The sequence below is a fragment of the Solanum stenotomum genome, chromosome 8 (genome assembly GCF_019186545.1).
Source record: "Solanum stenotomum isolate F172 chromosome 8, ASM1918654v1, whole genome shotgun sequence".
Lineage (NCBI taxonomy): Eukaryota > Viridiplantae > Streptophyta > Magnoliopsida > Solanales > Solanaceae > Solanum > Solanum stenotomum.
Window position 1 is genome coordinate 29319586 of NC_064289.1, and position 66261 is coordinate 29385846.

At 35.7% G+C, this 66261-nt stretch overlaps 2 protein-coding genes across 3 annotated transcripts; both read right to left on the reverse strand.

Annotated features, from left to right (window-relative positions):
• Nucleotides 1–1667: 1667 nt before the first annotated feature.
• On the reverse strand, nucleotides 1668–7495 carry LOC125873110 (uncharacterized). 2 transcript variants are annotated; one of them, XM_049553985.1, is made up of 5 exons: nucleotides 7228–7494; nucleotides 4069–4165; nucleotides 2427–2481; nucleotides 2214–2326; nucleotides 1668–2088 (listed from the first exon to the last, which is right to left on the reverse strand). In XM_049553985.1, exons 1-5 carry the CDS (start codon nucleotides 7363–7365, stop codon nucleotides 2084–2086), a joined length of 408 nt encoding a protein of 135 aa, XP_049409942.1. In that variant the 5' UTR covers nucleotides 7366–7494; the 3' UTR covers nucleotides 1668–2083. The 2 variants fall into 2 exon arrangements, with proteins under 2 accessions (XP_049409942.1, XP_049409941.1); XM_049553984.1 differs by lacking the exon at nucleotides 1668–2088 and having other exon boundaries at nucleotides 2118–2326; nucleotides 7228–7495.
• An 8842-nt stretch (nucleotides 7496–16337) lies between these two features.
• Nucleotides 16338–60450, reverse strand: LOC125874389 (probable RNA-dependent RNA polymerase 3). The gene is made up of 19 exons (XM_049555268.1): nucleotides 60103–60450; nucleotides 58688–58904; nucleotides 58480–58618; nucleotides 50774–50848; nucleotides 50192–50342; nucleotides 47773–47980; nucleotides 47614–47701; nucleotides 47371–47514; nucleotides 41949–42014; nucleotides 41796–41867; nucleotides 38117–38223; nucleotides 20171–20319; nucleotides 19695–19920; nucleotides 18856–19081; nucleotides 17993–18135; nucleotides 17386–17548; nucleotides 17055–17199; nucleotides 16703–16866; nucleotides 16338–16624 (listed from the first exon to the last, which is right to left on the reverse strand). The coding sequence occupies exons 1-19, from the start codon at nucleotides 60425–60427 to the stop codon at nucleotides 16391–16393; spliced, it is 3042 nt and encodes a 1013-aa protein (XP_049411225.1). The 5' UTR covers nucleotides 60428–60450; the 3' UTR covers nucleotides 16338–16390.
• Between the last annotated feature and the right edge of the window lie 5811 nt (nucleotides 60451–66261).

A 66261-nucleotide genomic window follows, 5' to 3' on the forward strand; every position in this document is an offset into this window, starting at 1 on the left:
AATTAAGTTCGCATATAACTATAGCTACCACTCTAGTATTCAAATGGCCCCATTCGAAAGTTTATAAGGAGGGAGGTGTTGTTCCCCTATTGGGTCCCTATGAAACTCTAGATCATCGAGTTTAGAAATTGAGGATTAAGGAAATAGCTTCGGTGAAAGTATTATGGAGGTATCATAAGATATAACAAGCTACTTGGGAATCGGTACAGGGCATGAAGAATAGACATCCCTTTTTGTTCACTCCTTGGGATGCAGTTAATGAAGGTACCAATCCTACTCTTATCTTTATCTCACTGTGTATTCATATCTTCATGCCTATCCTTAGATGCAGCTCTAAAGTAGTAGGGTTCATGGGTTGTATGTTGGGTCAGTGGTGTTAAAAGAAATGGTTTTTTGGTGATTAAGGTCTTAACATGGGTTCCTTTGGTAGTGTACATCCCTCACATCGTGCTAAACGTGTCTTAACTTCTCATTCGAGGATGAATGATTCCAAGGGGATATTGGGGATATTGTAATGCCCTAAAACATCAAACTATGACCCGAACTGTTCTTTAAATACATATAGACTCCAAAACCAATGATTTCTAATATTGGATAGGTATTTAAAATAATTTCTTTCTTTGGGGAGATCTTTGGATGTGAATTAAGGTCATAAGGGATTCCTAGAATATTAAGATTTTGTGGCCTTATACTAAGAAAAAGAAAGGTTGTGAAACCCTTGTTCCAACGCCTTCGACCATTTGTCAATCAAAGTTATGTGCTAACAGTTATGCTCATTTTACTGAGCACTACGGATTTCTACGTGATCCACCACGCGAAGTGGACATCAGCTACGTGGTCGTGCGGTCTTGTCTGTGTTACTGTAAGGGTTCACGAACTAGGCTCCAGTTGCGCGAACGCGCATGTGCTCCGAAATTATTTAAGTCTTCTCTTTCTTTCACATTTTAGGAGGGGTGTTTTAGTCCTTTCCTCATCCCATAACCCTAACCCATGACTATCAACTTTCCCCAAAATTCATATTCTAGAAGATTTGATAAGTTACGACAAACACTTCTCCTCTTCTTCTCCAACACTTCAAGAAGCAAGATCTAAGGTTAATTCTCAAGGTCCCTTTCTTATGTTTTCATCAAAAGGTATGTTTCCATTCTTAGAATGCCTTACTGGAAGCATTTCATATTATCCTAAGTAATATGTAGGCATTTAAAATATTGCAGAACCATCTAGTGGTTGACCTAAACTATTGAGTATTTGAGTTGTAGATAAGGCAATCTTGCAACAAAATTGAGGCCACCTTATTAGGGCTTTTCGGTTGACTTGTGAGTTAAAACTGATAATCTACGTCTGTAGCTTAACTTCACTTGAGCACATGTAGATGTTGAGGAGCGACTGACTATAATTTGAACAAGGATCAAAACAATCAATTGTCGATGGACAAAAGGCAGAGCAAGAAAGCCTTAAATCTTTGCTTATTTAATGACTTGGATGGGACCAATGTTTTATGGATATCAAGAGCTTGATATACTTGATGATACAAAAGGAACTGAACCTTCATCAAAATGACACTTCTGATTTTCCAAGTTGCTGTAAAAATGGTTGGAGCAATGTAATACAAGACTCTAGGGAACACCTCCACTGCAAAGCATCTTGCATCTCAAGGAAAGTTAGCTTTTAAATACAAAAGGGGAAATTTTATTAATATCCTGGGAGGTCATTGGCATGTTTTTAGAGCACATCTTGTATTTATTTAGTCATGAGAACAAGCATTCGCAGACAGTAGTAACCAGAAAAAGGAGGCAGTATCTCATAAGTCCTAAAATAAATTTTCACATATATGGAATATTTCCAGCCAGACTGTTTCCAAAAGCCAAAAGATGCACCTGAGACAATGCTCCAAGAATATAGCACTCTAGAAGCTATCGGCCTAACCGTGGAGCTTTAGCAGCAGGTTAACTTGCATTAAATATCATTTCACTATGTCAATCTCTTTTTAGCAGTTACATTATGTAGCACTTGATATAGCTTCAAGCTTGCTCTTCCTGGTACATCATTCCACAGTTTGAAGCTCTTCCGGAAGCTGTTTGGTTCAAACTGCAGCCAAAAAAGTCCAAACAAGACAGATTTACATATCTAGACTGAAATTCAACTACTATTCTTTTAGAAGCATATTGGCGGACTACTCGTCCCTAATCAACGTCAGCTTGACTAATATCTACCTTCAGGTTCATCATCCCGTCTCATGAAATGAAATCCCATTATATATCGGTATTCACCCGTCCCAAGGCAACGAGAACAGTATCCAAGCCCACTTCCACCACAACTCTTGCACCTAGAAGTATGCATTAGATTATGGGATCCCCAGCAGCTCAAGTAATAACAAAGTAATAATATCTACAATGTGGAAGAAATTGAATAACTTGATACCTCACCATTTTGGCCATTCTCCTCTTGGAAGCATTTCTAGGTCCACAAAGTTAGTCCTCCCTGCATCAAGTGAATTGTATAGGAAGTCAATTTAAGAAAAATTAACCAGATCATGGAGCATATACATAAATATAAATATGCGTATTTGTGAAACTATTTGGAGGGAAAATAGTTGACTTCAGAGAATAGGTAACTAAGGAGTTACAGTAGACTAATTACCAAAATCCAAAATAATTAGGGAACTAAAAATACTTCAAGCCCTATTGCGTAAAATGCCCCTCAACTATTTGAATAGGTACAAAATTACCCTTTATCCACCTTTCCACCTTCAAATATCCCTGACATTAACCTTTTGGCTAAAACCACCCTCAATGTAAACCTTTGGCTCATATTTGCCCTTATTTTAACAACTCCTCTAAAGTAAAATTATTAAATGTTTATTTATTATGTTGCCTGATCTGATTGGTCTAAACTTAATTCCTTCTCAAATAAATAATAAAAACTACATACGATTCATATGTTGACACGATAAGATTGAAAATAATATTCAAAAAAATATTTATTTCATGATACCTTCCTTTTGGCATATTTTAAATCAACCCCCAATGTATTATAATCCAATTCATAACTGGAGATCTAACTAAAATCGATACTCGCCCTGTCTGATTGTCAATCTAAAAAAAGATTATTAATTTAATATAAAATTTTCTATCAATTATCCAATTATCTTGCTCATTCCTTCTTTTTATTCTCTTATTCTTAATTAGGATATCAAGGATTCAAACTTGAAATGAACTTGCATGTTCATATTCTTTTAATTTGAATTATTTTTATGGTGGGTAGGGATACCAAAAAAGGTTATTTTCATTATTTTATTTTGAATTTTGAGTACACACAAAAGAAAAACTACAGTATACCTACATAGTTGCTTAATTAAACCATCTTCTATTGAACTAATTATTCATAAATGATTGTTGTTATTTTTCTCCTTTTTTCTCCCTTGTTTAATTTGTCATTAGTTAAAAAAAATTTAAAATTTAAAATGGTGCACAAGATCCAAGAAAAAGAAAAGTGGGGAGAGGAAGTGATTGGGTGGGGGTGTAGGTAGAGGATTTTTTTTTAACTTACTATGGAACCCAAAATCAAGTCAAAGATATGAGTCTATATATTAAGTAATTTCAAATTATTTTGATGGAGAAGGACCTAAAATGTCCTTAAACTATGGATTTGGTATAAATAAGGATATTTTAGAGCCAAAAGGTTGATGTTAGGGGTATTTGGAAGCCTAAAGGTGGATGGAGGCTAGTTTTGTACCAATTCAAATAGTTGAGAGACATTTTATGCCCTTCCCCATTATTCTTATCTTATTTTAATTTTTTCCTTTTCCTCTGGCACTCTTAAGTTAAATCAAGTCAGTTCAAGCCTAACCAAGACCTCAAGCACCCAATGATGACAACACCATAGCTCAAAGGCAACACTACTGCATTTCGTGTTTTCAAGTGTTTTGAAAAAAAATTTATACCATCCTTGACTGTGAGATTAAATAGCATCAGATGTATGTCCCAATGCAAACATAAGTTCTTGTAAGTAACTCCGTCTTGTGTGTGTGTGTGTGTGTGTGTGTGTGAGAGAGAGAGAGAGAGGAACCTCTGCCATGGCAATGGTAGCACTCAACTCTGCCATTCCCTTTACAGACAACACAAGGAGGATCTGGCTGCTTTCTTCTTTCTTTGCGAACATTCGACTGCAACAAAGTTTACATTCAAATAAGGATAAAAAAAGGTAGCTTACATTCAATATTGTACAACAGGAAAGTTCCAAATGCATGTGAAATAAGTAAAGATGCCTAGCTCATACTGCAGGATTAGAAGTCGATTGTCCTAATCCATGATACATATGACTGTTCAACCTAAGCCCAATTATTGAAGTATTAAACATTGCTTACTTTAAAGTAAGTGTTATTAAGCTGTCAATGTGTTGATCAATTAGCCCAAACAGAGAACAAAACTCTTTTTCCCGACGAACCAAATCACTAACTCAATGATACATTTACTACAAAACAAATCTTAAAATGCTCGGTCAATCTTCTGATACTAGAATGGGATTCAAACCAACTTAAAACTAGACGATATGCAATTCTTAATCCGGCATACTGGATTACCATCTCAAATTTTGCAATTTTTACTGTAACGATTCGGAAAAGGGATGTGGTAACTAATTTACCATGTAGACACAATTCACTATATCTCTCTATTTTACTATCATACCAAATTAACTCATTGCATGAGAGCGTTCTAGGAGAATACATGAAGCAATGTTGTAACCACCTAGAAGTTGGACCGATCTCCGGTATTACCATCCATGAAAATGATTATTAAAAGTCAGAGCAGCTATTACGAAAGAATCTGTTAAGAAATATACCATTAGGAGTCATATCCATGGAAACTTTTTCCTTATTTCCAATAACAAAAATTTCAAAACCAGCATTTGGTTATATATAGGACTGATTATTTTGAATTTTTTTTTTTGGCAGATGAGTTTCAAGTTAAATGCATGTACACAACTTTGATTTCCAAATACAGTTTTTCAACTTAACTTCAAATACTACTTTTATTCAAATATCACATTTTTTATGTCCAAACGCCTACTTAAACTTTAGAACTAAATGTCTAACTACTCCAAACAGCAATACCAAACAAGGTTCCGAGACATTTTCACATTTCAACTTTTATTAAGATTCTTTATGTAGAATACAGCTTCAAAATAAGTATTACAATACTAAGAGGTGTCACCCAATCAATTTTCTGATGCAAAGAAAATATACAAACAGGTTTATCACGTTATCGACATTGGATCTTTTGAAGGCCAATCAGTGGTTCAATAAACTTTGTTCTTCTTCATTGTCCATCCAACAGTCACCCCAAAACCATAAATGGGTCAATCCTCAATAGCATAACTAATTTTTTCTACCAAGTCCAAACTTCAAACATTATCATTCCCGTACCTTAGCACCCGGGGATGTTGGCTTAGAGGTCAATAGAGTGGGTGAAAATCTCAAGGACTAGAGGTCAAATCTCTAGATATAAGAGAAAACTCGGTGACTTCTTCGTATCTCCCTAATCCTTGGTGAGTAGAGTTACCTGATACTTATGCTGGTGGAAGTAGTAGATACCTAGTGTTATAGTGAGCAAGCTAGTCCAGGCACCACCATAAAAAACAAATAGCGTTGAGGTTACTTCATTCCTTAAATATGATAGTTAGACCTTGTAATAAGTTTGTGGATGTTGCCTAATGATTACTGGTATAAATTATAAAATATTCTTTTCTTGCCCACTAGCAACACCCTGAATACAAATAACTTAGCAAAGTAAAAAAAAACAAAGCTTTCCTGATAAACACTAATGCAATATCTTCTCTTTGACTTAAATAAGCAAGTGACTCTCTTCTAAGAGTTATCGTTCCAATCAAATTTTCCAATACTCTCTATGACACTACAGCAAAGGGATGTAGTCTCTGATTCAGTATCACCATATAAATTCTCCACTAAATGAATAGACAAATTTACACTATACTTTCTGGTTAAATTTGAATCCGTTTGTATTCTTCTCCTATGATATTGTAAGGATCTGAGTTTCAATCAATTGAGTTAATTTCAGTAATTTGTTACATGAAACAACGATGAGAGTAAAGATTGTTTAACACAGATGCACAAAGTCATGTTGTATTGTCTATATTGTGAAGAACCATATTTTTTTATGAGTAGGTTCTGATAAACTATATATAATATGGACCAAGTCCATGTCAACTATCAAGTGAAAAATAAATCTTGAAACTAAGAGCAGTAAGCAAAATCTGTTTAAGAGTATCCGAACCAAGTTTCAATATATTTCCACAACATTAAGTTCTATTAAACTATCTTCAGTACAAAAATAACAACTATTATGTCTCAATCCCAAACTAGTTGGGATTGGCTATATGAATGCTCAATATTCGCTCTTGCTTCATTTGGAACCATTAAGATTCTAATGCTCAATGTAGCTTCAAAATAAACTTTATCACCATATGTGAGCAGGGGAAGATCTAGAGGGTGAACCCCCTAACCCCATAAGCAATAAATTACACAATATATATAAGGTATTTTTTTTAATGTATATATATAGATTTTGAATCCTTGACCAAAAAAATAGAGGAGTTGTTTAAGGATTCAAACTTCACTGGTTTCAAGTTTAAATCTCAAGCACTACATTTTTATCTTTGAATTGTGGATGCACCAGCCATTCAATTTCTTAAAGAAAAGCAAGTATTCAACTAGGGTGGCAAAATCAAACCCAACCCGTTCAACCCGCCTAACCAGTTTAAGTTTGGGTGGGTCAGGTCAACTCATTTCAACCCAATGCAAATTGGGTTCATAGGTAACCGGATGGAGTATGGACTCGATCTTGTCAAAATATTTTTAATTTTTTTTTAATTTGATATTTGAATATAGTCATAATAAAGAAAAAAAAAACTTTATTAGGTACTAAAATAATTTAAAAGAACAAATAAAACAAGTAAAAATTGGATTGGGTTGGTCTTGACTCTGGAGCATAATGTAACCCATTATCTAACTCATTTTGGACCAAGCAAATTTGGATTGGATTTTAACCCGATTGTTATCTCAACCCGTTATCCGTCCAAATTTGATTCAATCCGCTCAATTGTTATTCCAATATTCAACGGTTGAATAACTGTTCTTATCAATTGTCCAACCCAAAGAGAATAAATTCAACGACAGAAATAAACAAAAACAGAAAGGGTTTAACTTGCCTCAGTTCTGACGACCCAAAATGGCTTTGAAACGGAAAGGAGAGGAGACAGCTTTGGTTTAGAAGGAAGGCCATTACTTAAATTTGGGGCTTCCCCTCGAATGGAGTTAACGAAACAAGTCAATGTTATCGCTCCCATATTATTTTGTAATGTTCCACACTCTCTGTTCTTGTCGTTTAAATAAATTCAACAAATTCGATTCGTCGCTCTGAATTAATTATATAACTGACAATTAAGCTCTCGTTTCATGTCACTCCCACGAGAAAACCTAAAAATATATATTGTAGTAATTAATGTTTGAAGGTAGATTATGCTACTTTAAATATTATTCTTCTTTAAAAAAATTCTCTGTTTAATTTGTTTGTCTATTTTCATTTTCAGTTACTTTCAAAAGTTTATCTCTTTATTTGCATAAAAAATAGAAGTTCATTTCTCATCATTTTACAAATATTAGTTTCACTGTGTATTATATAAATATAGCCTACGATGTTATAAAATAGAACTAATATTACTAAATTAAATATTTTTAGTAAATAATTATAATTTAAAGAACATAGGACAAGTGCTTTAAAATGATTAATACAGATTGTTATAGAGTTACTTGTATTTTGAGATCAAAATGACCAGATATTATTGAAACATTTCTAAATACATTCAAAGTTTAAATATGGGGAGAAAGTGACATTTCTTTAGTAGTATTATTATTTACTTAACTCAATTTTTTAAACAAATCTAACCAACAAAATTTTTAAAAAAAATATCAATACAAAAGATCACCAATAGTCTTTCATCTTGAGGTTATGAACATAAATGATGGACACCATTTAAGTATAATTTTTCTCTTAAATATTCATACTTCAAATTTAGTATGTGCATGACACTAATAAGGATTACCATAAATATTTTAATATTTTATCTTTATACGTAATATATCTTTTACCAATTAATATTTGAGTAAGACTATCATAGAGAGGTAATTCTACAAAAAAAAAGAAGGTATTTTATTGTTATAACAAATGATGGGTAAATTGATGTTTGAGTGTATGTCAAATATTTAGCTTGACCAATTCTTTCTTTTAGATATACATATATATATTTAAGTAGCATAATTTAATTTTAATATATGAACATCATCACCTTTGGTGAAAAATATTTCATTTCTTTAAATTTCTACCTTATATTTGTAGACTGTAGTCTTTTCCTTTTTCATGCTGCATGCATACCATATAATTGTTGTCTAATAAAAGTATCTAGTATCTTATCGAAATTGTATCGTGATATAAAATATTAAACTTTTTCAATAATAAAAAATAATAGATGAATAAAATTTAAAGTATTGTTTATAGAATCTTTAATTTGAATTAAGATTATTTTATGATCCATCACTATTTTCTTATCTATTTTTATATAGCTAACAAGGAGTGTATCTTGTGACATAAAATATTCTCAAATTTAAATGAACACAAAATAATAGGAAAACAATATATGGAACGATACATAGCCAATGAAGAATGATGACGAAAATATATGTTCATGCTATATTCACAATAGAGTTTCAATTGATTAAAATCTCTTGTTACCAACACTTTACTTGTTTGTTCATTTTTACTTACATATCTATTAAAAAATAATTATTATCATGTCTATATTATCATATTATAAGTAATAGTGAAAATTTATTTTTGAAATAGTGGATTTAACATCAAAACTAATGATTCAATAAACTACGTTGATGCTCATTGTTTTAGCCAAATCAGAAAGAAACTATTTCATTTGAGAGTAAAAAAATAAAAAATAAAAATATAAAAAATGAAAGAATAAATATATCTTACCCAAATCATGTGACTTTATTCATATTTGTTTATTATTATTGTCTTTCCCACAACATTTCATCATTGTTAATCATGGAAATCGTAAGAAAAAATACGAGTATGAATTTATGAATGATTTGCTACAATTTGTTCACCAACTCTTTCCGATGTGGTACCTCGAATTTCATTGAATTTTGAACTTAATCAACTGTTACAAATAACCCTGAGATCTTTTAAGAAGAAGAAGAGTAGAAAACTTTTAAAAAATGTAGTTTAAAGTGAGAGGAAACCCTCTATTTATAACTAACAAATAGTAGTATTAATAGGTGCTAATTGTTCCTTATCAGAAAAGTTATAACCTTTCGTAAAAGTCACTGATCATCGGAAAAATCAAAACCTTTTGCAAAAGTCACAACCCATTAGAAAAGGCACAACCCTTCGGAAAAGTCACAGCCCTTTGAAAAAATCACAACCTTTCGGAAAAGTCACAACTCATCAAAAATGTCAAACATAAAATTTTCTCAAATAAAAATAAACACAGAATAATAGAAAAAAAATATATAGAATGATACATAGCCAATGAAAAAGGAAGACGAAAATATATGCTCATGCTATATTCACAGTAGAGTTCCATTTGATTAAATCTCTTGTCACCAACACTTTACTTTCTTCGTTCATTTTTATTTGTGTATCTATTAAAAAATAATTATTATCATGTCTATATTATCATATTATAAGTAAAAGTGAAAATATATTTTTGAAATTGTGGATTTATATCAAAACTAATTATTCAATGGACTACGTTGATGCTCATTGTTTTAGCTAAATCAGAAAGAAATTGCTTCATTTGAGGGTAAAAAAATAAAAAATCAAAAAAGAAATATCTTACCCAAATCATGTGACTTTATTCATATTTGTTTATTATTATTGTCTTTCACACAACATTTCGTCACTGTTAACTCATGTAAATCATAAGAAAAAATACGATTGTGAATTTATGAATGATTTGCTACAATTTGTTCACCAACTCTTTCTTATGTGGTACCTCAAATTTCATTAAATTTTTAACTTAATCAATTGTTACAAATAACCCTAAGATTTTTTAAAAAGAAGAAGAAGAGTAGAAAATTTTCAAATATCGTAGTTTAAAAGTGAGAGGAAACCCTCTATTTAAAGCTAACAAATAGTAGAATTAATAGGTGCCAATTGTTCCTTATCAGAAAAGTTTCAACATTTCGTAAAAGTCACTGCTCATCGGAAAAATCACAACCTTTTGCAAAAGTAACAACTCATCGAAAAAGGCACAACTCTTCGGAAAAGTCACAACTCATCGAAAATGTCAAACATAAAATTTTCTCAAATTAAAATGAACACAAAATAAAAGAAAAAAATATATGGAACAATACATAGCCAATGAAGAAGGAAGACGAAAATATATGTTCATGCTATATTCACTATAGAGTTCCATTTGATTAAAATCTTTTGTCATCAACACTTTACTTTCTTCGTTCATTTTTAGTTACATATCTATTAAAATATATTTATTATCATGTCTATATTATCATATTATAAGTAAAAGTGAAAATCTATTTTTGAAATAGTCGATTTAACATCAAAACTAATGATTCAATGGACTACGTTGATGCTTGTTTTTTTAGCAAAATCAGAAAGAAACTGCTTCATTTGCGAGTAAAAAATTAAAAAATAAAATACCAAAGAAGAAATATCTTACCCATTTCATGTAACTTTATTCATATTTGTTTATTATTATTCTCTTTACCACAACATTTCGTCACTGTTAACTCATGGAAATCGTAAGAAAAAAATACGAGTATGAATTTATGAATGATTTGCTACAATTTATTCACCAACTCTTTCTTATGTGGTACCTCGAATTTCGTTGAATTTTGAACTTAATCAATTGTTACAAACAACCCTGAGATTTTTTAAGAAGAAGAAGAAGAGTAGAAAACTTTAAAAAACCGTAGTTTAAAAGTGAGAGGAAACCCTCTATTTATAGCTAACAAATAGTAGTATTAATAGGTGGTATTTTTTCCTTATCAGAAAAGTTACAACCCTTTTGTAAAAGTCACTGCTCATCAGAAAAATCACAACCTTTTGCAAAAGTTGCAACTCATCGGAAAAGGCACAACTCTTTGGAAAAGTCACAACCCTTTGAAAAAAATCACAACCTCTCGGAAAAGTCACAACTCATCGAAAATGTCAAAACCCGTCAAAAAAGTCGCAACCCCCTTTGGAAAAGTCACATCTCTTTGAGAAAATCATAACCCTTTAATATGAAAGCGTATCTACATTTAATATAATACAAATAAATAAATTAATAAATAAAACAAATTGAGTATTTTTAATTGGGGGTATTATAGTAATTCAACATTCATTTTATGAGTTCATGCTTTTAAGGTAGTATAGATAGATATAGATAGATAGATTTTTGGCAAAAAAAATATAAATTCCCCAAAATTAGATGATAAAAATAAATTTTTGGGCCAAATTAGGGGTGGGTGTTCGGTTCGATTTTATCGAACTTCGATTCAATTCTTCAATCTTAGAAAAGTGTGCATCGTATATCAAACCAAACTAATTTGGTTTGGTGTTTCAAATCTTATTAGGTGCGAATGAAAATAAAAATGAGGACAAAATCAAAATATAAGATGCTTATAAATTTAAAAGTATGTTAAAGAATGATGTTTCTTGTCATGGAACAATTATTGTGCTAACAACAAGACTATATTTATCTTTGTGTCAAGAACATTGTGCTTCCAACTACTTCTCGAGAAAAACTAGGACGAAGACGGGTTCCTTTACATAATATATATTAATAAAAATATGTTTTGGTTCCTCTTGGAATTAATATTTGAAGTTAACTATTAAATTGTACATTTGTTGCTACTTTGATTTGTTCATGAATGATTTAATTGTTAGTTGATTTTTTATTTTAGTTAAGAGAATGCTCATATATATATATATATATTATTGTTTAAATTTTTTATCTTTTTTAATAAAAGTTTGATTCATCGGTGCACGAAAGTTTTGAGATCCTTACACCGAACAAAAAAACCAAACTTTTGAAAAAATAACACCAACACCAAACAAAAAAACTGAAGAACCAAATTAGCTCAATTCAGTTTTGTTTTTCAATTTTTCAATATTTATGTCCATCCCTAGGCCAAATACTTTTTTTTGGGGGGAAGGGGGGGGGAGGGGGGCTTTTTTTCATATCCCTTGATTTTCTTTACTTTTTAAGGCATCATTGATCACTTTTCACACTTTCTAGTTAGTTCTGATCTTTATTAGTTGTTATTAAATAAAGGGAAAAGGGTCAAATATGCCCCTAAACTATTTGAAAAGGTCTAGATATACCCTCCGTTTAAAGTTTGGCACACTCGTACCTTTGCCGTCCAACTTTTCGTCTAGATATGCCCTTATGGGCGTTAAATGTCAAATGGAATTGCCACGTCATTTTTACATTACCACGTGACATTTATATTAAAGGGAAAATGGTCAAATATACCCTTAAACTATTCAAAAAGGTCTAGATATACCCCCCCCCCNNCCCCCCTTTTAAATAAACTACCCGACCCGTTTTCAACAATTTTTTAAAATTTTTTTTTTTTTTGGGTAAATCCCGAAAATGAGTAATTGACTAATAAAAAAAATAGGAAAAATATGAAAAATAAAAAATAAAATTAATGCCAAAAATTCGCAAATAAATATAGTAACCTTAAATTCAACAATTTCAACAATTTTTTTAAATTTTTATTTTTTTCGATAAATCACGAAAATGAGTAATTGATTAATAAAAAATATGAAAAATATGAAAATGACTTTATGCTGAATTTTTAGGTTATATTTTTTATTAATCAATTACTCATTTTCAGGATTTATCGAGAAAAAATAAAAATTTAAAAAAATTATTGAAATTGTTGGATTTAAGGTTACTGTATTTATTTGTGAATTTTTGGCATTAATTTTATTTTATTTTTCATATTTTTCGTATTTTTTATTAGTCAATTACTCATTTTTGGGATTTACAGAAAAAAAATTGTTGAAAACAGGTCGGGTAGTTTATTTAAAGGGGGTATATCTAGACCTTTTCGAATAGTTTAGGAGTATATTTGACCCTTTTCCCTTTAATATAAATGTCACGTGGTAATGTAAAAATAACGTGACAATTCCATTTGGCATTTAACGCTCATAAGGGCATATCTAGACGAAAAGTTGGACGGTAAGGGTACTAATGAGCCAAACTTTAAACGGGGATATATCTAGTCCTTTTCGAATAGTTTAGGGGCATATTTGACCCTTTTCCCTTAAATAAAAGATAAGATATTAAAAATTGTTTAGCTTTAACTTAATTAGTTAAAATTTCTAACTAGCTTAATTGCACTAGATATAATTCCTATGAAAATCAAACCTAATTTGGTTAACCATACTTAATTCATTAAAAAACCTAAAACACTCTCTTTTCTCTAGGCGACAGGAATGGCGACTTAAGGCCTTCCATGGCTTTGTCGTCCTCTCCCCAACCTATGGCTGAGGGAGAGGCAGTACCAAAACCTACATATGATGCACAAATCATATCTAAAACGCCTACACAATCTGTGCCAAAAACACAATTGAAATCGATCAAATATGTACATGGAGAGCCAACCCTACAATTCACGTTTAAGGAGTTAGACGAGTTTGCTACCGAACAGGGACTTCACCAAGCCATTGTGATGAAGTTCTCGTATGGCGCACCAGAAATCCAAGAGTTGCGAAGCATTCTTCCAAAACAATTTGCTATCAAAGGTCAATGTTTAATTGGGTTACTTGCTACAAGACATATTTTAATTCATTGCGACCAATATGATGATTTTATATCAATTTTATCGCATCAATCTGGTTATATTCAATTTAATGGTGAACACTATGGTTATAGAACTTTTCCATGGACTCTTTCTTTCAATCCGAAGGAAGAAACTTCAAGAGCGTTAGCTTGGTTATCCATGCCAGGTTTGCCTACCAGTTTGTTTGCTAGGAAATCCCTTTTATCAATTGCATCGGCAGCGGGGCGCCTAATTGCAATCGATTAAGCAACTCAAGTTCGATCAAGACCTAGCACAACAAGAGTAAAAGTTGAACTTGATATATTGGACAAGCACCCTAAACGAATTAAACTCCAGTATTTGGATGAGGAATCTAGTAAGATTTTGGAGCACTTTCAGGAGATTGTTTATGATAATCTCCATCTGTATTGTGCTAATTGCAAGCATCAAGGTCATGCTGAAACAAATTGTCGTCTAATCTTGAAAAAGAACATAGTCCATGATCAAGAAGTAGGCGTAAGAGAAGAAGAAATTGCGCATGAAATCCAAAAATATAAGGGTGACGCAAGGAGAATTTTGAATGAGAAGAGGGGACTAGAAGAAGTTATTCAAAGAGACAATGATAAAAATCCAAGTACGTGCACCAAAAACAATGTATTGGCGATAACTGAATCATCAAAACCCGATGATGCAATGCACAATAATTCCAGTCCTATTTTGGTTCCAAAAAATCCTCAAGCTCAAGCAGGCTTGAATTATGATTTGTTGGCGGAAAAACCATCAGATAATGAGGCACAAGGTGTTGTTGAGGTCCAAAATAATCTAGTTAATATCAAAACAACGGTTGGAAATCAAGTTGTTCCTACAGACAACGTTCCAATAGGTATTGCTACTGTTGAATTTGATCCTAATGTCAAGGAGAAATTTTCAGTTTCTATAGGCAGTGAACGCGAATCTGATAAGGCTTTGGGGGGCGCCGGGGGGCGCGTCGAAAAACAGGGGCATGCCTCAACTTTGAAAACTATTGAGACATCACAATCGGTTGGCGTTGAGGATAATCAAAATGTGACAAAAATTGGTTCGTCGACATCTGCAACTACTATATTGAATGTACATCATGGTGTATCTCAAAGATTGGAGAACACAAATTCAAGAGTTGTGGTTGATGCATCACTAGTTGATTCTCGACAACAACTAGGTGATGTTAATGCACATGAATCAGATGAAAATCATAGGCAACATTTAGTTGTTGGACAGGGTAAACATGCTAAAGAGACTAAACATGAGGCAACACAACGAGTTGAAAAATCCAATGGTGAGGTCTCTGCTCAACATGGCAGTAAAGGCTGGAATGTGGTGCCATCAAAAAAAGCAGCAGCTACTTCAACAAATATTAGATGGGCGAATATGGTAGAAGAAGAGGAAGAGCATGTCACACCTCATAGTAAATTGATCCCTGGAGCACCAGCCTTTGTGCCTAAGCGTAGTAGCATTGCCTATATTTCATCTCCATTACATCGGGGGTGACAATTGATTTTAGCAGGTTCTAATGTTCAAAAAGTTTCTATTAGTGACAAGGAGCTTATTGATGCATTGGGGGGGGGGGGGGGGGGGGGGGGGCTGATGTTGGAAGGGTGGTTTCTCTTACACCTATTAACACTAACAAACAACTACAAGTTGGTGGTAGTAGTACTTTCTCCCCAAATCAGTTTGCTAACCTACAAGACGAGGAAAGTGATGAAGAGGATTGGCTGGATCAATGTTTTTGAGAATGCAGCTAGGGATGCAGATATTTCTCCTAGGCAACAACGCAATAACAAAAAGAAGCATGGAAGAAAGAATAGTTAGGATGGCAAGGTGATTGAGGAGGTTGTTCCAAGGTAAAGAATAGTTAGGATGGCAAGGTGATTGAGGAGGTTGTTCCAAGGTACCTACCGATGTGACTGGCAAAGCAGAATCATATGACAGTGTCAACATATTCAACAAGATCCAATAATTCCAAGAAGTGATGAAATATCAAGTGTTGTTGGATAGATTTGAAGAATACAAGAACAAAATACTTCAGGTTACTTTAGATGGGCAATCAATTCTTTTTCATTCATGCATCTTTAAAAGGAAAGTTGAGGTCGATAACTCAACCTTCTTCTTGGTTGTTATATTTTTGCACTATTTAAGCATCCTCATTTGTAATATCATCATAGAGTGTATTACAAACTCTGTGGTGATCACAAAATACCTAGTTCTTTCTAGCTAGTATTTTCTTCATGCTTGTTAGTTAGTAGAGGTTTGTTACCACATTAGGATTGATAAGGTAAGGCCTAACCCCCCTTGCTTGTACTTATCCCTATTGAGATTTTTATTTCTAATAAAAGACCGCTAGACACTGTCGTAAATTTGCCAAAATAAAATAAAATTAGGTTAACTATATTGTTATGTCTGTGCTTGAGAAGTAAATTTGGACGTCATCACATAGAATAGAATGCTAAGTAGATATTTATTGATCACTTCAATGTTACAATATGTCTAGTGTATTTCCTGCAAAACAGATGGCAAAATGGGGAAGTCTTTTTCCTTGCGATACATGGTGTGGATCCTGCACAGAGCAGAACCAGCTACTTTCCAAGCAAAACCACATTTCTCTATGCTGTATGTGATCCTCGCATTATCATATGTTACATGATATATTGCAAGGGCCTCGTCGAAAATGTCTTCAGTCTTTCTTACAGTTTGTTCAAACTCCACAGCACCATATAGCAACTGCATTGCAACAAATCAACTGAATATTTGTTAATGACAATCTGTGTGACTGAAAATTGACATGAAGGAAAAACTAACCTTCTTGTACTTGTTTATAACTTCATTGCAAGAGGTGATTCTAAGTTCACAACCTAAGTTCATGGCCCGTGTCATATCCTTTTTGTACTCTTCATATCTTCCTCTCCACAATTCCATGCATGTTTGAGGGATTTCAACTTCAAAGCAAGGCAGTTTAGAGATCTCTACACACAACAAAGAAGCAACACAATCATCACTCAACTGCTATAATCTTCAATTGAATCATCAAATCTTATGCATGCAATAGGAAAGCATAAGCTCAAACACTATGCAACAATGGGGCTTCTTAAACTATAAAAGACGGTTGGAAACACCAGCCCAAATCTTATGCATGCAATAGGGGAGCTTTAACCTGTTATACACAAATCTTCATCTGGATATGTGTCGACATAATCATAAATCTGACCCAGAATAGAAGTTGAATGATAGCTGAGGGAGTTCCCTTTTGCCATATAGTGGGGGAACTTGTTTGCCTTCAGATCATGAGGGATGCTAACCTGTCTTGCCAGAATAACATGCAATGTGTTAGAAACTCTGCATTCAAGCTGAAAGGAAGGTTGGTGGTTGGTAAAACTTTCTTGGTTCAAACATAAGCAGTTTGAGGTATCATAATAGAAAAGTTAGAGAAATAGATAAAATAAATACAGCCACCAAACCGAGGGCAGAATTTAAGTTAAATTAACCTTCTTCCCGCTTTTAGGTGCATCTAATGCATCATAGTAGATGTCAATCAAGTGAAGCATCTTGCCTTTCAAGCTATGCATCTCATCCACATTATCATCTCGCAGCATCAGAAGACGATCCATAAATGCCAGCCAGCTATCAGCTGCCACAGACATATTGGCACTAAAACAGCAGAAAGGGACTACATTAGAAACAAGAAGGAAGAAAGGCTAAAAAAAAATTTGAACAATTAATAAATGAACGTGTTAGCTATGGCTAGAAGTATCACAAAAACAAGATTGTTCAAAATACTCAAATTCAATCATGAACTTTGAATTAAATGATGAGCAATTGACGATAAGCGTTGCATATTCAGCAGGCCATCTAGGAGGTAGTATTACTGGTCTTGTACTTCTCTCAATTCCCATTATCGACCACCTAGATAGTTTCTCCAACCAAGAAAATATAACTAGAAAACATGCCAGCTCGCTGGATATCAGAAACCATTTCTTTGCCTGTTAAATCCCTCTGAAGCGGAAGACAAGTCAAAATATCTCTGGATACAATGATGGTGTTCAGATTACTGAACTTCTTAAATTAAACATCAGAATAAAATAGTAAGCATACCCTTTAGACTTTGCTTCCAGAAATTGCCTAAAAAGCTCATATTCCAATTCATCAGCTGAAAATTCACTTGGCTTTTTGCTAACTGCCTTAGGAGTTGAATGCATGCGACTCCATGGTCTACTTGTTGTATAAGAATCTACTACCTGAAATAGTAAAACCAAATGATGTACAACTGTATTCCTCCAAGACAGGTAGTCAGAAATTCTAGTAAACAATCAATACCCAGCATGAAACAGATGCAAGTGATGAGAAATGGATCTTGAGCCTAACTCAACCCCAAAAGCTAGTTCATGAGGGAAGGATTGCCCAAGATTGTATAAAGAGACCCATTTTTAAATCTCCAACCGATATAATCTTACACCCTCCAGCATACCCAGAACTGGACATCTAGAGCATGGGCATATAACATGGGGACCCAACATTGGATAAACCAAGAAATTGAGTAAACATTGGTTCTCATACCATGATAAGAAAATGGACCTTGGGCCTAACTCAACACCAAAACTAGCTCATGTGATGAAGATTGCCTAAGACCATACAAAGAGACCAAATTGCACCTCCCACACCAATGTGGGACTCAACACACACCACACACCCACGCCAAAGATTAGACATCTAGAGTGTAGACAATACAATATGGGAGCCCAACATCGAGTAAACATCAATACAACTAGGATGGGCCTGATTTTGATATCATCATGAGAAATGGACATTGGACATAACCTAACTGAAAAGCTACCTCATGATCGCCCAAGACCATATAAGAAAATCCATTTTAAATTCCAACCAATGTGGGATCTAACAATAAGTATGCTCTCTTCCTTCCAGAGAGTAACTTTGAGAAAAACCATCTGAAAACCAACCTTACGGTTTATGGAAACCCAATACATATCACCATCAAAGTCACCATTTGCAATCTCAGTAGCAGCTGACCTTGGACCTTTAGTTGAAAAAAATATACCATATTTGGCATCACCAACAACATCTGCAAGCTCTTCCACATATCGCGCTTTCATCACATGCACATCTCCAAAGTGAAGACCAGGATTTCTATAGACCAAAACACGCCCAGATATATGGCCATTATCTCTGCATATGTGATGCACAATTGAAAAAGGGATCAGAAGCTGAGATATTCCCCATAAAATGAGATTATTAAAATAAGCATACTAGATCAGAATCTAAACTAATTATCATGTTTCAAAGCTTAAATTCTCTTTGGAAGAAAACCTTAGCTCACTATAATTTCAAATAATTGTAAATGTCATTTTCAGCATCTCTCCTCAATTATCAATTATCATTGTTAAAACTTACAAAACAAAGAATTTAAGCTGCTACACATTGTGGCAGAAAAATAGTGCTAAAAGATGGAGGAAGACAGAAAAAGTCATGGATGGAAGTAGCAAACAAAAATACATTGGTGAAATAGGAATTCATTTGCTTGTAACCATCATGATTTCCTTGGGTCACTATTTATTGTCAAGGAACAGTTAAGCCACACCGCTAGAATGCAAAAAGGTAATGCATCCTGTTGAAAATATAGATCCTCTGAATAGGAGGGGGGTCAGATAGCAGGGTCAAACTATAAACATCCTTACAGTTGCCATTGGCAGGTACATTTCCTTATCTCTCAAACACAGAATATAAAAAACATATAAAAGCTCCAAAAGCTTGTACAGATAATGATTTTCAGTCTACTTACAGAATAACACAGACTTCATTGCTTTCCAGTACACCAGTGGGGTCAGCTGTTCCCATAAGATAAAAACTGTCACTTATAGGAAGTTTTCCTCCTCTAAGCTTAGTTCTTTCAATCTTTGCAAGCCTAGACAAGCGAGCACAGAGATGAGGTTCATTGAGAGGTATCCCAGACGATATCATCCTTGCTGTTAGACAATCATCATCCATTTCTCTATAGTTGATAGCAACTATTTGAAGAGTTGAAGAAATGACTCAGCAAATAAGTTCTGACAGGTTTCACATATTAAATGACAGATAGTGACAGAAATAATTGGACACTTATTCCTCCCTACCTTTCTATGACTGAGGAGTAAACATATTACGACAAAAGAACACTAAAGAATATAAGATTGCAGTATGGATGATTCCACGGTTATGTTACAAGACTTAACAGCATAAGAAGATAAATGCAATAGGAGTATCTGATTCTGCTATTACCTTTTAGAGCTGCACGTTTCCTCAAATATACTTGTTTCGTCTCTTCCAGTGCACTTCCCAAAAGCTCCATAAAGTATTCTTTCTGGACTCCTCCATAGCTCAGCAGAGAGATTAAATTCTTGGACAGATATGCCTTATTTGGTCTATGACTTCAAGAGAAAAAGCCTAAGAATTAGGGAGTGAAATGCACGTAGAATGTCAAAGTTTAGCAATGAGTAAAATGCCAACTAAGTTTGGCACACATCTCTCTTCCTGAAGCATCAAATATGAACAGCAAGAGATTGTCATTTTCCAACTTTGTTCCCATGAAAGGAATTTACTAATAAGCCTTGTAGCCTCTTGAAGGTAACATTGCTCATAACTTTTCATAAGACCGTGAACCTCTGATACCACTTCATCACAACCTAAATTTCCTAAATTGCACAACCATCGGTAAGTCTGTAACTACTTAACCTCTTATCAACAAGGTATGGTGAGGGTTCAAGATTAAGCTCTTGACCCCTTGATTCTCGAGAAAAGCGGTGATCTCGAAATTTTTCGAAGCCTGGTCAGAATACAATTGGTTAGAGCACTTAAGGGGACATGTGTTTTGTAGATTTGGAATCAACACTTACATCTAGGAGAAGAAACAACATTTATGGTTCGCGAACACCCCCAGACTCACCTTTCCATCCCAAAAAAGCAAAACTTTACCAGATGTTGAACATTCTTAAGGGCTTCTGTTTTCTAGTGATATAATAGAAATTGGAATGTCCGCCATGCAGGATAGCGGTGTCAAATGGGCGAGTTAAGGTGATTTGTGCTTGTCAAGATGGGTTGAACCAATAAATGGGGAAGTAACTCGGCCAAAGGTTACTTGGTATGCATCAAAGAATGGGCTAAACAATAGGTCATATCCCAACCCAACTAGCCCAACTCTTACCATTTATTATTGTGATGAGATTTCTTGTGGTTCAGTTCTTTTGGGAGATCTATTCGCGGTTCGAGGTACAGGTCACGCACCCTCCGGCTCTAGACTCACTGTGACATGCTCTTAGTAGTTTTAGCTATTATGTGTATTTGTCAGGCTTATGGGGGCCCGTTCAAGTTTTTACTTAAACTTGCACATGAGTGTACCTTCTGGATTAATAAGGAACTAGTTAGATTTAGTTAGTTGTACTTATTTCATTTTTGTCCTTAGTACACTCACGTTCATTTCTTTTAACTTTCGGTCTCTTGACCTTTGTTTGTGCTTTATTCTCGTTTTTCATATTGCTTTACTTCTCTTGCTCAGTCGACCTATGATGCTTATTGAGTACTTGTTTTAATACTCAAGCTACACTCTGCATTTGTTTAGTGATGCAAGTCCAAGCACCAGTTACCAGCATTGATATTCGAGCCTGCTGCAGCTTCAGTTCAGAGACGAGAGTGAGCCCATGGCGTCCTGTACTTGCCTGTCTATATTTGTATTTTGTTGGCTAGTCTTTTGCTTTCTGAGAAAAGCCTTGTATTTTTGGGTCCACTTTTGGGACTTGTACTCTTTTTGTACTAGGAGCTCTGTACTTCTGACTTCCAGGTTCTAGAGGGATCTTATTGTAATATATTTTGGTTTGCTTCCACCTGTTCTCTATTTCAGTTGTTAAATTGTCGCTTCCGCATTCTTTCTACCCTTATGCTCATTACTTGTTGTTCTGGGTTACGGATTGGCTTACCTACTGGTGGGTTATAGTAGGTGCCATCATGACTTGAGGAATTAGGTCGTGACAAAGTTGTTGAGAAATCCTATGTGACAGATCGTGGTTTTCTCCTCCCTTGAGCAATGAGGTTTCCATGTAAACTCCCTTGTTCATTACTTTAGGTTTTTGTTCTTTACTGTTCTTAATATTGTCAAGGGACCTAGTTCTTGACTTGTGGTGGATTCATACAAGCTAAAAGGAGGTTCATTGCATTTCTATAACATCAATTAGAGTTTTTTTTTTTTTGAGAATTAGTATTGTTGTATTCTTCAGCATTAAGAAATGCTGGCCACCTCCGAAAAGTTACAAGGTAGTAAGGTTAAACTTTCAAACTTTACAGAGCACCTAAGAAATCTATCATCTCATCTACTTCCTCTATACCATTTCCTCTACACCAAGAAAAAAAAGACACCAAACAGTTCCATTTCACATCATGAATGGACTTGATCTTGCCTTCAAAACATCTTCAATTCCTTTCCTTCCATACTGTCCACCGTATGCATGAGGGTATTATCCTCCACCATTTTTTCTGACTCTTGCTACCCCCTCTTCTCATCAAGCAGCTCATCAAATCTGCAGTATGTTCAGGCATTATCCATTCCGTCTTTGTAAGACTGAGGAACAGGTTCCACAGTTGTGTAGTGAACTTGTCTAGTGAAGAACAGATTCAGGATTTGTTTTACAAAGGCTTCATCCAGCCTAGTGTTTCACCTTCAAATGCATCAACGTTATTTGTGAAGAAGAAAGATAGTTATATGTGCATGTACATTGAATATAGGCAGTTGAACAAGGTGCAATGAAGGACAAGTACCTTTTGTCTCGCATTGATGACTTGTTTGACCAGTTACAAGGTTTGTTTTTCTAAGATTGACTTGAGGTGGGAATATCACATCACCAAGAGAATCAAGGAGAACATCTCAAAGGCTGCATTTCGTACTAGATATGTCACTGCGAGTTTCTGGTTTGTCTTTTGGGATTACAAATGCCCATAGTTTTTTAATGGACGGGTGGCGAGTCGTATCTTGATACATTGGTGATCAAGTTCATTGATGAGATCTTAGTCTATCCCTGTAGCGAGATGGAACACGAGGAGCACCTGAGGATTGTCCTACAGACACTTGGGAAACGAAAGCTTTACACCAAGTTCTCCAAGTGTGAGTTTTGGCTTGACATGGCATCATTTTTGGGTAGTGTGGTAACTAGAGATAGGTTGGGGTAGATCCAAAGAAGATTGAGGCAGTTCAAACTGGCTTTAGACATACTACTCGTCTACTACAACAGATATCTCTAATTTCTTAGGCCTGGCAAGTTACTACAAACAGTTTGTGAGAAAGTTTTCAGTTTTGGCAACACCATTGACTAGATTGACTCAAAGGGAGTTCAGTTTCAACAGTCAGATGATTGTGAGGCAAGCTTCCAAAAGCTTATCTTGACCACAACTCCAATTTTGACACTTCCTACCGGACCAATAAGTTACATGGCATATAATGTGATGCTTCATGCATTGGCCTTGAATGTGTCCTGATAGGAAGGTGTTCTATGTCTCACGACTGTAAAAAATCATGAGGGAACTATCTGACTCTTGATTAGTTGGTTGTGGTTGCTGCTTTGATGATATGGTGGCACTACCTATATGGTGAATCATGTAAATTTTACACCGACCATAAGAGTTTGCTGTGCAGATTCAACTAAATGGACTAGAATTTCAGGCAGCGCAAGTGGCTTGAGTTATTAAAACTTTATGACATCACTATCTTGTATCATCAAGGTAAAGCTAATGTGGTAGTTAATGCCTTAAATCGCAAATCTATGGGGAGTTTGGCAATATTGCGAGTTGATAGAAAGCCTATGGCTATTGAGGTTTAGAATTTGCTAACCCAAGGGTTAGGATTGATGATTCAGTACCAGGCAGAGTACTTGTGTGCATTATGACATGGTCTTCCTTAGTCACACAGATTAGGGAGAGACAAACAGGATGAGGCTTCTCATTTAGCTGAGCTTCAGGAGCGTGGTTTAGGACGGTTCACTGATTATACCATTGATGATGAAGGGGTTCTTCATTGTGGTGGTCGACTTTGTGTTCCTGATTTTAATTGTTTGAGGTGCCCAGTTCAAGGTACTCAATACATTTGGTCTCTACAAAGATGTATCAGGACCCTCGGGAGTTGTATTGGTAGAAACGGATGAAAAAAGTGGTAGCAACATGTACCTTGTTGCTTGAACTATTAGCAGCTCAAGCACCAGCATCAGACATCCACTGGTTTGGCACATGCATCGCTCTTTCAGCAGTAAAAGTGTGAATGGATCACTACGGACTTTGTTGTTCGCTTGCCACGAACTTTGCACAAGAATGATTCGGTTTGGGTGGTTAAGGATAAACTACTGTAGTGTTTAGAAGAAGAAAGACTTCTTGTATTTTTGTATGTATTTGCATCCCATGAGAAGGGATATTACTACAAGTGAATCCTAACAAATTAAGGGAAGACAATCAATTACAATAAAAGAAGATATCTTTTTCCTAAATTACGCTAGGAAAAGGAAAAATAATATGTCCTAAAATGATGCTCTAATTAATTAACACAATCAACACTCCCCCTCAAGTTGGAACATAGTCACATACATCTCGCAGTGTCCAACTTGCAAACCAAAGTATCAAAAGTCTTTCTGCTAAGCCCATTTGTATGCACATCTGCTAGCTATTTTTCTAACAGTACATGAAGCAAACTCAAGGTGTCACTACTCACTAGTAACTCTCTCTTTGATGAAGTGACGATCACTTTCAATATGTTTTTTTGGGGACAATGTTGAAATGGATTCTGAGCTTATATCGATTGCAGCTTAATTTTTGCAGTACAAGGAATTCCCTTTTTTGAACAATCTCAATGTTCCCGTAACTTTTGTAGCCTAAGAATCTCACAAACACCTTGGGTCATAGATCTATATTCTACGTCTACACTTGATCTTGCAATTACACTTTACTATTTTACTTCTCCAAATAACTAGGTTCCCTTCTATTAATGTACAGCAATCGGATATAGATCATCTATCAGCTAAACATACAGCCAATCCGCAACTATAAAAAGCTTCTATCTGGAGGTGACCATGTTTACAGAAAAGCAAACCTTTCCCTGGAGCAGACCTCCGATAATACAAAATGCAAGCAACAGGTTACATATGAGGATCTTGAGGATCATGAATGAACCAACTTAGCGAGCTGATGAATAGGCAATGTCTGGTTTAGTGTGAGAGAGATAAATGAGTCTTCCAAACAACCTCTATTATCTCTCCTTATCAACTAACCCTTCCAATCCATGTTTGTAACTGGTGATTGTTTTCAATAGGAGATTTTGCTGGCTCATAACAGTTACTTTTTAGAGATTTAGAATATATTTTCTTTCAGAAACAAAGATTCCTCTTTTTGATCTAGCAACCCCAATCTGCATGAAATACTGCAACCTCCCTAGATCTTTGATCTCAAATTCTTGTGCTAACAACTTCATTCGCATCATCTCCTCTTTGTCATCTATTGTCATTACTATGTCATCAACATAAACAATGAAAAGAGTGAGTTTACCCTTTTGATGTCTCGTGAAAGGGTGTGATTGCTTTATTGGTAACCGAAACAAATCATCGCTCTGGAGAATCTATCAAATCAAGCTCTAGGGGATTACTTCAGTCCATACAAGGTTTTCTTCGATCTGAGCTGCAAAAGGTACTCTTTCCCAAATCCAGGGAGAATTAAAAGAAATTATTCTTTTTCGGTAAGTAAAGAGAAGAAAGAATGAATTAGGAGTTCATGTTTTTATATTCTGAGAGAGAGCGGGAATCAGTGAGAAGGGGGGGAGAGATCAGGTGAAAGATTACAGGGTTTCACCCCCTTGAGCCACCTTTGTTGAATTATTTTAATATCTAAAACAAACAAACTGACATACAAACACACACAAAGAGAAGGCAAGAGAGAAGTATATTGGGAAAATTACTGAATGGGGAAGCATAATATTTTCAAAGATAATTTTAGGATTAACTTTCAGTAGTTTATTAATGAGGGAACTGAGTTTGAATCAAAATTTAAAGCAGGGAACTAATGAAGATTAATGCTGAATGGAGGATTAATAAATGGTTAAGGCAAAATTAAACTTCACACAGAAGAATATGCCAATCCACTCTTGTGCAAAATTTAACAGTAGCCAGCAACGTATCCAAAAGATTGTTAGCATGATTAGACAGATTCTAAATATCTATACATATCTATGTTATAACTCTAAATATTTGTGTAATGATGATAGGAGATAGCATAGATTAATGTAGCATATTTTCAGAGATATTACAATTAGGAATAGCATATATTTAGGGATATATAGCAGATTTTTAGGCATCTTGGAATCTTAGTCTTGGTCATTCTGGTTATTTTGTATCATTGCATTTCTATCTTCCTTAGCTTGTCAGGAACATGACATCATATCAGTTTGAGTCCTTCTATGTTCGTTTCACAAGAAATGGGGATTTCAATTCCAACTATTTGTCACCGAAAAAGAATTTTGGGGACATATAGATGGAAGCGATCCTACTCCTACTGATCCTACAAAGCTCGGTCAGTGGAAGGTTAAAGATGCTCGGGTGATGACATGGATTTTAGGGTCAATTGACCCGCTTATTGTTCTTAATCTCAGGCCATACAAGACAGCAAAGGCCATGTGGGATCATTTACAAAAGGTTTACAACCAAGACCATAGCGCAAGGCGCTTTCAGTTAGAGCATGAAATTGCTATGTATTCTCAAGGAGGTCTCTCTGTTCAAGATTATTTCTCTGGATTTCAGAACTTATGGGCTGAATTTACCGATATCGTTTATGCTAAAATACCTTCTGAATCTCTCTCCATCATTCAAGGAGTTCATGAACAAAGCAAGCGAGATCAATTTTTGATGAAATTACGATCTAATTTTGAAAATGTTCGCTCCAACTTGATGAACCGTGATCCATCTCCATCGTTGGATGTCTGTTTTAGGGAATTACTTCGTGAAGAGCAACGTCTCTTCACACAAATGCTTTTCATCAAGGAAATGTTGTCACTGTCGCATTTGCAGCTCAAGGGAAAGGAAAGGGCATGGATATGGCTAGAATTCAATGCTACAGTTGCAAGAAATATGGTTATATTGCTAGCAATTGTGGCAAAAAGTTCTGTAATTATTGTAAACAACAAGGACACATTATCAAAGAGTGTCCCACACGTCCTCAAAACCGTAGGGCAAATGCTTTTCAAGTTGGGATAAATGGTTCAATTACAGATAACTCGTCTTCAGTAGGACAAGTTCTTACTCCTGAAATGGTACAACAAATGATCTTGTCAGCATTTTCAGCTTTGGGGCTGCAAGGTGATGAGGTAATATCTAAATTATGGCTTGTTGATTCTGGCGCTTCCAATCATATGATCAACTCAACTAATATACTCAAAAACATCCGTGAGTATAATGGTCCAACACAAATTCAGGTTGCCAATGGTAGTAATTTACCCATTACCAAGGTTGAGGATATTATTGAAACTTTCAAGAATGTTTTTGTATCACAAAAGCTCTCCACTAGTCTTATTTCAATTGGCCAATTGGTAGATAACAATTGTGATGTGATTTTTTCTCGTAATGGTTGTTGATGTTTGCGTAATCAAGACACAACTTCAAATGCAAGTGTCTACGATCGTACAATAGTAAAGCAACCCAACCAAGGGTTGGGATCATTCCCAAAAGAGTGGTTTTAAGAATTAATAGAAGAATAAAATTTAGTTCTAACTAAACACAATAAAGATTAAAAACATTGTAAATTAAAGGAGGACACAAGAGTGTCAATTAACAATGGGGTTTTATCACTAGTAAGTAAAAACAGTAAAATAAACAAGGATGTCTAAGTAATGAGAGGAGATCCTTGGGATGTGACGGGAATTCTGGTTAAGCTAGATTATTGGGTACATGCTTTCGATAGAAGATTCATAGAATAATTGTGACTAGGCTAAACTTTAATGGGGATAAGCTCTCTCTCGAGCAACTTACCCCGTTTCAAATGCGTTCTTCTCAGACACCCACTTGCTGCATGAAGACCAATCTACGCGTTAACCCACTCACTCTCTCGAGCTGAGTGTGTGGGAATGAGACTAGGATTCACTCTCTCGAGCTGAACCTCATGTCGACCCACTCCCACCGGCCATCAAATTAGTAGTTTTAGTTTTACGACCTCTCTCTCGAGCAAGCCGAAAACACATAAATAAACTTGTATTTGCAACTACAAATTCATTAAATTCATCCACAACTACTAAACGAAATCACAATTAAACTATCAGCAAGCAAGACCCAACAATTATCTTAACCCATATTCGCTAAATCACACCCCAAGAATTGGGGTTTTTAGCCACACATGTATAAGAAGTAGAAATTTATACCAAAACCCCAATTCTTGGGGTGTGATTTAGCAAATATGGGTTAAGATAATTGTTGGGTCTTGCTTGCTGATAGTTTAATTGTGATTTTGTTTAGTAGTTGTGGATGAATTTAATGAATTTGTAGTTGCAAATACAAGTTTATTTATGTGTTTTCGGCTTGCTCGAGAGAGAGAAGTCGTAAAATTAAAACTACTAAATTGATGGCAAGTGGGAGTGGGTCAACATGAGGTTCAGCTCGAGAGAGTGAATCCTAGTCTCATTCCCACACACTCAGCACAAGAGAGTGAGTGGTTAAGGCGTAGGCAGGTCTTCATGCGCCAAGTGGGTGTCCGAGAAGAACGCATTTGAAACGGGGTAAGTTGCTCGAGAGAGAGCTTATCCCCCTTAAAGTTTTGCCTAGCCACAATTATTCTATGAATTTTCTATCGAAAGCATGTACCTAATAATATAGCTTAACCCGTATTCTCGTCACATCCCAAGGATCCCCTCTCATTACTTAGACATCCTTATTTATTTTGTTGTTTTTACTTACTAGTGACAAAACCCCATTGTTAATTGACACTCTTGTGCCCCCCTTTAATTTACAATGTTTTTAATCTCTAATGTCTTTAGCTACGACTAGCTAGAACTAAATTTTATTTTTCTATTAATTCTCAAAACCATTCTCTTGGGAACGATCCCAACCCTTGGTTGGGTTACTTTACTATTGTACGATCGTAGACACTTGCATTGAAAGTTGTGTCTTGATTACGCAAACATCAAAATGGCGCCGCAGTCGGGGAGTGGTGTTATTTGAGAATTTTTAGATTAGTAGAATTTATGTTCTTCTTAGTCATAGTTTACTAACTTAACTTTTAGTTTTGTTTTGCTTTGAAGTTGTTGATATAGGCAGATACCCGAGCATGGCTGAGGGAAATGGTAGCAACTTGGCTGAGATGAGTCAAGAAGTCTAGAGGGACTTCAAGTTAACCGCACTGGTAACTCAGCTGAATGTGCTAGCTATCAAAATATCAGAGGTGGAAGACTAGTGCAAAAGCCAAGGGAGGTACATACCCCCTCATGAGCGGAAACAATCTAGAGATAGGAAGAACAATCGTGTCGAGGACACACTCCAACTCATTCTCCAAAAGATCACCGAACAAGATCGAATGTTGGAAGAGATGAAGGAGAATATTGAAGTGTTGAATCAAATGATTGGCTCCCATTCTAGATCGATCCAGCTGATCAGGACACTTATAAGTTATGCAGTGCCTCCTCTTCACTCAAATGAACTAACGGGGTTACCTAGTAACACTAGGACCAACCCAACCAATGAAAAGAGTGAGTAAGGACTTGCGTCGTGTCACAACGTTAACTAAGGCACTTCTTTGGAGGCAACCCAAGGTTTTAAATGCTTTTGTATGCTTTTCTAAATAATGGTGTGCTAGTGGTGCAGGTTTAAATGATGAAAGTGTTTGGAAAATGCATACTGGCGAGTAAAAGGTCAGTCGGCAAAGCGCCGAAATGGTCGGCGTGCCCGATAAAGATCGCAGTTTGGACCTTCACTTTGACTGAAGGTCCTGTTAAATTCGGCAAGCGTAGTGACCACTCGGCGGGTCGCCGAGTAGATCGGCGAGTGCGACTAATGTCGTCGAATGGGCACGAACTGGACAGTTTATAATGGCCAAAAGACTTAGAATTTGAAATCCTTCACTTTCCTCTTTTTAAACTTCACAAACCCACATCAAGGTATTATCTTAAATATTTTTCTATTCCATTAGTATTTTAGTTGTTGATTGGTGCTCGGAGTTGGATTCCTTTGCCGCCTAGCTTTTCAATCGCGTTTTAATAGGCATATAAGGCTGGTTTTCGAATACCGAATTTACATTTGAGTACTTTGTACTCTTTTGCAATAATCGTATCGTTTTGTTGTGTGCTGGGACTCTCCGATAGAATTAGAATACTTGAATGCCTATTTTAATTTGAAAATCTTGTCTGTATTGTTTTTATCGTCAAAATGCCTGTATTTTTATGCCTTGGAACAAATGAAATTTGATTGGGTGATGCTTGCATGTTGCTTAGATTGATTGGGTGAGCTCTGAGTAACCCATGCATGTGCTAAATGACGAAAATTGCTCAATGATAGAGCGGGTGACACCACTTCTAAGAGCAAATATCGTCAAATGGCCAATTTTGGCAAAACCAGGAAAAATCTAAGTATCCCGGGGTGATGGGTAGTACGGGTCTTGTTTGAATTCCATTAGTGCATGTTTTGATTTTGTCTTCGGGGATTGCGGCTTAGAATTCGATAAAATGGGCTGAAAATAGGCACGTTGGGTCGATTGGCGAGCTAGGTCGAGCTCGCTGAACGACTCGGCGGTTCGCCTAATGTCCCCATCTCGCCGATAATTTGGCGCCTTAATTGATATTTGGTACTGTAACTTTAGGCGAGAAGTCTGAGGGCACCGAAATCACTTGGCGACTCGCCGAAAGCATTCTTATCGCCTTTTGTCCGCACTCCTGAGTCTATGTTGCACTGTTACTTTCAACGGATAACCACTTGTTCGCCGAAGTATTTGGCAATTGGCCGATCAGGTTTTCCCATCACTGATTTGCCAAAAATTTGCAAGCTAAACCCTTGGGCGAGCGCGATCTAGCTCGCCAAAGAAGTTCGACGATTCGCCGACTGGATCGGCGAGTCTTTATGCAATAAGATTCTCTGTGATTGTGTTTGATTTTCTCCTAATTTCTCTCGATCTTTTGCAGTTATGGTACGCACAAATCTAAACGAGCCACCCCAAAAAAAGGCAAAGGACATTACGATAAATGAAGGAGGATCAAATCCTCCACATAAACGGAAGCAAAATTCCCACCGGGAGACGAAGGCTAGAGGAAAAAGTACATAGATAGGAAAGGGATAGCTATTGAACCCTATGCTGATTTTCCTGAACCAGAAGACGAAGAGCTCTTGATTCCTCGAAGGAGTAGACACCAGGCTAAATCTCAGCCTACGCCCACTGGAGCTCCCTCAGCTGCTACTCCACCTACTAATGAATCAGTGCCAGCTCAGGCACCCTCAGTAACTCCTGCACTGCCTATTGCTCCTTCACCTAGATTGCTGATCAGACTAAAAGGTAAAGGAGTGCGGACTATCATAGAGGAGAAGCTTCTATCTACGGAGGGTCTGGAAGGCAAAAACCCAGATGTTTTGGACACCCTCCGTTACCATGAGTTCGAGCAGTTCACACGACCCCGAGGCCCTTACCTCCCTTCTTGGGTTAGGGAGTTTTACACAGCTTATGGGGAGTTGGTGCCTTAGAACAAGAAGAAGGCAAGTGAGTTTCGACTGGTGAAGTCGATCATGGTCAGAGGCAAGGAGGAGTGTCACAGCGAGCATATTAATGATGTATTGGGTAGACCACTGCAGTATGCACTTCTTTACGAGGGGTTGCCTATTGTTCCGTCCCTGGATGATTTGAAGGGTTGGTTAGCTCCGCTGATTTTTGACACCACCCCAAGGTGGATCGATGCAAGAGCTCCCATTGAGAAGAGGGACATGAACATTGCCTCCAGGTTCTGGTTTGGTTTCATCGACAGCACCATAATGCCATCACAAAACGAGATTATTCTGCGCCATCCTAAGGCGGCTTGCCTTGGTTATATCATGGCCAGAAGGCGAATCGACCTAGGGCTGCTGATTTCACAAGAGATGGCCATGAGAGCCAAGCAGAGACTTACTTCTCTGCCATTCCTGGTATTGATCACTATGTTATGTCGGCGTGCCGGAGTTCCCCGAGATCCTACGTATGATATAGAGGTCATCCCTTCATCCTCCACGGACATTCAGCGTATTGAGGCCGAGTTCACATGAGATAAGGTTGACATGAGGAGAGCAGCTTCGGCAAATATCTCTCCAAAAGTTGATGTTGACTCGTTACCAGCAGAAGAACCTTCGTCTACTCTGGCCTCTGAGCCTTCAGGTACATCTGCACCCTCCTCTTCTTCACAGGTACCAGGTGCTTTTTCTTCCTCCTCCCAGCCTGCTAGGATTACTCAGGCTTATGATCCTAAAGATGGGATAGCTGGCCTATTCAGCGAATGTGAAAGCGACTCGATTGAAGAGATCCATTCCAGGGATGATCGATATTACTATCTTGGCTGCACTGACCCCCCATAGGGCCTCTGTTGATGATCTGGCTACTAAGGTCGCTGCTTGTGAGAGCAACCAGGGAGGGACATCCGAGAATTTGGCTTAAAAAGTCGAAGTAGAAGTATTGAGGAAGGACGTAGACTATCTTAAGTCTACTGACTTCACTTCACTGCTAGAGGCTGTAGAGGACAGGGATACTCCTGAGACCTCGGGGATTTCTCCGACTACCACAGGAGATGTGCAGAGGGGTGGCACATCAGAGGAAGAGTCGGATGCAGAGACCAACGAGGACCTGATAGCAATGCACGAAGAGGAAATGCAGGAGAATTGCGATGAGAGCATATTCAGAGATTTGCCAAATCTTGTGGGATAAGTTGTGCAACCAGTGATCCAGCCATCACTGACTGAGACATCCACAACAGCTCCTAGTGGATCTAGCACTTCCATTCTTCCTGAGGTGAGTCCGGGTACTGAGACCCGAGACCAGACAGATGCTTTGGGCACTGATGCCCTGATTCAGACAGAGACTCTGACAGAAGGAGTGACTGCATAGACAGGACTCTTCTTTACCTCCCTTTGTCTTACTTATTTTTATTTTTGGATACTTTTATTCGCATTTGAGGACAAATTATTTGTGGTGGGGTGAGGCCCACTTTACCTTTGTGCATATTTATTTTGATATTACATTTTGGGTTGTGAGCTATTATGGTGTTTTTACACTGTTTCTGTGGATGTTTGAGCTTATGGCTCCTTTTGTTTTAAATTGCAAAATGAATTTGGCCCGTTCGAAAATTTTTGCCACCTCTCGTATGTTGAAAGTGGCTAGCTATTCTTTTGCAATATTTAAGTCTCGATTCCGATCAATATCAATGACTTGAATAGTGCTCTCAATCGAACGAACATGAATGCGCGGCTACGATGAGACCAAATGAAGTTGCATAGACAATATGTGAATTTGCATCTCGTTATGACTAGCCTAGTATCGAATTGAGTCTCTTGTGATGATCATTGCACACTAGCAAAAGTGTGGAGTCTTGTTTGACTGTAGTGTCAATGCCTTTGAACCATGCATGATAGATCCTAGAATTTGCCCCGTTGGTCCGATCAACTAAGTGATGCTATCTCTTGATATGATCTTAGGCAACTTCTAAGAGTGTGAACCAATTTGACATATACCTCTTTTGTGACCCACCTTATGAGTGTGTGAACCGCTTTTGCACACCCCTTGAGGCTTACCTTTCTTTGGAAGAAACTTGATGAAATCTTGACCCTTTTTTATCCATTACCCATAATCCTCATGAAGTTGTGGTTAGTTGAACAACCAACTTAGACCAAAAGCTTAAGTTAGGGGTGTGGTGAAAAGATAAGGCCAAGTCAAGAAGTGCAAAGAAAGTCTCCTCTTACCCATAGTTTTGAAGAAAAATGGAACCCCTCCATATAAAAAATAAAAAATAAAAGAGAGAAAGAAAAAGAAAAAGAATGAAAAAGAAAGTTGTGGAATAAAGTACAAAAGAAATGGGGTTCCCAACCAGTCCATGGAAACTGAATAATAGGATGACTTATGAGAACTAAAGAGAATGATGAAGGAAAAGGAAAGAAAGGTTGTGAGCACCACATTTCATGAGAATGACAGTCACTGAGCCTAAATGATCATACCTTTGCACTCAGCTCCATTATAAGCCTTGAAAAGACTTTTTTGATCTTGAGTGAGATGAAACAAATGTTAATTGAAAAATACAAGCAAACCTATGGGTGAAAGCATGCATTGTGTTCATCTTTGTCAGTGTGAACATTGTATCTGATTCTTTAACTTTAAATTGATTATACATTTGCGTGTGAGAATGGAATCATCATTTGTGTGAGGGGATTCGAACACTTTGGTTGAGCTTGAACTTGCATTTGAAACAAGTATTGTGAGCATGAGATTCTTTGATATTGGTGAGTCACAATTTGAATCTTTGGGTGCACGTTTGATCTTTGCATAAGTAAATTGAGTCTTGTTGTGTGCATTCATGATTGAGTCTTGTGTAGCACTGTTCGAGACACCCTTTTTTTTTGAACGACTGAACTTGAGTTTGCTTGAGGACAAGCAAAAGTTTAAGTTGGGGGTGCTAATGATGTCAATTTTGCTGAATGAATTCTCTCAAATGAGAGTTCTTCCATTAAATAGAAAGAATTCTGATTTACATTCCTAAAAATCTACTATATATCCCTAAATATATGTTATTCCTAATTATAATATCTCTGAAAATATGCTACATGAATTTATGTGATCTCCTATCATCATTACACAAATATTTAGAGTTATACCATAAATATGTACAGATATTTAGAATATGTCCAATCATGCTAACAGATGAGTCCACAAATTAGACTCATTTAGGGCTATATTTTGATAGAAATTGTGTCCTCAAATGCTTATTTTATCTCAATATCTGATGAAAACCCTTAAGTTTTAGAGTATTTGAAGTTTGAAGGAAAACATGGATACTACATCGCAAAAAGGAACGAAAAGGCTAAAAAGAACGAAGAAATGAAGGCTAGGGGTGTGCATTCGATTTTTCGGTTTGGTTTTTCACTATTCGGTTTGGATTTTTCGATTTTTGGTTTGTAAAAGTGTAACCCAATCCGATCCAAAATAAATTTGGTTTGGTTTGGTTCGGCTTTTTTCGGTTTGGATATTCGGTTATGTCAATAATTACTAACATAACCAAAGTAATAATATTGATTCTCTTAAATATACTTTATAATATAAATCATGAGTAAAACTTAAAACACAATACTTATAATTATACCTATTATAGATGTTCAAATATAAAATATAAACGTAATCATGATGAAAGGCAATAACCAAAAAAGGACAAAAGTGGTTAACTCCAACTTAATTCTAAACCTAAACATTTATATATATATATATATAATTCGGGTTTTTTTGGTTTTTTGGTTTTTATTTTTTAAAATCCAAAACCAAACCAAAAAACCAAACAAAGTAATTTATTAATCCAAAACCAATCCGAAAAACCAAAAAACCAATCCAAATAAATATTCAGTTTGATTTGGTTTGGTTATTCGGTTTAATCCGAATAGTGCACACCCCTAATGAAGGCTTGAGGATCACCGAGTCCACTTGGCGAGTCGCTGAAGGGTCTTCCTTCGCCTTTTATTCCAGTGTGCTGAGCCTTGAAGGAAAGATTCAAATCGGCGGAAAAAGGGAGCAGTCGGCGCATCGCCGAAAAGTTCCGCGAAGCAGTACCATATCGCCCAATGAACCAGAGCACGACGATGTTGAAGGCTGGTGCAAGACGGCGATTAACTACACCAAAAGGTGAATCGCCGAGTTGATCGGCAATTCCGAGTAACGACGCCGAATGATCCGCTGCAGCACAAATTTGTGAAAACTATAAATACTAGTTAGAGTTATAGTTTTAGGTGTGGAACAATTATTATAATTTTTATATAGAATAGTACTTTTTGATATTTTTGCTCTAAGTTTGAGAGGGTTTTGAAGACTTGAAGATCCAAAGGGTTTCATCTTCAAAATTTGAATTTGGGTCTCTTGGATTCTTTGATTTTGGCCTGTATTAAGACTTAAATCTTCATACCCAATTGAATGCGAGCTCAATTTGGTATAAATTTCTACCTCTTATACATGTGTGGCTAAAACCCCAAATTTTTGGGGTGTGATTTAGCAAATATAGGTTAAGATAATTGTTGGGTCTTGCTTGCTGATAGTTTAATCATAGTTTAATTGTGATTTCATTTAGTAGTTGTGGATGAATTTAATGAATTTGTAGTTGCAAATACAAGTTTATTTATGTGTTTTCGGCTTGCTCGAGAGAGAGATGTCGTAAAACTAAAACTACTAATTTGATGGCCGGTGGGAGTGGGTCGACTTGAGGTTCAACTCGAGAGAGTGAATCCTAGTCTCATTCCCACACACTCAACTCGAGAGATTGAGTGGGTTAACGCGTAGACTAGTCTTCATGCGACACGTGGGTGTCCGAGAAGAACGCATTTGAAACGGGGTAAATTGCTCAAATGAGAGCTTATCCCCCTTAAGGTTTAGCCTAGTCACAATTATTCTATGAATCTTCTATCGAAAGCATGTACCCAATAATCTAGCTTAACCCATATTCCCGTCACATCCCAAGGATCCCCTCTCATTACTTAGAAACCCTTGTTTATTTTATTGTTTTTACTTACTAGTGACAAAACCCCATTGTTAATTGACACTCTTCTGTCCCCCTTTAATTTACAATGTTTTTAATCTTTAATGTCTTTAGTTAGAACTAAATTTTATTTTTCTATTAATTCTCAAAACCACTCTCTTGGGAACGATCCCAATCCTTGGTTGGGTTACTTTACTATTGTATGATCGTAGACACTTGCATTGGAATTGTGTCTTGATTACGCAAACATCAAGCAGTTTAAGGATTCTTTTCATATGAAAGATCTTGGTATTCTTACGTACTTTTTGGGGTTAGAAGTTCATTATAATTCTTTAGGTGTGTTCTTGAATCAACAGAAATATACTCAGGACTTGATTGGTTTGGCTGGTCTTCAAGAATCTTCCTTTGTAAATACTCCATTGGAATTGAATGTAAAATACTGTCATGCGGAAGGAGATCTTCCTGATCCAACTTTGTATCGGCAATTAGTTGGGAGCCTAAATTATCTTACTATTACTCGGCCTGATATCTCTTTTGCAGTTCAACAAGTGAGTCAATTTATCCATGCTCCACGCCATCTACATTTGGTGGTTGTCCGTCGCATCATTCGATATCTCTTGGGAACATCTACTCGTGGATTATTCTTTCCTAGTGGTTCTGAGATTCAGCTTAATGCATTTAGTGATTCTGATTGGGATGGATGTCCTGATACTCGTCGCTCTGTCACGAGTTGTTGCATGTTTCTTGGAGATTCCTTGATATCTTGGAAAAGCAAGAAGCAAGACCGTGTATTAAAATTTTCCACCGAATCTGAATATCGTGCAATGTCTACTGCTTGCTCTGAGATTGTTTGGCTTCGTGGTTTACTTGCAGAAATTGGATTTACTCAATCTAATCCCACTCCTCTCCATGCTGATAACACAAGTGCTATTCAGATTGCTACTAATCTAGTTTATCATGAAAGGACCAAACACATTGAAGTGGACTGTCATTATATCAGAGAAGCTGTAGATAAGAGAGTCATTACCCTTCCACATGTATCCAGTGATCTTCAAATAGCTAATGTGTTTACAAAGTCTATGGCACGACAATGTCATCAGTTTCTGGTAAGCAAATTGATGTTTTTTGATCCACCGGCATCAATTTGAGGGGGGATGTTAGCATGATTGGACAGATTCTAAATATCTGTACATATCTATGTTATAACTCTAAATATTTGTGTAATGATGATAAGAGATACAATAGATTAATGTAGCATATTTTCAGAGATATTACAATTAGGAATAGCATATATTTAGGAATATATAGCAGATTTTTAGAAATGTAAATCAGAATTCTTTCTATTTAATGGAAGAACTCTCATATGAGAGGAACTCATTCAGCAAAATTGACAAAGATAACGACTTTTTTCAGTTTCCAAATACAAAACATATCATTTGTACTCAGAACAAGTATTTTACTCAATTTTCAACTGTGAATCAGTGCCCAGGAGATAAAGAGGATACCTGATTGCAACTATCTCCAATGAGTCAAAAGTTGGTATACTTGAAATTGTTGGGTCTATCTCAACCTTCACCATTGAGGGTCTAATATGAATTTTTCGTAATCCAATCTATGAGAATGATGAAAAAGTGAGGCAATTATTGAAGACTAAATAGCAACACATGAACCAACCAAATAAAGGGGGGATAAAGTTTCACATAACAACAGTCTGATTTTTTTATCAATACGAAAAACTATCAAAAAGGTACCTAGGATTTTTACTAGCTGGTAAGTTAAAGTTCAAACACAGAACACGATATATATTGTAATAACTGGTCAAAGATGGAATTGCAGTAGAAAATGTACAAGTCAAATTGTTTCTCCAATTAAAGAAGGTAAACTAAGAAAGCTTCTTTGAGGGATAAGCTTCTAGCTAGAGGACATTAGGGCAATTGGATGAAGAACTAATAGGGCTAACGGTAGCTTCTCTAGAAGTATTCTTTTAACTAGTGCTGTCAAAAGACTATCAAAAAACTTTATGCAAGTAGTTTTAAAAGTACTCTTTTTGAAAGGACTACCTGAAAACTTCTAAACACAATGCCGACCTATTTTAAATTATCCAGCAAAATGGGTTATCCAAAAAAGAAAATAACAACAATAACCAGCAAATTGCTCCACAAAGAATCAACTACATGCATATACTACAGTAACTTTATAGAAAACGATGTTCCTTTGAGTATTTGATTTCTTATATGATGTCTAGTGATAAAAGTTGAATTGCAAAGAAGCATGCTAGCTTTATTCGCACTTCTACTTGAGTTATGTTCCTTCTATAATTGTTCCAATCTTCTCTAGCTATGATTTTGTTTTTATATCACTACCTTTTTGGTATATCCATGTCAATGCATGAAGATAATTGAGAAATTAGAAGATTCTCAATTTTGAGAAACAAAATATTTCTTTGAGTAATTCTTTATTGATAGATAAACAATTACATATGTTAATTGATTCTTCCATCATGTCAAATATTTCTTCAAGTGCTTTGAATTATTAGAAAAGTATGCAAGAAGATATACGGTCTCTCAAGTTGGACATGTTCTTTATGTGGTGCTTTTATACTCTTAGATAAGGGGTACACACGCAACGTGCGTGACGAGAGATTAGGATAAATGCAGAAAGTGCTCCGACAAATACATGGTCAAAGTATTTGAATGAAAATAGGTGCATCAAATAAAATACCATGAAAAACTTAACAGAAATCAAAACATATCACATAGTCCAACCAGGGATAGGACAGACATAAGCAGATGTACAAATGTGTGGCTAATTATAACTGTGAGAAATATAGGAAAAGAATATTATTGAATTGTTGTTATGTTTACATTATTACATTGAGACCCTATTTATAGACCCTAGAATACAATCCTTTACCAAGTAGGATACTATTTAGTATTCCTATTTCTATTTCTATTCCTATTCCTGTTCTAATAGGATTGTATAAACTTATACTTATTCTAGTAGGATTGTATAAACCTATTCCTATTCTAATAGGACTGTATAAACCTATTCCTATTCTAACACTCCCCCTCAAGCTAGTGCATACAATTCATGTACCTAGCTTGTTACAAATGTAATTAACACGAGGACCGATGAGGGGCTTGGTGAGGTATCTGCAAGTTGATCAACCGACTTCACAAAATTGACAATCAATCTCAATGTGCTTAGTCTTCTCATGAAATACTGAATTTGATGCATAATGCCGATAAAACATAGTGTTGGAACTTCTCAAACCAAGCTTGCAAAGACTGTTTCATACCATATAGTGACTTACATAATCAACATACAAGGCTACTAAACTCCCCCTGAGCAACAAATTAGGTGGTTGCTCCATATAGACTTCTTCACAATGCAACGGTCGCCGGAAGTGCTCAAAATCTAGTATAAAGTGTATGGATCATGTTGGAATCAATAAACGTGTCAATATTTAACAAGAAAGTCACCGAAAAATTGGCCGGAACATGCTCATATGCCGGAGTATTGATTTGATGGATAAAAGTGGTCACAATCTAAGAAATAAAATTATATGGGTAGGGTTGGAATGATGTCACGACCCAACTAGAAAATAGAAATTATATAGGATAGTTCGAATTGATGGAACGACCCCCATTGAAAAAGAGAAATAATATGGGTAGGGTCGGAATGATGGCACGACCCTAATGAAAAAGAGAAATTATATAGGTATGGTTGGAATGATGGCACAACCCTATGCAAATCAGCTTTGGGGAGTCACCGGAAAGACGAATGGAACTATGCAAATCAAATCTGAGGAGTCACTAAAAAGACATGATGCTATGCAACTCAGATATGAGAAAGTAGTTCGGTAAAATCCACGGTACTACACAAATTAATTATGAAAAGTAGTCCGGAGAGATGCACGGTGCTACGCAAATAAGATATGCAAAAAAAGGTAGTCACCGGAAGGATGTCACGGTGCTACACAAATTATATATGAAAAAGTAGTCACTGGAATGATGGCACAGTGCTACACAAATTAAATATGAAAAAAGTAGTTACCAGAATGATGGCACGGTGCTACACAAATTAAATATGAAAAAGTAGTCACCAGAAAGATGGCACAGTGCTACACAAATTAGATATAAGAAAGTAGTCGCCAGAAAGATACACGGTGACCTAACTTTTGCTAACATAATCATTGACCGGACGGGCGGCATATATGGATAATAACCACTCGTCGGCAGTGGAAGCTCTTTGATTGTTTACCAAGATCGTAGAGGCTCTGATACCATGTGAGAAATATAGGAAAAGAATATTATTGAATTGTTGTTATGTTTACATTATTACATTGAGACCCTATTTATAGACCCTAGAATACAATCCTTTACCAAGTAGGATACTATTTAGTATTCCTATTTCTATTTCTATTCCTATTCCTGTTCTAATAGGATTGTATAAACTTATACTTATTTTTTTAGGATTGTATAAACCTATTCCTATTCTAACAATAACTCATATTCATTTTTCAATAGTTTATCACTTCTTGTTTCAATAATAGATTTGTAATCTTTCAATAATAAATTTCGAGTTTTTGATCATTAAGCAATAATAAAGAAAGGCATGCTACATTTTTTATCAAATACTACTCTTAACAGATCATGGCAAGTTTAAATTAAGGCAACCTCTTATTAAAACTTTCTTGGACATTTTTCATGAATAATTCCTTCCTTCTTTAAGATTGTTTTTTAGATGTTGGAATTAGTTTAAACTTGATGTGCTGTGGAAATAAGAGTAAAACGGAGAAGAGTTTGTGGTACATCAATCAGGTATTCTTCAGTATTGGTCAAATAAATGAAATGCTCAAAAGCATACATGGGAACATTTTTCATGAACAATTCCTTCCTTCTTTAAGATTGTTTTTTAGATGTTGGAATTAGTTTAAACTTGATGTGCTGAGGAAATAAATGTAACACGGAGAAGAGTTTGTGGTACATCAATAGGTATTCTTCAGTATTGGTCAAATAAATGAAATGCTCAGAAGCATACATGGGAACATTCATATATCAAACATCCTTTGTTTTTTTTGCTGCATGATCTAGGACTTATGTGATATGACAAAGCTAACAAAAAATTATCAGATAGAAGATTAAACATATAACAGATCTTAATTGAAAGATGCAGAAATACCTTTCTATTGACAAGAAAAGTACCCTTCACAGCACAACCATTGAAGAACAAACGGCACTGCATCAACAAAGGCTTGGAGGAAGAACAATGAGATAATTAATGAAAGCTTATTTTGGAAAATCAAATATAATAAAGTATTCATAGATTAGTTACCGGTTCCCTATTCCAAGATACACTCTCTCTTCTTTCTGCATCAAGGTCCACGATATCAACAAAATTCTGAGAAAAATTATATGATTGATGGAGTTATACCAGCCCAAGAATAAATAAATATCAGCAGAGGTAAATGATGATGCACAATCCCAAGAGTTTTGATAAGTTGATATTTTTCCATCTGATCCATATCCGTATCTTTATGTTTTGTAGTCTTAAAGTGATCATTCTAGCCAAAACTTATGTAATATTGCTGTCTTTCAGATGTTGCAGTGTTAAAGAAGCAAAATAATGTACAAGGAACGGAAAAAGAACAAACTCTGCAAGATAGGAAGCTTTTGGACTCAATTGATCGAAAGTAAGAAATTTGAAAAAGAGCAAAGAAAAGTGTGTCAGCACTTTGTTGTGTTGGCCACACTTTCTGGGAGAGAAATTGTGGAGGCCAAATCCAAGAAAATGTGGACACACTAGAAAGTGCAGGGCAAACTTTTAGATGGTGAAAATTTGACTAGTATGGAGAAATGTAGAAGACAAGAAGGAGAAAAGTGTCAGCACACTTTTAAGTGCACTCCGCACTTCTTGGCAAAATATTTGAGAAGAAATTGGAGCAAAAGGTGTTGGCACACTTGAAAGTGTGACCACACAAATTCACGGAAGAAAAATTCTGAAAAGTGTGATCCACATTTCATTTGGCAGGAACACTTGGCACCTAAAAAGGGAATTTTGGTCACGATTTTTAGACAACAGTAAATAGTCTTTAGGTCATTTTCTTATGGAGCTATTTGATCTTTTGAAGAAGAAGAGCAATCATAGCTACTTTTGCTAGGTTTAAAGGATTTCACCGTAGAGTATCAATTGATCTCCCAATTTATGTGACACACTTTCCTTTTTGTTTGTCCCAAAAAGAATGTCACCTTTCTATTATCAGATACACCTTAACTTTAAAATTCCCCTTTTACTCTTACAAAGTATTTATAGCCACACTTACCATTGGAAGGTTCTTTACTACCCCACGAAGAGAAAATGAAAAGGAGAAAAGAAGAGCCACTAGAGCAACTTCCTAAAACTCAGGCATCCTTCAAAAGATTTGAAGGTGAGAAAAGTTACAAAGGAAATGGACAATGGCGAGGCCGTGGAGGTTGTGGGGGCCGTGGAAGAGGAAGAAGTTATACCAATAAATTCAACAATAAAGATAAGAGTCACCAGTCATTCAGAGGTCGTGGTCGTGTCTACGAGGAGGAAGAGGACGTGGAGCCTATCAAGGTACAAATGAAATGAGGTATGACAAATCTAAAATTGAGTGTTATAACTGTCATAAAATTGGACATTACTCTTGGGAATGTTGTAGTAATGTTGAAGAGACAGTTAATCTTGTTGATAACAACAAAGACGAAGATGAGTCAACGTTGTTATTAGCACTCAAAGAAGATACAGATGATTGTAGTTCATGGTATCTTGACAATGGAGCAAGTAATCATATGTGTGGCCACAAAGATAAGTTTGTGGAGATAAAGAAGACGGTGAAAGGTAATGTGTCTTTTGGAGATACCTCAAAGATCCAAATTGAAGGGATAGGTATGATTCTGATATCCTGTAAAGATGGTGGCCATAAATTGATTAACAATGTTTATTATGTGCCAAAATTGAAAAGTAATATTTTGAGTTTGGGTCAACTTCTTGAAAAAGGATATCATATTCATATGAAAAATATGCATCTTTGGCTAAGAGATTCAAGTAACAACTTAATTGCTAAAGTGCATATGGCAAAGAATAGGTTGTTCCCTTTGAATCTTAAAACCATCAATGCAAAGTGTCTGAAGGCTAATGTGCAAGATGACTCATGGTGTTGGCATATGCGATTTGGACACTTGAACTTTGAAGCACTCAAATCAATGGGAGACAAGAACATGGTTGATGGGATTCCGTCAATCAACCATCTAAATCAGTTGTGTGAAGCTTGTTTTCTTGGAAAACATGCAAGGAGGAGTTTTCCAAAGGAGACTATATCAAGAACAAGTAAGCCACTCCAACTTGTACACACCGATGTGTGTGGTTCAATCGATCCACCTTCTTTTGGTAAAAGAAAATACTTATTGCTCTTTATTGATGATTTCAGTAGAAAGACTTGGGTATACTTCTTGAAGCAAAAATCTGAAGTTTTTGTTGCCAATTTTAAAGCACTTGTAGAAAAAGAAATTGGCAATGAAATAAAAGCATTAAGGTCTAATAGAGGAGGCGAATTCACTTCAAAAGAGTTTAATGACTTTTGTCAATCTCATGGAATTCGTCGCCCTCTAACGGTACCTTACTCTCCCCATCAAATTGGAGTTGCAGAAAGAAAGAATAGAACAATTCTTAATATGGCTAGATGTATGTTGAAAGCAAAACATCTACCAAAAGAATTTTGGGCCGAGGCTGTTTCTTGTGCAACTTATTTGAGCAACAGGTCTCCAACAAAAAATGTACGAGATCAAACGCCTCAAGAAGCATGGAGCGGAAGAAAGCCAAGTGTCAAGCACTTGAGAATCTTTGGGAGCATAGCCTATGTTCATGTTCCACATCAAGGGAGAGCTAAACTTGACGATCAGAGTGTCAAGTATGTGTTTATTGGCTATGACGCGAGTTCAAAAGGCTACATATTGTACAATCCAAGCAATAACAAGGTGGTGGTGAGTCGTGATGTCGAATTTGATGAAGAAGCATCATGGAATCGGGAGACTCCGAAAGAAAGAACATATGATTTTCTTCCATACTTTGGAGATGAAGAAGAACATGAGACCATGGCACCTGCACAGGATGCAACCCCGCCTCTTTCACCAATAAATCTTGCATCTCCATCTTCTCAAGAGGGTTCAAGTGAAAGGCCACATAGGATGAGGAGTATCCAAGAACTCTATGATGACACCAGAAAAAATTACTAATTTTGATTTTTTGTGTTGTCTCTTTGCTGATAGTGAACCAATGAATTTTGATGAAGCTGTTACTGACAAAAGGTGGAGACAAGCCATGGAGGAAGAGATCGAGTCAATAGAGAAGAACAACACTTGGGAGTTAACAACTCTTCACAAGGACCATCGAGCAATTGGAGTCAAATGGGTATACAAGATGAAGAAAAATGTCCATGGAGAGGTAGAGAGATACAAGCAAGACTTGTGGCTAAAGGCTACAAACAAAGGAAGTTTATGCACCTATAGCCCGCATGGAGACAATCCGTCTATTGATCTCTTTAGTGGTGCAAATGAAGTGGAAAATCCATCAACTAGATGTCAAATCGGCATTATTGAATGAATATCTTGAAGAAGTTTATGTTGAGCAACCATTGGGTTTTGTGGTTAAAAATCATGAAGATAAGGTGATGAGGTTGAAGAAAGCCTTATATGGGTTGAAGCAAGCTCCACGAGCTTGGAATAGTCGTATTGACAAATACTTTCAAGATAATGGGTTTACTCGTTGTCTCCATGAATATGCTACATTAAAGTTCATACTAATGGAGCTATTCTACTTGTTTGTCTTTATGTTGATGATCTCATTCTAACGGGCAACAACCCAGGTTTATTTGAAGCTTTCAAGAAATCTATGTCCCTTGAGTTTGAGATGACGGACATAGGGCTCATGTCATATTACTTGGGCCTAGAAGTGAAGCAAATGGAAAGCATCTTCATGTCTCAAGAAAGCTATACAAAGGAGATTTTGAAGAAGTTCAACATGTTTGATTGCAACCCTATGAACACCCCAATGGAAAGTGGAACAAAATTGTCAAAGTTTGAAGATGGAGAAAAAGTGGATTCCACTTTGTTCAAAAGTCTCGTAGGAAGTCTAAGGTACTTGACATGTACGAGACCAGATATACTCTTTGCGTTTGGAGTAGTAAGTCGCTTCATGGAAGCTCCCACCTCCACTGACTTGAAGGTCGCTAGAAGAATTTTACGTTACCTAAAAGGTACAATCGACCTTGGACTATTTTATTCTTCTTATGATTTTAATCTTGTGAGATATTGTGATAGTGATTATGCGGGAGATGTTGATGATAGAAAAAGCACATTGAGTTTTGTGTTTTTCTTGGGTGATTGTGTTAATTCTTGGAGTTCAAAGAAACAAACAATTGTTACTCTCTCGACTTGTGAAGCTGAATACGTGGCAGCAACATCATGTACGTGTCATGCTATTTGGTTGAGGAGATTGTTGAAGGAACTCAATTTGCCGCAAATTGAACCCACAATTATTTGTGTTGATAACAAATCTGCGCAAGCACTTGCCAAGAATCCAGTGTATCATGATCGAAGCAAGCACATAGACACAAGGTATCACTTTATCCGAGAATGCATTGCCAAGAAAAAGGTAGAGCTCAAGTATGTGAAATCTCATGATCAAGTTGCGAATATCTTTACAAGCCTCTCAAGTTTGAAGATTTTCATAGATTGAGATCAAGCCTTGGAATAAAGAAGAAAAATCAAAATTAAGGGCGAGATTTGTGGGAATAAAACAATAATTTGGCAGCCATATTTGTTGAAATTACTTACCACAAATGTGAAAATTGGCAAGCCACAAATGTGAAAGTTGGTAGCCACATTTGTGGAAGTTTGGTAAAGTTTTGGTAGTCAAAGTTTGGTAGAATTTTGGTAGAGTTTGGCAGCCAAACTTTGTGAAAATTGGCTACCACATTTATGTCAAAGTTGTTTACCTACAAGTTTGAATTGTTAGTTTCCATTGATGTCATTAGTGACATCAAATGGACAGAATTTTTCTTATAAATAGAGCACTTATGCTCATTTGTAAGGACACACCAAAATAGAGAAGCAATAGAGAGTAGAGAGAGTAATCCACAAACTATTTCTTAGTTTGTGAGAAAATAGTGTGGAAGTAATATAATTGAGTTGTAAGAAATAAAAGAGTGTTGAGTAGTAGTCGTTTGACACTACCAAGTTTTTCATCAATATTATTGTATTACTTATTTGGGTATCATATTTACCCCTTTTAAATATTTGGTGTCGTTGTTACTCTCTCCCTATTGTTATTTAGTTTGGACATTATCCTGGGTGTGATTATCATTTTGTCCAACAGATATTTGTGTGTCACCAAAGTTACAATTTGTACAAAACTGCAAATTAAATAGGAAAACATGTATCTCCACCTCTCAATGATTACAAATTAGTCATTTAGTATAAAATCAACATACGCTCTTTAAACTCCTAAAAACAAAGGTTCCTTAACATTGTTTGTAGCTTATGAAAAATCTAGATTGTGCATAATTTAAACCTTCATTTAGTAATCTTTAACCCTACTTTTGGTTCAAGTGTAACTTTCAGTTTCCCATTTTCTTTAGAAGATGCTCAGGGAAGCTCTTTACACGGCATTGAAACTGTAACTCTGTACACTTCCTAATTTCACGGTTTCACTTCTATGAAAAAAGAATTATGCATACCTCATAGTTTTCATCTTTTATATATTCTGCTTTGACAAAATCTTTGGGACAATGCATAGCTAAATCTTCTGATATGAAACCAGTTCCATCAGTATGTATACGAGGTTCGCCATCTTCATCTTTAATAATACAACCATTTTCATCCTACAATTAATTAAAATAAAAGGATAAACAAATTTGCTAGACATATTTACCAGAAAATCACTACAGGAAGTCCAAATATATGAAACAGAAAGTCACTACCCGACAAAGTATATCTTCAATTCTTTCAATGGTGACAGAAGCAAGATTCACTTGAAGCTTAATCGTCTTTGATAGAATTAATGAAAGCCTGCATGTATGCATAATATTACTATCTGCCAAGCTCAATAAATATTAAATATGATTATCAAGGAGACCAACCTGGCTGCATATTTTGCCATATTAGAAACCATATGCACATGCATGAATTGACACCTTGCTTGACTGATTCTTTTGGTAGAAAATACATAGGATCCTCCATCATTACAAGTTTCAATGGACTCAAACCTAACAAAGTAGCACTTCAAAGAAGCTGTCTTTGTCTTCATCATAGCTGGACTTTTCTTCTTCTCTTTATCATCTTTATACACTGCACAAGAACCATATTGTCAGAAAAGAATTAAAATGCAACCAAAGGTTGTGATTATCAGGTGTAACAGCAATTATGATAATAATAACATTGACAATACCAACAAGAATAATAATGAAAGTGTGGCATGATGGGGACTATTGAAAGTCAGGAGAAGCATTAAAACTTGAACTGAAGTTATATTATTTTTTAAAATGAATCAAGAGAACCATTAAAATATTCTGAGGAATATATTTAATGATTATGCCACAATAATTTGGAATATCAAGAATTACACCATTTTCCCTATTTCATAAACTCAAAGGAGTCCTCTTTTATGCGGCTAAGAAACATTTTAGACCGCAGTTCTTTTTTCATCTTTTCAAGATTAAAAGCTCAAGTGGAAGTCAAGAGAATCATTTGGAATATTGTGTAGAATACTCATTCCAAGAATCAGAAAACTTCCTTATATCATATTCTCGAAATTCCTACATAAGTAATCTTTCTTTTACGTTTTTAACAATGAATTTCAAGTTTACAACAAGCTGCTTTTTTCTCTTCTTACAGAATTGCAACAATTAAATAAGTATCAAGTTTCTAAGTCACTGTATGAAAGTTTGGGAGAGGGTGGTGGATATGAGGATGAGGAGTGGACTGCCCATCACCGAGAACCAATTTGGATTCATGTCGTGCATTCGACTACAAAAGTCATACATCTCGTAAGGAGATTGATGGGGCAGTATAGAAAGAGGAAGAGGGACTAATATGTGGTGTTCATTGACCTAGAAAACAACTTGCAATAAAGTACGAAAGGGGATTCTTATGGCGTTGTTTGGAGGCTAAAAGTGTACATGAAGCTTACATTATGGCAATTAAGGATATGTACAATGGAGCGAAGACCCGAGTGAGGACAGTGAAAGGAGATTCAGATCACTTCCCCGTCGTGATGGGGTTGCACAGGGCTCAGCTCTTAGAACGTTTCTATTTGCCTTAATGATGGACGATCTAACGCGACATATACAACGAGAGGTGCCATAGTGTATGTTGTTTGCAGATGACATAGTTTTGATTGACAAGTCGCGCGATAGTATTAAGAGATATGTTGAAGGTTTGGAAACAGACCCTGAATCTAAAGGGTTCAGGTTGAGGAGGACTAAGACAAAATACTTAAAGTGCAAGTTCACTAACGTAACCCACATGGCAAATGTGGAAGTTAGGATTGACACTTAATTCATCCCCAAGAAGGAAAGTTTCAAGAACATGGGATGAATATTCCAATGGGACGGGGAGATAGATGATGATGTTACACATTGTATTGGAACAGGGTGGATAAAAATGGAAGCTTGCATCTAGTGTCTTGTGTGATAAGAATGTGAAACCAAACCTTAAAAGATAAACTTTTATTAGGTGATGGTTAGACCAGATATGTTGTATGGAGAGTGTTAGCCAGTCAAGAACTCACACGTCCAAAAGATGAGAGTAGCAAATAAGGATGTTGAGATGGATGTGTGGGCATACCAAGAGAGTATTAGGAATGAAGCAATTCGGGGCAAGGTAGGAGTGGCTCCCGAGGTAGACAAGATGAGGGAGGCAAGGCTGAAATGGTTTAGGCGTGTGAAGAGAATATGAGCAGATTCCCCAGTTAGGAGGTGTGAGAGGTTGGCTACTATGGGTACAAGGAGAGGCAGAGGTAGGCCAAAGAAGTCCTGGGGAAAGATGATAAGACAAGACATGGCTCACCTGTAGATGACCTAGGAAATAACCATAGATAGGAAGATATGCAGGTCGAGGATCATGGTAGAAGGTTAGTAGATAGTCAAGCATTGTCTAGTTCACTTATTAGTATATGTTGTTTCCTTTGCTTCAGTTATCATATTATTTGTTGTTGCTACTTGTTCTCTTCTCAGTTGTTTTCCACTTGACTTCTTCGTTATTGTATATACTTTACATATTTGATTTGTGACATAATTACTCGAGTCGAGGATCTATCTAAAACAACTTTTTTACCTTCACAAGGTAAGGGTAAGGTTGCGTACACTCCACCCTCTTCAAACCTTAATTGTGGGATTACACAGGTATGTTGTTTGATTATTTGTTTTTTCTCTATCATTTGTTATTTTCAAAAGAGAACGAACATGAAATTTCAAACAAAACATACCAATAACACGTTGAAGTACAATATACAAAAAAAAAAGAGAAATTCATAAATCAAGGAAAAGAATACAGTGTTACCAAAAAAACGGTAACGTCTCAAGCCGACAAGAATGCCTTCCTCGACAATTATATTGGCACAACTTGTATCTTCAACAAATTTGACAATCAGTACATTGTCATCTCCCAGGGCTCTCTGTAAGTGAGTCCTTGCTGTGTTCAAGTATGGACCCTTGATAATTCAAAGCCAAATAATTAGAATAATGTCAAACCAAGAACTAGAAAATATAATTCTCAAGAGTACAAGGACACAAAAATTAAAAACTATCATATTTTATGCTACACAGAAATCCTAATGCCAAAATTGATGGTCATTGAATGTGCTAAAATCTCTTAAAAACTGAAAGCAAATAAGATAAAGGTCTTTTTTCACAAGTAAAAATAAGAAAAACATTCTAACTAGAGAACAATACATAGAGAAACGAAATACTGCTAGAGAAACATTTCTCTTTTTTATTTCTATGCTCAGTATGCAAAAGTTCTTCAATGGCTGGAAATACTCCCTCTAACACTTGATTGTAAAAGAGGATTCAGATGTAAGGAGGTAAGGCTTGCAATGTAAATGATCCAGGAAAAGAGCGACCACAGATTAACAATACGAACCTTGAAGGTACAGTGTCCATTCTGCTTAATGTGGCAATAATAGATATGTGTCTTTCTGCAATTCCAGTCTAAGTACTGCAATGATGAAGAAGATCTATAAAACAAGGTGCTCAGCATCACCTGAGAAATATTTAGGCTAAGGGTACTCCACAAAATAGATGAAAGAATAAGCAGATACAGTACATATATTTCCGCACTACCTTCACCACAGGTACAACTTATGTGTGTTGTCTCTACCAATTAGCAAGTGCGAAACAGAAAAAGAAAAGAGAGAGAGAGAGGAAGACAGAAACCCATTGTTATTAACTGAAGGTGATAGGGTAAATAAAAGAAGTCGAGGGAGTGAACAGTAATAACAGGATTTAAAATAAAGGGCCAGGATCTATTATATAGTTTAATGAGGCTCAATGGTTGAGATGAGTTTGATCGTTATAAATAACAGAATTGGAAGAGGAGAGAGGCATCCAGAAATCCGGTAACAATTTCCTTCTCTCCTTCACTCTTCTCTTCTATCTTCGTCCTTATTCTTCTTCTAAATTCTCTTCATCTTTCCTTCTATCTGCAGGTTTGAACTATCAATGGAGAACCAGGTGTTCGTTTCTATGTTTTTCAATTTCATTTAGTTGTAATCGTATTTTCCATTCTTATAAATCAGAAAATTGCCCCACAAAACTCTTGTTATTACTATTTTGCTTCCTTTTCCTAACTGTTTCAAGTATTCTAGTCATAACAATTGGTATCAGAGCCTCGAATCTGCGACCTATGTTTTGTCCATGGCAGTAGGAACACGAATGAAAACCATGGATGAAAAGTTACAGCAACATATGATCAATTACTGGATGAGATAGTTGAACAACAAAGGGGTATGTGTGCAACTCAAACTGGCATTCAAGGTACCCTTGAGTTGATTCTGGATAGGTTGACGAATCTGGAAACAAGACCACCGCGAGGTCAGGAGGGTGCTTTTCCGGGAGGTGATGGGCTCTTGCCAGTACCTAGTTTTGATGGTAGGGCTGTTAGACCACAAGTGGTTGTCCCCCCCCNCCCCCACTCTAAATGGGAATTGCCATCTTTTGAAGGTCAGGATCCCAAAGTTTGGATTCGAAAGTGTGAGAGGTATTTTCACCTTTATAGAGTGCAGGATAACATGAAGGTGGAGGGTGCTGCACTATAGCTAAATGGTGATGCTGAAACCTGGTACAACTTGTTGGTGTTGAGTAGAGGTGCGGTTAATTGGCCCGAGCTTAATGAGGAGTTATGTGTGCAGTTTGGGGATGTGTGGATGGAAGATGTAGTAGAAGAATTTAACAAGCTCGAACAAACTGGAAGTGTTGGAGAATTCCTGGTTAAGTTTGAAGATCTGAAGGTTCAGATGATAATTCAAAATCCTGCTCTCAATGAGGCTCACTTCTCGTCCAGTTTCATGGGAGCTCTCAAGAAATTAGGTCGCAGTCAAGATGTGTCACGACCCGATTTCTCAAGTCATGATGGCACCTACTATAACCCACCAGTAGGTAAGCCACCCCGTAACCCGNGTTATGCCATTCAACAGGCTAGGATGCAGGAGAAAGCCATTGAGGCTGCACAAAGGAAAGCTCAAACTGTAGTTCATCATGGTGTGGCCACTGGCTCTTCTGCCAGCCGTGGGGTCCAGAAAGTTGGAGGATTAATCACTTCAAGGCCTAGCCCACTACGGAGTCATCCGGAAGTTTATGAACACAGAAAGGCCAATCACCTATGTTTAAGGTGTGGTGAAAAGTATCAGGTAGGTCACCAGTGTAAGATGAAACAACTACATTGTATAGTTGGCACCAAGGAAGAGTTGCCTCACGACCCACAATATTTGATAGCTATTGACGCAGAGGTACCTGCGCACTCAGAGAGCTTAGCACAAACAGTAGAAATTGAGATAGCTGAAGGAGTGGATATCCAAGAAGTTGTGTGTTTGAGTGCATTATCAGGAAGTTGTAATGGGGTTAACACTATCCTAGTTAGTGGGGTTGTTAAGAAGAGATCCTTATCAGTGCTTGTTGATTCTGGCAGCACTCACAACTTTATTAATGAAGTGACTGTACAAGAAACTCGCTACCAAGCTGTTTACTCCACTCCCATCAGAGTCAATGTAGCTGATGGCAATTACAGGTATTGCAGCACCAGTTGCCCCAGTTTTACTTGGAAGATGGGGGGGTAAGACCTTTAGAGAAGATCTCAAGATCCTCAAGCTAGGGGGTGTGTTATTGTACTAGGCAATGATTGGATGAAAAAGTTCAATCCTACTAAATTTGATCATGAGAAGAGGTGTGTCACCATTGGAAGGAAGGGTAACAAGGTTGTCTTGCATGCTATTCCTGAGAATGGTCAACTCAGCCTAATCAGTGGTAGTACCATGGGTAAACTACTGAAAAAGGGGTAAATGATAATGGCTCACTTATTTTTAATAGAGGCTAGTAGTGGTTGTGAGCAGGAGCCAGTTGACATTGCTATTCTAGAATTGATAACTGGTTATAAGGAGGTGTTTGCAGAGCCCAAATCCTTACCCCCACCAAGAGAATTTGACCACAGGATTCCATCAAACCAGGGACATCACATGTAAGTCTAAGGCCCTATAGATACAATTTTTACCAAAAGGAAGAACTCGAGAAACAAGNTTATAAGGACGTGTTTGCAGAGCCCTAATCCTTACCCCCACCAAGAGAATTTGACCACAGGATTCCATCAAACCAGGGACATCACATGTAAGTCTAAGGCCCTATAGATACAATTTTTACCAAAAGGAAGAACTCGAGAAACAAGTCACTGAACTGCTGACAAATGGGATCATTCAGCATAGTCAGTCCCCATTCTCTTCCCCTGCGTTGTTGGTGAAAAATAAGGATGGTACATGGAGGTTTTGTGTGGATTACAGGGGCCTTAATGAGATAACAATCAAACATAAATATCCTATTCCCAACATAGATGATTTACTTGATGACTTGCAAGGGTCTGTGATTTTTTTCCAAGGTGGATCTGAGAGCTGGATACCACCAAACTGAAGCTAGAAGATGTTTACAAGACTGCATTTGGAACTCACATGGGGCACTATGAATTCAAGGTTATGCCCTTTGGCCTAACTAATGCGCCAGCTACATTTCAAGCTTTGATGAATCAGGTATTCCAATCCTTGCTTCGGAAGTTTGTTTTGGTTTTTTTTTATGATATATTAGTTTATAGCAAGACTTTTGATGAACATCTGATGCATTTAAAAAAAGTGTTTGATATCCTGAGGGAGCATTCCTTGTCTGCCAAAAGGTTCAAGTGTTCCTTTGGACAATCAAAGATAGAATATCTAGGTCATGTAATTTCTGCTCATGAGGTGTCCACTGATCCTAGCAAAATTCAGGTTATGGTTGACTGACCAAAGCCTACCACAACCAAGGCCTTGAGGGGGTTCCTTGGATTAACGGGCTATTATAGGAAATATGTATTGAATTATGGTGGTATATGTAGACCTCTTAGGGGTCGTTTGGTAGAGTGTATTAGCAAAAATAATGCATGCATTAATTATATGTATAAGTAATCCCTTGTTTGGTGCATTTTTTCATGCTATGTATAACTAATGCTTGCATCAAGCATTAGTTATACACTCTATTGTGTATTGAGGAGTGTATTACTAATACCACGGATTTCTAGGTATTAGTAATGCAAAGGATTTAATACATGCATTAATATGGTTAAAGACTCAATTACCCCTCAAAAGTACTTTTACATCTTTTCCACCATAATTGTGAAGAATACTTTTGTAAATAAATATTTTATACTATGCATACTATTTTTAATACACAAAACCAAACAATGCATAAGAAATAATCTATGCATAACTAATACAAGTATAACTAATACATGCATTACTAATGCTTGCATCACCAATACACTCTATTTGATATTAATCACTACAAGAAAAGTGTGAATTACATGGGAATTTTCCTGGAGATTAGTATGAAAATTTGCAAGAAAATAAGTTTCCTACGGATTTTCATATTAATGCCCAGAAAAATCCTCATGTAATTCACACTTTTCTTGTAGTAAATTTTATACACTCTACCAAACGACCCCTTAATGAGTTACTCAAAAAGGATTCTTTCAGATAGAATGAGGAGTCTGGCCTAGCTTTTGAGACATTGAAGTTAGCTATGATCAACACTCATGTACTAGCCTTACCAAATTACACTAAAGAGTTTGTTGTCGAAATAGATGCTAGTCGGTATGGGATTGGTGCAGTGTTGATGCAAGGAGATAGATCTATTGCTTATTTTAGTAAGGTGTTGGCTCCTAGGCATAGAGGTAGATCTATCTATGAGAAGGAGTATAGGGGCCTTTTAAGTGCGCCATTGATAAATGGAGACACTATCTTCAGTATAAACACTTTATTGTCAGGACAGACCATCATAGCTTAAAGTACCTTTTAGAACAAAAGGTTACCACAGCTATACAACAAATGGGACTCACAAAGATGTTGGGTTTGGACTATGCAGTACAATACAAAAAAGGGACGGAGAATAGAGTGGATGATGCATTGTCTAGGCAGTTTGAGAATGGTGATACTCCGGGTTCCAACCAGCCAGTTGATGGACAATTGTTAGCTCTCAGTGTTGTAGAACCTAAATGGATGTTAGAGATCAGTAGTAGCTATGAAGGGGATGCACAGGCTGAGGCTATGATTGCTGAAGTTACCACTGATCAACTGAGACCCCACCTTTATCAGTACTCATCTGGAGTCTTAAGGAAGAAGGGAAAACTATTCATTGGAGGTACTGGGGAATTCAGATATCAGCTGATATCCATCTTTCATGACTCCCCAGTTGGTGGACATTCAGGCCAACTTGACACCTTTAGAAAGTGAACCCATGTCTTCTATTGGCCAGGTATGAGACAAATGGTTAATACATATATAGCTGCTTGTGAAGTTTGTCAAAGGAACAAAGGGGAACATGTTCATTACCCTGGACTACTGCAACCACTTCCCATCCCTGATCAAGCCTGGAGGCACATTAGCATGGATTTCATTAGCGGTCTGCCCAAGTCCAAGGGCAAGGAGACTATTTTGGTAGTGGTGGACAGGAGAACTAAGTTTGCTCACTTTATGACTCTGGCTCATCCTTTAATAGCAATCACTGTGGCTCACAAGTTCCTTAAACATGTGCACACACGACATGGCTTACCTGAGTCTATTGTGACTGACAGGGACAGGTTGTTCCTCAGTAATTTTTGGCAAGCATTATTCAGGTTACTAGGTGCTCAGTTGCATTACAGTACTGCATACCATCCTCAGAGTGATGGCCTGATGGCCAGACAGAGAGAGTTAATCAGTGCATTGAGAACTACCTCAGATGCATGACATCCAGCAAGCCAATTCAGTGGAAGCAGTGGTTACCACTAGCAGAGTGGTGGTACAACACCAATTTTAACACTGGACTGCAGTTTACTCCATTTGAGGTTCTCTATGGTTATTGCCCTCCTCACTTGTCACTTGGGCCTACTACAGAGACCACAGTTCCAGCTACTGAAGATGCTACTATGAGGAGACAACAAATGCAACAATTGCTTCAAGACAATCTCATCAAAGCTCAGGAGAGGGTGAAACTCTATTCTGATCTTACATAGGACTGAGAGAGTGTTTCAGGAAGGGGATTTGGTGTTTCTGAAGCTGCAGCCCTATAGACAGACGTCCTTGGCTCTACGGAAGAACTTGAAGTTAAGCTCTAAGAATTATGGTCCTTTTAAGGTTTTGCAGAGAATTGGAAATGTTGCTTACAAATTGCCACCTACTTCCAAGATCCATCATGTATTCCATGTGTCCTTACTTAAGAAGACAGTGGGAAATAGAATATTGGTTCAGACTTGTTTACCCTCTACTGGTGATGATGGTCAATTCCTAGTTACTCCAGTTAACATTTTGCAAAGACAAATGGTGTGTAATGGAAATGTTGTTGCTGTCAAGATCCTGGTTCAATGGTCCAACCTTCCACCAGAAGATGCAACATGGGAGTATTACGACTATTAAGGCTCAATTTCCTGATTTTAATCCTTGAGGACAAGGATGTTTTCAAGGCCAAGGGTATGTTATGAACTGAAGGTGATAGGGTAAATAAAGGAAGTCGAGGGAGTGAACAGTAATAACAGGATTTAAAATAAAGGGCGAGGATCTTTTATAGTTTAATGAGGCTCAATGGGGAGATGAGTTTGATGGTTATAAATAACAGAATTGGCAGAGGAGAGAGGCATCCAGAAATCCGGTAACAATTTCCTTCTCTCCTTCACTCTTCTCTTCTCTTTTTCTATCTTCGTCCTTATTCTTCTTCTAAATTCTCTTCATCTTTCCTTCTATCTGTAGGTTTGAACTATCAATTGAGAACCAGCTGTTCACTTCTATGTTTTTCAATTTCATTTAGTTGTAATCGTATTTTCCATTCTTATAAATCAGAAAATTGTCCCACAAAACTCTTGTTATTACTATTCTGCTTCCTTTTCCTAACTATTTCAAGTATTCTAGTCATAACACCCATGTTTGAATATTTAAGTATTACTTGTGGGACATGTTTTCTCTAATAAAGCCATGCAGATTTACAATTCCATTAGATGTGCATTTTGGCTCTAACTAGATTGACCTGGAATATAGGTCATTAAACAACACACTCCTCCTTCCATTTATTGACCTACCTTTTAATTTTTTGGTCTGTCCCAAATACTATGACCTACCTGGAGTGTCAAGAAGGGTACTGCAAAAATAACATCAAGGGATTACTAAGATGCATACGCAATTACCAATACCAGAGAATCAAAACACTTAAAAAGACAGAAATATGTTTTCATCATTCTGTTCCTGCACCAAAAGAATAAATTTTGTAAGCATCTATTTTTCACAAATGGTATACTCCCTCCAATGCAATTTGTTTGCCTGGTATTGACTTAACACAAAGTTTAAGAAAGTGAAGAAGACGTTTGAATATTGTGGTCTTAAAAGGAATATGTAGAATTTACCAAAATGCCCTTCAATCTTATGGTCTTAAAAATGCTATGTGGAAAGTTAAAATTAAATAGTTGTCATAAAAGGAAAGAGGTCTTAAAAATGCTATGTCAAAGCCACACTTTCACACTTCTTTATATGATTATATTACTTATACTCATACAAGTACTGTAGTTTCGTGCCAAAGGATCTTCATGATGCAGACACCCATTGGCATGTAAATGTCAAGGGAAGTGGTGAAGGACCCAAGTAACATACCTTATTCTACACTTCTACAATTAAAAAAAATATGGCCCCACATGTTCCTTGACAAATATGAACAATTAATATCATCTCCATATTAAGGTTGTCAAATTGTTTTGATCCGTCATTTTTCAAAAAAAAACTTTTGTATGTACTCTTTATTGTACTCTTCAAAACACAAAAGTCGGAGTATGGCTCCCCGCATCCTTCAGCATATGCTAGACAACTTCTATCTTTTAGCTTTCTTTTAATAATCGTGTCAGATTATAAGAAGGCAGCCAAATTAGGATAAAATAAGTTGATAACAGAGTAGTTATCAAATATATAAAACCATGAAAAATAAATCCATACCAAAAAGATGCACTTGAGCAATGACATAAAAGAAAAGATTGAAGGTGAGAAACACTTTATGCTTGAGTTAATTAGAAAAATGAATTGCCTTTGAGGGGAGGTGATGTACCTTTGATCTATCCGACTCAGCATAATATGCTTTTCCAAAAGCATTCCAAATTTCTGATTCAAAATCAGTCATGGAAAGATTTTTCTTTCTTACAATATCATCAGCAATATGAGGGGATACAATATCTTCCAACTTCTTGCTGCCAACAGCAGAGATTCAGGTCACATACAATTAGTAAGCTATTCCAGTAAGGTAGTAGGGGACTAACCATCCAATGTAGCTCAGTACCAAAAACAATTTTCTGAATTCAAGTTCATTGAGAATCATCAACTGTTGGCTGACATTAGGTGAGGTTCTTCTACAATTAGATTCAGGCTCCTCGCGAAATGATAACTGGCGAGCAACTTTCTGAGGGCTTGCACAGGCCAAGAAACCCATCTCAAGCTTTGATTTAGAAGAACTTTCACCTTGTAAATGTTTACCCTCTAAGCATAGAAAGTACAAACATATAGTAAGAGGGGGTTTGGTAAGCTTATAAGCTGGTCAAACAGACTTGTTAGCTTACTACGCGTTTGGTAAACACCAAGTGTTTATAAGCCAAGTGATTATAAACCAAAATCAACTTAAAGTCATTAGTTGGTCATTCTCAACTTATGATTTTTCACCTTCTAAGTAATTTTCGTTTGACCAAGTATTTTACGATTTCATCCTTGATACCTTTTCTATTTCTCAAGATATCTTTTTCAAAATAAAACTTGTTACTTTCTCTTCCCATTATACACTTTTAAATTTATAATTTTTTTCAAATACTCTAAGAATACTTTAGTCATTCTAACAACAAAACAAGCTATTTTTAGAGTTTTTGGCCAAAATCATCCTTAACTATACCTCAAACTTAAACTACATCTTTAAAGTATCATTCTTAGCAAATGAAATCCTTCAGGTATTTAAAAGTGAACAATTTCCATCCTTCTACTTGAATTTATCAGAAAACTAACAGATTCCACAAAAATCAAGTCATCCTTTCGTAATTATTATTTTTAGATACGCCAAAAATTCTATTGTGAATTTTTTCAGTAATTGAGTTTAGCATTATGCAAAATCTTTTAATTTGATGGTTTTCTTTCATTTATTTTTCATGTAATTTGATATTAAAAATATTATTAGTTGAAATATATTTCTTCTCAATTGAATATGCTAGAAGCAGCATTTGTTGGAGACTTCCGCTTCTAATAATGTAGAAAAAAACTCAAACACAAGACATAATCAATATTTTGATCACTTCAATATCAGATTAGCCCAAAAAATTATTGATCTAAATAAGTTTGGTTATGTAAAAGGTAAAGATAATTAACCTCTAGCTTCTTTCCGTTACTAAATGAGAAAAAGAGCAAATCATGTATCTTCACACCTTTCAAACATTTTTTGTTTCCGTAAGCAATAATAGTGCCTAAGATTTTTAATATTTTTTCAGGAACTTCTTATAACAACTAATGAAATTATGTAAGAAATTTTTTGTTGATAGTAGGTGAACTGCTCAATTTTTGCAGAATCCCTTAGTTTTTTTGAGAATATCTAACAGAAGAATGAAAATTGTTTCTTTTAAATACTTGAAGAATGGATGATGTTTTTTTGGCAAAGACTTTCAGCACTTGTACACAAACATTATAAGAAAAAGAATACCTGGAGATGGAAAGAGAAGAGGGGAAGAAGAGCGTTTGAGTGGACTATTGAAGGGGCTAGAGGAGAGACAATCCGGGTAGCGATCAATCAAGTAAACAAGAAAAGCAGAGAGACTCTTCTTGATAGGACGAGACGATATTATGTTGAGCATTTCTAATGACCCTTTTTCGCCAATAGAGCTTAGCCTCCTTCTAATGCCAGTACCCAGTGGTTTTTGGCCCTGCTCGTTGCAAATTTTCTCGAGCATCGTCTCTACAGAGTATGGTAAAGGTGCATCCAGTATACACGAAGGAACATCAATTTCTTCATCAAATGGGTCACCCATTTTCCTAAACTTGAAAAACAAAAAAAGATAACTGATTTAAACAAAAGATTAACATTTACTTTCCCGCTTTTAAGACATTGGTAAAGGAAGTGGAAAAGAGAGTAAATTCTTCTACTTTTTCTCTTTATCTTTTGTCTTGTCTTGTCATGAAGCACAAAATTACTTATGAGTAAAACAAAACTAGTACTGTAGCAACTACACTCTTGCAAGTTAAATGCCGTACAAGTGAAGTCATACTATTTGACCAAAATACTGTGAGGCTAGTTCGTGTCAAAAACATATTTAAATTATTTTTTTATATTTTATATTTAAATTTCACATAATTTTATATGTAAAATATTCTCTTTTTTAATTGTAAAAATCTTGTTATATGAAATTCAATATAGATAAAATATTTTATTTTGATAAAAATTAAATAAAATGTTAATATTAGCTAAAAGGTAAAGATAAAGTATTTTTATCCAATATATATATATATATTGATTTAGTATCAATTAAGTGAAATTATCAATCTAAATGATATCAATACAATATAAGATACTGATTTAGTATCAGTTAAGCGAAATTATCAATCTTATTAATACCAATGCAGTATATGATATTGATTTAGTATCAATTAAGCGAAATTAGTTAGGAATATATAATTTAATTATTTAGTGAGGTATGAATGTAAAGGAATATATGTTTGTAAATAAAATTTTAATTGGGTATTTGTTTAGTTTCCCAAATATGTATGTAAATATGGACCTCACAATAAACAAAATTTTAAAAGATCTCCTTCTTAATTTATAATAAATTTGACATGACTAATAAATTATTTTATTTGCCATATAAATATGAATCTCACAAATTAAAATTTTATATTTTTAAACTGTTTCGCCCGTATAAATTCGACTTATACCCACATTGCTTCAATTTTTAATTTCTACCCTATGAGCCACTGCTCGTAAAAGATTTTTTATTTATTTATTGGTCACTTTAGTTAGATACTCCAATCTCCATATTCATATATGGTGATATAAGTAAACGAGTAATAATAATAATATATACACCAAAACAAAATATAAGTAATAATGTGCAATTTCTCTTTTCAATTCCCTAATTTGATTTATAGAATTTCATTAGATATATGTTGCTAGCTAGTTGTGCTGTGATATGTCTGGATTTCTTATGAATTTGGATCTCATACCCAAAATTTGATATATTTTTTTCATTTGTGATTAGAAAAAAAGAACGACATTACTGATAATCGGGATAAAATGATTTTTTTTTAAAAAAAAAATTATTTATATGATCCATGTAATTTATATGGCATAAAAAATAATTTATTCTATATTAAATTTATTTTAATGATAAATGTAGTTGGGTGATTTTTATAGATAAATATCTTAAGTTGATATAAAACAAAGTTAAATGACTTTGCTAGATCATTTCTTATAGTTTAATGACCTCTTAAAATATAAACTCATTAACTTTGTATTAGTAATATCTTGTTTTGCGATCGTTTGATAGAATATATAAGAATAATGTTAAATATAGGATCGTTTGGTAGTGTGTAAAAAAAATATAGAGTGTATTAGTAATGTTTGTATTAATTATGTTTGCACTAATTATACATATATTATTTTTTATGCATTGTTTGATTTGTGATTATGGCGGCAAATAAGAGGACCTATGCTTCTGCTAGTACTTCACCGACAATCCCTGCCATTGTTCTTTGTGATGATGATCTTGTTAGTTGTGGGTTAGACGTGGCAAGCATATAACTTCACAATCTTCAAGCTCTAAGTCAAAGACCTCCACAATAGCCAAGAAGTCTTCATTTCCTAAGCTCTCTCCCAAACCTTTATCCAAAGTCCAATCCTCTAAAAAATTCAAAAAGAAACAGGTTCCTTCTCCTGTTTCCTCATCCAGTTTTTTGTAAGGATCCGATGCTGAGAATCTAATTCAGTCTAATCCCTCATATCATTCACTTCCCTCAGCAATCCGTTCTTAAGGGAGGAGTGGTCACTGGATTTGGAGGCCCTGAGATGGCTGTGTTACTGACTAAATTGGAGGCCTAAGGGTGGTCAACTCTTTTTCTTCAAGGAGATACCCAACAAAAGTTGGCAAAGAAGGAGGTAACTGTATTTTACATAAATGGCAAGATTGGTGGGCTATCCTTTACTTCTACTGTGAGAAACACTCCTATTCATTTGGTACATGCTGATGTTGCTCAGATATTGGGGATTCCTTGTTGGGTTTTAAAAGGTGTGAATGAAAAATGAAGAGTTGCAACTTTTATGAAGAGTTGCGACTTTGATGAAAAGTTGCGACTTTTATGAAGAGTTGTGACTTTTATGAAAAGTTGTGACTTTTATGAAAGGTGGTGACCTTTTCGAAAGATTGTGACTTTTTCAAAGGTTTGTGACATTTCCGAAAAGGCACAATAAGAACCTTTTCACACTACCTTTTGTTTTCTATAAATTGAGGAATTTCCTCTCATTTTAAAAATAGAATTTTTCTGGACTTCTTCTACTACTAAATCTAGTATTATAAATGTATTTTACTGCCGTTGAGTGACTCGCTGACACCAGCGTTTTGGGTATCAATACTGGTAATTGAGATCATTCTATCCTGAGAGGACATATTCCAAATCAAACCTCGAATACTAGAGGGGAATAATTTCCTTAAGGGGACACTGTGCATTCAGTGGGCTTGATCTTCTTTCTGTTTTTCCAGATTCTGATATGTGTTACAGATTTTAAATTTGTGAATTAATTTATGTTCTTCTGTTCTTCACTGGTTCGTTAAACTTTGGTAACTTCGTGTTTCTGCAAAGTTTGTTGGAATTAATAAGATTCTTTAAACACAGATTGACAACAATTCTTCTTTAAGGAAAAATATTTCGTATATTTTTTCTAATCTGTTTCTGATTCTAGTTTCTCTACTAGTTTTAATTTTCTAGTTGTAAAAATGTTCTTAAACTTTATTGTGCCTTACAAGTTCTTCAAAGTTTTGTTCTAAGTATCTTAGGAATACAAGACGAGTAACATTCCTTCCGAAGGATGGGATCATTATGTGAAGCTTGAGTGGCCCCCTTTGCCCAACCAATCATCTACTCTAAGTATCTCTCGAAAATTCTCCTCCCAGCCTAATCTGACTCATCATCGTTGTGTTGAGAAGAATGAGATGTCTCTATTGTATCAACTATACTTTGATGTGGTTCATAATATTATTCTACATAGGAAGCAAAGACGGACGTAGGCTAATTTTCTTGATCTCACTCTTATTGAGCTCTGGACACAGAGGTCCCTATTGACTTACCATCTCTGATCATCAAACATATGCATAGGGTTCTCAATCAGGATAAAAATGGGCATGTCCTTCCTTATGGATTTTGGATGGCTTCCATCTTTGAAGCATTTGACGTGCCAATTCAGGTATGGGATTCTCAATCAGTTAAGGATGTGGTAGGAAGGGTGAATCGTATGGCTCTCCATGTTTCTATGAGACGTCTTGACACACCTCTTCAGCGATTGCAACATCAGCTTGCTGAGAAGGAAAATGAACTCGCTACTATGATGACTACTCATCAAATAGAGAAGGAAACTTGGGAAGCTCGAGTAGTGGCTCTACAACATGAACTTGCTCAGAAGAGGACTGATAATATCGTCATTGTGCGCTACCTGACTCAGCTGGTGACTACTCCAAATCCCTCTTCAGCCTCTTGACACCTTAATTACTTCTTTTCAATTTCCTGTTCCACTATATTGTTTTTGTGAATCTTGCCTTGTGTGCTCTCTCTTTAAGACATTTACGACTTTTTGGTTGTATTCTATGGTGTGTTTTGTTTCTTCGTACACTAATTCAACTTTTTATGATATTGTCTGTGTTAATCACTGTTATTTATTGATTTGGTTAAAATCGTGTTGATCATATTTTGGTGCAGATTGGATATTATTCCATTATACTTGGAGTCGTTTGGTTTGAATATGAGTTATGATGGGATAAGTTATGTTGGGATTAGTTATGATGAGATTAGTTATAATGGGATAAGTTATCCTGAGATTATTTCTTATTGAGTGTTTGGTTTGTTTTATTCAAAATATTATATATTGATAAATTTTAAGAACAAGTTGTTTGTTTACAAAATTACCCTTCACTTTATTTAAACTTTATTCATTTTTAAAAATAAAATTTTTATTTTATTTAACTTAAATATTTTTGTTTATGTATCCCTGTGATAAGTACCATGTGTATTTAGAAATATAACTTTTTTCTTGAACTTCCCTCTTAAGTTTGTTAAAGAGAAGAAAATTTATGAGAAATCAAAATAAAATAAACATAAGAATTAGTCAAATAAATTCATAAATAAAAATTATATTTATATAGTGTAATATTTTAATAGAAAAATATGTATAATTATCATAAAAATAAGGAGTAGTAAATATTATTATACATGGTATTAAAAAAATGTAAATATACATAAATGTGAAAAATGGTGTATAAAAAGGATTTAAAGGGACATATTTGTCATTTGCCTATTTTATCCCGAGATTACTATACCACCCCTGGGGAGGGATAATTTATCCCGATACTAATTATTAATTTCGAGATAAGTTATCTCGAACTTGCCAACCAAACAACAAATTAAATGGTACTATAATTTAATCCCGGAATTATTTGTACTTATCCTTTACACCAAACGACCCCTTACATCATTATTATTTCACTTGTAAACTATTTTTGATAATGTCAAAATGGGGAAATCCATGGAGTGCACTAGTTATAACCCAAACTAACCTGTTTTACCAAGTGGTCCTTGCTTAAATGTTAATAGGTCAAAATAGTAAGCTGAGAACAATTTCTTGTTCATTAACCCAAGAACATAACTTAGTATCAAGAGTTTCTTCGAAATTGTAAAATCTTTCAAAAAAAATGACTTACCCATTTTAAGTCCAACACGATCTTTGGTTCAGAAAGAGGAGAGAGTCACGACCGGAGATGAGGAGGAAGATAAGATAATGGGGAGAATATTTGTTTTGATAGTCGGATAAGGAAGAAGAAGAGAAGAGAGAAGAGAACGTTGGGAGAAGAAGTAGAAGATAAAATTCTATTTTCTTTTACTTGTTTTTTAAATGGTTTGGATAGAATTATAAAAGTTGAAAAATGAAGTGTTTTTTGTATTTTATAAAAGATTAGAAAGTTTTGAAAATGTTAATTTAATCCCAAATTTACTTAATTACATTTTAAAGTGAATTTGATCATTTTTTTTTTATCAAAGTGTCATAAAAAACAAAACTCAAACTTAATTGACACCTTTTATTTAATTTTCTCAAGTAAATATGTGTATATAAGTAAATTTCCCTAAAATATATTGGGGCTCTTAGTAGGCGTTTGGCATGCGATACCATATCACGATATGGTGTCGTGAGATGGAATCAGCGTTTGGACATGCAATTTTACGCTGATTCCATCTCATGATTCCATATCATGAGAGGTGATATCATATTCTCCAAAAACCATGATATGGAATCACCATGTGATTCCATAATAATTGATCCATGAGTTTATATTTTGTTAAAACAACCCTACATTTATATCTACTAACCATTTGTTTCATATGTAAATAAAATTTATAATCACATCATTACTTTTTAAAATTTATTATTCTCACCAATATAAAATTTATTATCACTTTAAATTTGGTGAATATAAATGATAAAGTAGAAATTCATTTGGTGAATATAAATGAGAACGAAGGGAGTAATACTTTTTTGATTTTTCATAATAAAAAAAAATGTCTTAATCTTATGACTAAGCATAATATTGATAAAAGACAATTTTCATTG

Coding starts and splice junctions, on each gene's coding strand:
- LOC125874389 (XM_049555268.1), bottom strand. CDS start 60,427: ATGGGTGACCCATTTGATGAAGAAATTGATGTTCCTTCGTGTATACTG. Junction 16,867..17,054: donor TGAAGATTTGTGTATAACAG/GTTAAAGCTCCC, acceptor TGTTGTGTGTAG/AGATCTCTAAACTGCCTTGC. Junction 16,625..16,702: donor TTATAAACAAGTACAAGAAG/GTTAGTTTTTCC, acceptor GTTGCAATGCAG/TTGCTATATGGTGCTGTGGA.
- LOC125873110 (XM_049553984.1), bottom strand. CDS start 7,365: ATGGGAGCGATAACATTGACTTGTTTCGTTAACTCCATTCGAGGGGAA. Junction 4,166..7,227: donor TTTGGGTCGTCAGAACTGAG/GCAAGTTAAACC, acceptor ACTTTGTTGCAG/TCGAATGTTCGCAAAGAAAG. Junction 2,327..2,426: donor AGAGGAGAATGGCCAAAATG/GTGAGGTATCAA, acceptor GCATACTTCTAG/GTGCAAGAGTTGTGGTGGAA.